Below are 60,948 nucleotides of genomic sequence, written 5' to 3'. Positions count from 1 at the left end.
TCCCCTGTGTATTTATACCTGTGTTCTCTGTTTGTCCGTTGCCAGTTCGTCTTGTTTGTCAAGTCAACCAATGTTTTTGCTTTTCCCCAGACTCTCTTTTCTCGTTCTCCTGGTTTTTGACCCTTGCCTGTCCTGACCCTGTACCCGCCCACCTGACCACTCTACCTGCCTCTGACCCTGAGCCTGCCTGCCATCCTGTACCTTTGCCCCTGTTGCTGTAATAAACATTGTTACTTTGACATAGTCTGCATCTGCGCCTTACCTTGATACCTGATAGGGAAGGCCCTTTCCTGTTTCAGCATGACAATTCCCCTGTGCACAAGGTGAGGTCCATAAAGAAAGGGTTAGTAAGGTCCGGCCCAACATCAGTGCCCGACCTCACTAATGCCCTTGTGGCTGAATGGAAGCAGGTCCCCACAGCAATGTTCCAACATCTAGTGGAAAGGCTTCCCAAAAGAGTGGAGGCTGATATAGCTGCCAAGGTGGGACCAACTCCATATTAATGCCCATGATTTTGGAATGAGATGTTCGCCGAGCAGGTGACCACATACTTTTGGTCATGTAGTGTAGATGTAATAGCATACAAATGTAAGCAAGGTTTTAAATTATTAGATTTTTGTCAAATATTATATCTGTTTGTGCCTCTTGCCGTGAATTTGCAGCCTACAAACTATTTGTTATAATTTTTGGCACCCCGACCATCCACTCAAGAACAAAAATGGCCAGTGGCTGAGTCTAGTTGATGATCCCTGCTTTAGAGATTGAAATTCTCTGTGGATGTGCGCAGTTTCGTTCGGGCATATTGACGGAAAAAATACAAGAGGAAAAAGTCTATTTAACATGCATGGTGTAATCAGAACTAAATATAGTAGCAACTATGGTCGCGACTGTAATTAACTTGATCTAGGCTTCTTGCCTGGAGAAATGTGTCCACTGTTATGTAATTAAAACTTTAATGAACTATAATTAAGTTAATTGTATGTAGTGCATAGTATTGACAACGCTCAGGTTGAAGTAGAACAACATATACAATTTGTCAAAATGAGAAATGTTTCAATTAGTTATGTTCTGAGTCAGTACAAAGAAATCACAGGGACACACAGGTACAACACCAACACGGCATAGATGTACTTGCATTATGTATAATAAAATGTTTATTCGCATGTATTAAAAAGGTCAGTAATCAAAAAAACTTTTTGAAAAGATGACAAAATGTTTTATTCAATGTTGGAACAAATTAATTTATCCCAAAATACAAGTCAGAATGATTAAGTAAGTATATCAATCACTTCAAACAGGATTATCTTTCATTCCCAGTGGAGCATGTAGTTTCACAATCTCCAGAAAAACGGTGCATTCCATAAATGTTTATACAATAGCAAAAGCAGTTGAATTTATTGCATACGGTCACACAATGATCAGAAGCCCTCTTTGTCAATACTACAGGGAATGACTCTCTGTAACACTTCGTTTGAAAGGTCCCTAATAAGCCATTAATGAGGCATTTATAAACGATTTATAATGCGATTACAAACAGTACTCACCATTTATTAATCATTACTCCCACATTCATAAATGGTAGCAAATATCCTGTTTTGTGCGCTTTTTATTTTACCAGGTACTGCTGGAATGTCTACCAATGGCATGCCCATCTTTTTGTGAGAAATTACACTGGTCACTCAAAACATTTATAAGGTATATGTAAAGCTTAAATAGCACTCACTTTAGATTATGGCCTGCAAAAAGACTTAATAACTAATGATTAGTAAAAGGTTTATAAATGTGGGAGTAATGATTAATAAATGGTTAACACACTTCATAAATTCCTTATAAATGGTTTATTACGGACACTTAAAATAAAGTGTTGCCTTAATCTCTACCCCGTTCTGTTTTGTCATCCATTTATGTCACAAACAATTAAATATGTGTCTCAAAGGCTTCCATCTTTACCTTGGTAAGGTTGAAAGAGGTCGCACCACCTTGCCAGGACCCATCTTTTGCAGGGTTAGCTTTCGGCTCCTCAGATTCAGTAATCAGCAGTGAGGAGATTATGATGTTGTCTTCCTCTTCTGTTGTTGAGTTATTCTCACTGTTCCTCTCTGTGTTCAAGGCCAGGTTGCCAGAGATTATGCTGCCATCTGCCCCCATCTTCCCCAAAAGTGTGTTATCAAGCTACAGACAAAAAATATGATGTTACTGTTGAAAAAGAGATGTCAGTGTCTGTGCCAATGAGAAAATAATTATGAGCTGTGAATTCAGTTACTCTGCACAACTACTGACAATGTTATAATTGATTAGTAACATTCTTGTTACAGTTTAAGTCTGCAGTTGAATGTGTTCTTTTTATCCTCACAACCAGCATCTTAGGACATTGCAATGTGTGGTGGTATTTACTGTCACAGACCTACGGTAATTAACCATTTTAGTCATTGATTGGACAAAGCACCAATTCACCTGTTCTCACACATTGCAAATTTTCATTTTTTATTTTTTTTATTTTACCTTTATTTTACTAGGCAAGTCAGTTAAGAACAAATTCTTATTTTCAATGATGGCCTAGGAACAGTGGGTTAACTGCCTGTTCAGGGGCAGAACGACAGATTTGTACCTTGTCAGCTCGGGGGTTTGCGCTCTAACCACTAGGCTACCCTGCCGCCCCAATGGAAAAGCATTCACAGAAAATAAGCAAGGACTTCCAGAATTGCAGTTTTGTTAGCAACATTTTATTTAGACGTTATATAACCATTTCCTCTATTAACTCCAATCTGGGGTGAGAGCTACTGAAACACTTGTTACTGAGGACTGAAAAATACTTCTGTATTTTTTAAACCTCATGTTTTGAACTTGACCTGTCAATGTATGGGCATTTCATTGAATTCTTATAAGATTCATATAATATACATATTTGATGTTGTAAAATATTTTTGGGACCCCTCTTGGCTTGAGTGCTATTTTCAAAACTACTGGCTAAAAAGTATGCCCCATCCCGCCCCCGTTCCCTCCCTGTCCCGCCCCCGTTCCCTCCCTGTCCCGCCCCGGTTCCCTCCCTGTCTCGCCCCCCTGGAAGGCTCTTTTCCCAGAGCGAAACAGCCGGATCACCTTCTGCGCATGTGTTACTTAAACTTAACTTTATTGCACAGCTTAACTTTATTGCATAGCTGCTGGAACTGCCGATCTGCGGCCAACAAGGCAGAGTTCATCTCAGCCTATGCCTCCCTCCAGTCCCTCGACTTCTTGGCACTGACGGAAACATGGATCACCACAGATAACACTGCTACTCCTACTGCTCTCTCTTCGTCCGCCCACGTGTTCTCGCACACCCCGAGAGCTTCTGGTCAGCGGGGTGGTGGCACCGGGATCCTCATCTCTCCCAAGTGGTCATTCTCTCTTTCTCCCCTTACCCATCTGTCTATCGCCTCCTTTGAATTCCATGCTGTCACAGTTACCAGCCCTTTCAAGCTTAACATCCTTATCATTTATCGCCCTCCAGGTTCTCTCGGAGAGTTCATCAATGAGCTTGATGCCTTGATAAGCTCCTTTCCTGAGGACGGCTCACCTCTCACAGTCCTGGGCGACTTTAACCTCCCCACGTCTACCTTTGACTCATTCCTCTCTGCCTCCTTCTTTCCACTCCTCTCCTCTTTTGACCTCACCCTCTCACCTTCCCCCTACTCACAAGGCAGGCAATACGCTCGACCTCATCTTTACTAGATGCTGTTCTTCCACTAACCTCATTGCAACTCCCCTCCAAGTCTCCGACCACTACCTTGTATCCTTTTCCCTCTCGCTCTCATCCAACACTTCCCACACTGCCCCTACTCGGATGGTATCGCGCCGTCCCAACCTTCGCTCTCTCTCCCCCGCTACTCTCTCCTCTTCCATCCTATCATCTCTTCCCTCTGCTCATACCTTTTCCAACCTATCTCCTGATTCTGCCTCCTCAACCCTCCTCTCTTCCCTTTCTGCATCCTTTGACTCTCTATGTCCCCTATCCTCCAGGCCGGCTCGGTCCTCCCCTCCCGCTCCGTGGCTCGACGACTCATTGCGAGCTCACAGAACAGAGCTCCGGGCAGCCGAGCGGAAATGGAGGAAAACTCGCCTCCCTGCGGACCTGGCATCCTTTCACTCCCTCCTCTCTACATTTTCCTCCTCTGTCTCTGCTGCTAAAGCCACTTTCTACCACTCTAAATTCCAAGCATCTGCCTCTAACCCTAGGAAGCTCTTTGCCACCTTCTCCTCCCTCCTGAATCCTCCTCCCCCTCCCCCTCCTCCCTCTCTGCAGATGACTTCGTCAACCATTTTGAAAAGAAGGTCGACGACATCCGATCCTCGTTTGCTAAGTCAAACGACACCGCTGGTTCTGCTCACACTGCCCTACCCTGTGCTCTGACCTCTTTCTCCCCTCTCTCTCCAGATGAAATCTCGCTTCTTGTGACGGCCGGCCGCCCAACAACCTGCCCGCTTGACCCTATCCCCTCCTCTCTTCTCCAGACCATTTCCGGAGACCTTCTCCCTTACCTCACCTCGCTCATCAACTCATCCCTGACCGCTGGCTACGTCCCTTCCGTCTTCAAGAGAGCGAGAGTTGCACCCCTTCTGAAAAAACCTACACTCGATCCCTCCGATGTCAACAACTACAGACCAGTATCCCTTCTTTCTTTTCTCTCCAAAACTCTTGAACGTGCCGTCCTTGGCCAGCTCTCCCGCTATCTCTCTCAGAATGACCTTCTTGATCCAAATCAGTCAGGTTTCAAGACTAGTCATTCAACTGAGACTGCTCTTCTCTGTATCACGGAGGCGCTCCGCTCCGCACTGCTAAAGCTAACTCTCTCTCCTCTGCTCTCATCCTTCTAGACCTATCGGCTGCCTTCGATACTGTGAACCATCAGATCCTCCTCTCCACCCTCTCCGAGTTGGGTATCTCCGGTGCGGCCCACGCTTGGATTGCGTCCTACCTGACAGGTCGCTCCTACCAGGTGGCGTGGCGAGAATCTGTCTCCTCGCCACGTGCTCTCACCACTGGTGTCCCCCAGGGCTCTGTTCTAGGCCCTCTCCTATTCTCGCTATACACCAAGTCACTTGGCTCTGTCATAACCTCACATGGTCTCTCCTATCATTGCTATGCAGACGACACACAATTAATCTTCTCCTTTCCCCTTCTGATGACCAGGTGGCGAATCGCATCTCTGCATGTCTGGCAGACATATCAGTGTGGATGACGGATCACCACCTCAAGCTGAACCTCGGCAAGACGGAGCTGCTCTTCCTCCCGGGGAAGGACTGCCCGTTCCATGATCTCGCCATCACGGTTGACAACTCCATTGTGTCCTCCTCCCAGAGCGCTAAGAACCTTGGCGTGATCCTGGACAACACCCTGTCGTTCTCAACCAACATCATGGCGGTGGCCCGTTCCTGTAGGTTCATGCTCTACAACATCCGCAGAGTACGACCCTGCCTCACACAGGAAGCGGCGCAGGTCCTAATCCAGGCACTTGTCATCTCCCGTCTGGATTACTGCAACTCGCTGTTGGCTGGGCTCCCTGCCTGTGCCATTAAACCCCTACAACTCATCCAGAACGCCGCAGCCCGTCTGGTGTTCAACCTTCCCAAGTTCTCTCACGTCACCCCGCTCCTCCGCTCTCTCCACTGGCTTCCAGTTGAAGCTCGCATCCGCTACAAGACCATGGTGCTTGCCTACGGAGCTGTGAGGGGAACGGCACCGCAGTACCTCCAGGCTCTGATCAGGCCCTACACCCAAACAAGGGCACTGCGTTCATCCACCTCTGGCCTGCTCGCCTCCCTACCACTGAGGAAGTACAGTTCCTGCTCAGCCCAGTCAAAACTGTTCGCTGCTCTGGCCCCCCAATGGTGGAACAAACTCCCTCACGACGCCAGGACAGCGGAGTCAATCACCACCTTCCGGAGACACCTGAAACCCCACCTCTTCAAGGAATACCTAGGATAGGATAAGTAATCCTTCTCACCCCCCCCCCTTAAATGATTTAGATGCACTAGTGTAAAGTGGCTGTTCCACTGGATGTCAGAAGGTGAATTCACCAATTTGTAAGTCGCTCTGGATAAGAGCGTCTGCTAAATGACTTAAATGTAAATGTAATGTTAAATGATTACCCTCCCCTCACTTTACGTTTCTCACTTTATCCAACGTGAATGATAATTCTTCACATTTTGCCGGTGATACATCCATTCAGCATCTGCATGCCAACCATTTCATCTCAATCAGCCCTGTCATTTTATCCACACATTTTATCCACACAAACCCACAGCACTGTGCGTGCCACCAACTCACTGTGACCAAATCATGATTTCGTGACCAAATGTTACGTTTTAAGTGAGGTGACAATGTAGAATGAGGTCTTTCTACATTCATAGGCAACCTTTCCGTTTTTTAAGATCCATGATCTTGACTGTCTACCTGATGACAGTCAGAGCAGGTCTCTTTACTGATGCCGCGTTTTACTTTGAATAAGAGCATGCATGACCTCAGCTCAGCCTATCAGAAAACCAGGCCGGCCCATCTCTGTACAGGGGCCGGCCGTTGCCTACTGATCAGCCAAAAGATTTCCTGAAAACCGCTGTCGTGGCAGATTCAGAATTCTTTAGGTAACATTTATAAATAAGATGTTTTATTAATTTTCATTAATTTTCAAGCATGCTTATGTGGGAAAGTTACTTGGGCCCAGAGAGGGGAGAGGTTGGGTTAGTCTTCTCTGTGAATGTGTCTGTAAACTATTCCTAAACCATGTGAGGGGATGGTGTGATTAATGGGGAACCAGTTAGGTTGGCTCCACAATGTCTGTGTGCCAGTCACGTCTCTCTGTAAGCTTGTCCAGGAGGGGGTGTATTTGATATATGCCATTGGATGAGGTAATGTTTTTGGTTCTAAGTGGTACCAAGAACAAGATAAGAACTTAGTTTAGGAGACCAAACTGAACGATAAATTATAGCCAATGCTGTCTGGCTATGTGTGTCTTTGCTATAAAGGATCTCAGTTGCCAATATGTAAGCACTCTCAGAGAATTCATTTATGACACTGAATTGATCTGAGAGTCAAACAGGGTTGTGATGAAGCTCATATAATTAAAGATGGACTTTATGATAACTCTGACTTGTGTGTGGTTTGCTCTCTCATGATTTGGTAATACAGGAAATTTCCACGACACCGCCCGAGGTGGTGAAGTTAGGCAACATCACCTCCTCGAAACTGATCCTCAACATGGGGACTCCATTAGGGTGCCTGCTCAGTCCGCTCCTCTACTCCCTGTATACCACGTCTGCATGGTATACACTGACGACACGACAGTAGTAGGCCTGATTACCAACAACGACGAGACAGACTCCAGGGAGGAGGTAGGCACTCTGACGGTGTGGTGCCAAGTAAACAACCTCTCCCTCATTGTCAGCAAAACAAAAAAGCTGATTATGGACTTCAGGAGGAACCAGACAGAGAACGCCCCATCTCAATCAATGGGATCGCCGTGGTGACGGTCAAAAAGTTCAAGTTCCTCGGCGTACACATCTCTGAGGAGCTGAAATCGTCAAACCAAATTGTCATCATGGTGAAGAATGTACGAGAGCAACTCTTTAACCTCAGGAGGCTATAGAAATTGGGCCTGTCCCCGAGGGACCTCACAGTGTTCTACAGGAGCACCATTGAGAGCATACTGTTGGGCTGCATCACAGCCTGGTACAGCAACTTCAGGCTGTACCAGGCACTACAGAGGGTGGTACTCTCAGCCGAACGCACCATTGGGTGCACACTGCCCGCCATACAGGACACCTAAAACACCAGGTGTCGCAGGAAGGCCAATAAGATCATCAAGGACCTCAGCTACCTGAGCCATGGCCTGTTCTCCCCACTTCAATCACATGGGAGCATCATGGCTAAAACTAACAGACTGGCCAATAGCTTCTACCCCCAGAAACATCAGGCTGCTGAATAGCTCCAAACCCCCCTGCGCACTGTTGGAGCGCAGAGCTTCAGAATTTCACTGTACACTGCAACTACATCTGCGACCCTATGCATATGACTATATAAAAATCTAATCCCAAACATTATTGATTTGTATAATAGAGAATAATAGAGAAATTGCGTAAAAATATTTGCCAGATGGCCAATCCGCCACTGAGGTGAAGTGAGAACAGGAAAGAGGGAGCAGCAACTACCTGCATTTTTCTGCATCAAATAGAGAATCCCTCACATGTGCAGAACGTTTGGTTGTTTAGCTATGGGGAAGAGATATCAAGAGAATTCGGCCAAGCAGCCACTCCGTAAAAGTAAACAAAAACATCTGTAATGCATCTTTAAGTGAGGGAAGAAGCACTTCAAACTTTCATGATGCTATATCCTAGAAACAGTAGGTGACAACTTCAGGAAGCAAACATCAGATGAAAAAAGGAAGTAATGGCAATGCAAAGTCAATGGGGACAAGGCTGAAGGCCATTTGTTAAAGTATTAAATAAGGTGTCTGCTAAGTGTCTGTTCAAGTCTGTCTCTGTGAAATAGTCTATTAATTGAGGTGCAATAAAAGTAACCCAAACATCCTTGGTCCTGAGCATACAGCTGGAGAAAGGAGCAATTGCTGGACAAAGCACTGACATTAGCAATGCCATTAGCATTGAATTAGTATAATGCTTTTAATATATTCAGTAGTGCATTCTAAATACAAGGCTATTATGTCATAATAATACAAACCATTCAAAAAATGTCAGACTCCTCACTATGATTGCAGAATGGGTTATTTAATGCAGCGTCTCAACATAGTCTCAATAGATATTATATGTTACCTTTTTGGACATCAGCGCTTCATTCTCATGGATTGTCACAAACGGGTGAGTAGACTTTCAGTTTTGGCATCCAGAGTAGAACCACGGACCAAGAACAGAACAAGATATAGAACAAATAATGAATAAGGGGTTCATTCAAATTGAATCTCTACATTTTCAAACACAGTACTCTCTTCATTGTTACCCAACAGAAATAACTATAACGGTCACAAAGGAAAAAGTAACAAGGTACTCTCAAATATGAAATACATGCTCCATGAGTATGTTGGAAACACCTGTCTGTGACCTATAAATTGGATCCATACCCTTGTTTGCAGCTTGAGTCATACTTGTATTGTCACTGCTGATGTTTCTGCCTTGGGGTGACTAGGACAGTGGACACTACGCAAACTAGAACACCACTACGAATTGGTGAATTCTTAAGAGCACAAATACCCTTCAAGAGACATTGGCTGAATCAAAACATTGGCCTCCAGTTGACTATTCTGTTTACCTGTGCCTGTACTTAGAGTGGATAATTACCTTAAGAATAGTTCATGTACCTGCAGATTGACTGTAACGGTTTACTTGCTCACTAGTGTAATGAATACGTCGCTATTTTGCCGCATGATGTATAAAACAAGATTTATTCAATAAATTAAAACAAAGGCGTGCCACAATTAACAATGAACACAACCCATGACAAAAAGGATCTCAGTGTGACTGGTCTATAATAAAGACCAAATATATTACCAGACCCAGTGGGCAAAATGTGGAAAACAATACTTGAATTGATATCAAACATGAAAAACCGACTCTTTGTATTTGCATCACTCTGCCTGCTGCTTGATCCAAAGAGACTCACAAATTGTATTTTGTGACAAATGGGAAAACTGTGTGTGTGTGCCATGGAATACTCAAACCCAACTAAACAAAGGGGAGAAAAAATTGTAATGAACGTCAAAACCACAAGTGACTACCTTGAAATGTCAAATCAGAGTGTCATGCCCTGACCTGAGAGAGCCTTTTTATGTCGCTATTTTGGTTGGATCAGGGTGTGATTTGGGTGGGCATTCTATGTTCTGTATTCTATGTTCTTTAGTTCTATGTTTTGGCCGGGTATGGTTCTCGATCAGGGACAACTGTCTACCATTGTCTCTGATTGGGAATCATACTTAGGCAGCCTTTTCCCCTTTGTTATTTGTGGGAAGTTGACTTTGTTAGAGGCACTATAGCCCGTGTAAGCTTCACGGTTGTTTCTTCATTTCTTGTTTTGTTGGCGTCATTTTATAAATAAAGAAAATGTACGCTCACCACGCTGCACTTTGGTCCACTTATTCCAGCCAGGAAGACGGTCGTGACACAGAGTAGAGACTTTTGTGACAGAACCCTCTCAATGTCCATATACAGTACATTCAGAAAGTATTCAGACCCCTTAACTTTTTCTAAATGTTGTTACATTACAACCAATCTACCCACAATACCCCATAATGACAAAGTGAAAACAGGTTTTATTAAAAATAAAAAACAGAAATACCTATTTACATAAGAATTCAGACCCTTTGCTATGAGACTCAACATTGAGCTCAGGTGCATCCTGTTTCCATTGATCATCCTTCAGATGTTTCTACAACTATATTGGAGTCCACCTGTGGTAAATTCAATTGATTGGACATGATTTGGAAAGGCATACACCTGTCTATATAAGGTCCCACAGTTGACAGTGCATGTCAGAGCAAAAACCAAGCCATGAGGTCGAAAGAATTGTCCGTAGACTTACAAGACAGGATTGTGTCAGGCACAGATCTGGGGAAGGGTAGCAAAACATTTCTGCAACATTGAAGGTCCCCAAGAACATGTTGGCCTCCATCATTCTTAAATGGGAAGTTTGGAATGACCAAGACTCGTTATAGAGCTGTCCTCCAGGCCAAACTGAGCAACTGGGGGAGAAGGGCCATGGTCAGGAAGGTGACCAAGAACCCGATGGTCACTCTGACAGAGCTCAAGACTTCATCTGTGGAGATGGGAGAACTTTCCAGAAAGACAACCATCTCTGCAGCACTCCACCAATTAGGCCTTTATGGTAGTGGCCAGACAGGGAACTGTTAGATTACTTGTTAGATGCTACTGTACTGTCGGGAACCAGAAGCACATGCAGTTCGCTAGACTTGCATTAACATCTGCTGACCATGTGTATGTGACATATACAATAAGATTTGATTTGAAGCATGGGAGAAACTCCCCAATTACAGGTGTACCAAGCTTGTAGTGTCATACCCAAGAAGACTGTGCTTCAACAAAGTACTGAGTAAAGGGTCTCAAAACTTATGTAAATGTTTCAGTGTTTTTATTTTTGCTTTGTCATTATTGGTTATTTTGTGTAGATTGATAACAATTTTAATCAATTTTAGAATAAGGCTGTAACCTAACAAAATGTGGAAAAGGTCAAGGGGTCTGAATACTTTCCGAAGGCACTGTATATAAACTCCATACTACGTTTCATGTTTTGTGTTAGACTGCATTCTCTGAAATTACCCAGTCTGTTTAGACTGTGTTTGCAGTTGGCATTTCTTGATGACTTCTACAGTGTTGCTTTGTGTCCGAGCCTCCCAGATTGAAAACAATGTTTATTGTGTCAGTCATTGACATTTCAAAACCATCCCTGATGTTTTCATAGAGACAAAATATACTTGTAAGTGCTCACTGTCATGACATCTCCCTCTGATATTGTGATTGTTTTCTCACTGTCTGGAGGCTGAAAAGATTTGGCATGTGTCCCCAGATCCTCAAAAGGTTTTACAGCTGCACCATCGAGAGCATCCTGACGGGTTACATCACAGCCTGGTATGGCAACTGCTCAGCTTCCAACCGCAAGGCACTACAGAGGGTAGTTCGTACAGCCCAGTACATCACTGGGGCCAAGCTTCCTGCCATCCAGGACCTCTATGTCACTGAAAGGCCCTAGAAATTGTCAAAGACTCCAGCCACCCTAGTCATAGACTGTTCTCTTTGCTACCGCACGGCAAGAGGTACCGGAGCGCCAAGTCTAGGTCCAAGAGGCTCCTAAACAGATTCTACCCCTAAGCCATAAGACTCCTGAACAGCTAATCAAACGGCTACACAGACTATTAGCATTGCCCCCAGACTATTTGCATTGCCCCCCCCCCCCACGCTGCCCTTACTCTCTGTTATTATCTATGCATAGCCACTTTAATAACTCTACCTACTTGTACATAATTACCTTAATTACCGACACCAGTGCCCCCGCACTTTGATCCATTGACACTGAACCAGTACACCCTGTATGTAGCCCCACTATTGTTATTTACTGCTGCTCTTTTATTATTTGTTATTCTTCTCTCTAAATTTTTTAGGGATTTTCGTAAAACTGCATTGTTGGTTAAGGGCTTGTAAGTAAGCATTTCACTGTAAGTTGTAATAACATTTGATTTGAATTGATTTGATTATGTGGGTTTTCATGCTGACTTTGATACCACATTACTCAGATCGAAACAAATATCTGCATCAGACATTTTAGTCAGCTTTATAAAATAGTTGGTTCTATTAGTTTTAACATGATCATTTTAGATATACATGGCAGGAAGACCTAGTTGTACTTGTCACTTCCTATATATATATTCACAGCTCATAAATAAGAAATTAAATAATTACACTTAATTGCTAATAACTATAAAGTATGGTCCTTCCTGCATTTATACACTCTAACCTTGTGTTCTGACTTCCATCTTGTTGCTACGCTACCATTTAATGTGCAAAAAAAGTGTAAAATAAGACCATGTTATATGTTAACCTTAACTACGTGTTGAGTGTTTGAAAGCTTTTAGTGCGTTGAATTAGATGGAGATGGGATGGGAGAAGAGATTGGACACACTGGGGATTAGAAATTGAATGTGAGAGAGTGGCTCTGACAGAAGGTCTCAAGGTAACAACAGTGGGTACTCTACATAGGGGGATCAAAATGAAGGAATGCAAAGTTATTAAGATGGACTGATGCAGACTCTGGTTACTTTATTAGGTCTGGTAAACAGCTGACAAGTGTTCCAAATCCTTCTTCATGTATGTGCCAAAATGTCTGAAGAAGAGATGATGTATACATTTGGTTATGTCATACCAGTAGTTGGTTTTCTTTGTATTGCTCAGTTGGCAATCATTCATAGTCAACCGGAAGTATACCGCCCAAACATATATGTGTGGTTGTCCCCATGCGTAAGCATGAAGGAAAGCCGTGAGGCGAGTGTAAAATTGCTTTTGCCTAGCTACTGCACCCACTTGAGGTCCGATTTCTGAAGCAATCATCTGTAATTATGGCACTGCCCCTGTTTCAAGTGGTTAGTTTTGTCTGCCAGCTGCCTACGATTGAGTACATTACAGATGTAAGATCTTAATTTGAGCCAGTTCGCTACAGCAGGAAAATAATCTTGCAGCAATAGGAAATGTGAATTGTTATGTGGATTATAGCTAATTGTAAAAAAGGGTAGGGGTTGATACCTTTTCCTTTAGGGCAAATCAAGTCTGCAATTTTAAAGTGGAAATTACAAACTTTAGAAGCCTTTTTAATGCTGGACTGCACTAAAAGTTTTGATTTCTTAGCAAAAAAAAAGAGTGATCAAATTAAGACCCTACATCTGTAGGTGCGGTTTTCCCAATGACAGAGATGGATAGCGTTCGGTCCCTATCTCCGTCCATTCACTTCTCCGGTGATAAATCTCTATCCTAATCATTTGGTTTTATCCCTCTTATAACTTTTATACAAGCTAGTTAATAGACCGACACCAACCAAGTTTTCCTGATGACTGAATGAAAAGCTCTCCATTACAAGAGGATGGTTTGACTGGATATGGTTTGATTTGAAGCTGGATAAAGCTCAAACATTGTACCATAATGATGCCTGTTGTGATGTGAATACCTGCTGTGTTGGGAGTTGAGCCAAGAAAGTTTGAGATTCTATAATTTCCCCAAGCAGATACCTATCGTCTCACAGCAGATCTACAAAGTGTCACCCAATGGGAGTGCTATACATAATTAGACATGAAACAGAACGTTTCCTGACTTTGTTGTCAGTAAGTCTTGACTGGATTAAAGGTTGTGAATAGAGGACATAAATCCATCCATCTTTGATTGGCATTAATATATATATATATATATATATATATATATATATATATATATCACACAACGTGTGGGTCTAATCCTGAATGCATCCTAGCCGGTGTCAATTACACAAGTTACCACCGGCTAAATCCATGACATTAAAATGCCTATTTACTCTGTTCCGTCTGACTGCGCAATCCAATATCTCATTAGCCCAGCCAGGCAATTTATGAACTTGATCTCCATTATAAAAAGCATCTAGACATTACGTCACAGTTCTTGTAGACTAACATTAAGTTTTCAACAGCGGAGATTTATATAAATATTACTGTCTGTCTCTCCGACATTTTCCACATTTTTTCAATATTCAAATTCGACCTCCAGCTGTCCCATAGTATGAACGTGTCGGAAGTCGGGATGAGACAGACAGGTAGGCAGCTTTTCTCCATCATTTTTATGTATATATACAAAGAACTGTCGATAGAAAACAAGTCAAATGAAACAAAGCGCAGCTAGTTTTCCAGCTTCAGCTTTGAAGTGATTGTGTTAGCTGTGTTGTTGGCTAGCTCTTGAACAACAGTGTCCTGATTAGAGTGGACATTTCCTATGCCAGGTGAAATCTACATCATTAGCTCATTGTTATGGATGTATACAAATAAATGTCACTAGAAAATAAATTAAACAAATGCAGCTACTTCATTTTTTATTCTGGCTGCACTGTTTGATGTGACTGTAAGTTAGCCATAGTTGGCTAGCTAGCAAGCAAGAGATAAGAATGATGCCGGCCAATATGGCAATGGAACATTTTGAACAAACGACTGGGTCGTGTCAATAGATACAGAACAAAAAGACTGAGCGACTGGGTCGTGTCTTTAACAATCGAACCGATAAAACAAACAACCAGCCGGCTTGGGTAGCAACCCTAGATTTGTGTTGGGGCGATATCTTGTGGAAGGATGAAATAGTATTAATAAATTCATCAAAATAACGTTTTTAATGAAAATATGTAAATCATTATTTGAATATTTTGGTAACCCATTGTATAAAAGTGATAATTCCCTCGAAGCCGGTGTTTGGACCTTGAAGCCTGTGTTTGGACATTGTCTCAGGCCTAACAACCTCCGTGCCAATATCCTCCAAACACCAGCTTCTCTGGCATTATCATTTACAGTAAATATACTCATATGAAGAGTTTATATCCAAAACGCTTACATCCCTACATTTTTCACATTTTTGTTTTTTCATCAGAAATGGTTGCTTATGGGTTATGGGTGTGTAAAATATGACTATCCTGCAAAACCAAGTATCCATTGTTTAGCTCGAATGGAATGTTGGTACTCCGTATATTTGACTGTGATATGTGGTTCTCACCTAGCTATCTTAAGATGCACTTACTGTAAGTCGCTCTGGATTGACCCATGTATTTATCTCTGTGTACACTCTCAAGACTCTACACACTCACGCACACTGATACTCCAACACACGCACACGCACACACACACACACACACACACACACACACACACACACACACTGAATTTGCATCCACACACATAACATGCACAAACATTTATACTGACAGGGGTGGGAAAACTTTTTGGCTTGAGGGCCACATTGGGATTTTGAAATTCAATAAATTCAATGGAGGGCCACATATTTTAGGGGACCAATTGTTTGTTAAAATCAATTTGCGAGGGCCTCCCGAGTGGCGCAGTGGTCTAAGGCCCTGCATTGCAGTGCCTGAGGTGTCACTACAGACCCGGGTTTTATCCCAGGCTGTGTCACAACTGGCCGTGAATGGGAGACCCATGAGGTGGCGCACAATTGGCCCAGCGTTGTCTGGGTTAGGTGAGGGTTTGGCAGGCTGGGATTTCCTTGTCCCATCGCGCTCCAGCGACTCCTGTGGCGGGCCAGGGGCATGCGCTTACACTGTCGCCAGGTGTTCAGTGGTTCCTCTGACACATTGGTGAAGCTGGCTTCTGGGTTAAGCGGGCATGGTGTCAAGAAGCAGTGCAGCTTGGCTGGGTTGTGTTTCGGAGGAAACCCCCTTAGACAAGCACACATACAATCATATACAGTTGAAGTCGGAAGTTTACATTTACTTAGGTTGGAGTCATTAAAACTCGTTTTTCAAACACTGCACAAATTTCTTGTTAACAAACTATAGTTTTGGCAAGTAGGTTAGGACATCTACTTTGTGCAAGAGTCATTTTTCCAACAATTATTTCACTTATTACAATTCCAGTGGGTCAGAAGTTTACATACACTAAGTTGACTGTGCCTTTAAAGAGCTTGGAAAATTCCAGGAAATGATGTCATGGCATTAGAAGCTTCTGATAGGCTAATTGACATAATTTGAGTCAATTGGAGGTGTACCTGTGGATGTATTTCAAGGCCTACCTTCAAACTCAGTGCCTCCTCAGAAAATAAATTGTAGACCTCCACAAGTCTGGTTCATCCTAGGGTGCAATTTCCAAACGCCTGAAGGTACGACATTCATCTGTAAAATCAATAGTACGCAGTATAAACACCATGGGACCACTCAGGCATTACACCGCTCAGGAAGGAGACGTGTTCTGTCTCCTAGAGATGAATGTACTTCGGTCCGAAAAGTGCAAATCAATCCCAGAACAACAGCAAAGGACCTTGTGAAGATGCTGGGGGAAACAGATACAAAAGTATCTACACCCTCAGTAAAACAAGTCCAATATCAACATAACCTGAAAGGCCGCTCAGCAAGGAAGAAGCCACTGCTCCAAAACCGCTATAAAAAAGCCCGACTGCAGTTTGCAACTGCACATGGGGATAACGATTGTACTTTTTGAAGAAATGTCCTCTGGTCTGATGAAACAAAAATAGAACTGTTTGGCCTTAATGACCATCGTTATGTTTGGAGGAGAAAGGGGGATGCTTGCAAGCTGAAGAACACCATCCCAACCGTGAAGAATGGGGGTGGCAGCATCATGTTGTGGGGGTGCTTTGCTGCAGGAGGGACTGGTGCACTTCACAAAATAGATGGCATCATGAGGACGGAAAATTATGTGGACATCAGTCAGGAAGTTAAAGCTTGGTCGCAAATGTGTCTTCCAAATGGACAATGACCCCAAGCATACTTCCAAAATTGTGGCAAAATGGCTTATGGACATCACAAAGCCTTGACCTCAATCCTATAGAAAATTTGTGGGCAAACTGAAAAGGTGTGTGCGAGCATCGAGGCCTACAAACCTGACTCAGTTACACCAGCTCTGTCTACAGGAATGGGCCAAAATTCACCCAACTTATTGTGGGAAGTGTGTGGCAGGCTACACAAAACGTTTGACCCAAGTTAAGCAATTTAAAGGCAATGCTACCAAATACTAATTGAGTGTATGTTAACTTCTGACCCACTGGGAATGTGATGAAAGAAATAAAAGCTGAAACATTCTCTCTACTATTATTCTGACATTTCACATTCTTAAAATAAAGTGGTGATCCTAACTGACCTAAGACATGGAATTTTTACTAGGATTAAGTGTCAGGAATTGTGAAAAACTGAGTTAAAATGTATTTAGCTAAGGTGTATGTAAACTTCAGACTTCAACTGTACATTGCTGCTACTCTGTTTACCACACGGTATATACCGTTCTGTTATTTTTAGTGCTACATTGATATTGATTACTGCATTGTTGGGTTTAGAGCTTGCAAGAAAGGCATTTCACTGTACTTGTGTACGTGACATTAAAACTTGAAAGGTAGACCATCTGCTAAATGACTAAAATGTCAAATGTAAATGTTTTACATACAGATCTCATATTGATGCATTACATATTTTGTGTGACTATTTTTTAAATGTTGATGTATCATTTGTACAGTTCTTTATTTATTTTGTTACATTTGACTGTGCAAAACCTAGCAGTGCTATTTATCCCGCTGAGAGTAAGGTGGATATATGGCGTTTTGAAACAACAAAAAAAAGATTATTTTTCTCTCTGAAATGAAACCATCAAGTGATATATAAAAACAAAAAATGTCTGTCATTGAACACCATGCCATAATTAGATAGTGAAAAAACTAACCAATCTCTTTCATAATTTCTTTAAAGAAAAGCTCAATTACCAACATCTCTGAAAATGTATATACAATGCTTTTGGAAAGTATTCAGACCCCTTGATTTTTCCCCACATTTTGTTACATTACAGCCTTACTCATTTTGTTAGGTTACAGCCTTGTTCTAAAATGGATTGAATCGTTTTTTACCCCCTCATCTATCTACACACAATAACGCATAATGACAAAGGAAAAACAGTTTTTTATAAATGTTTGCTATTTTATTAATAATTAACAACTGAAATATCACATTTGCTTAAGTATTCAGACCCTTTACTCAGTACTTTGTTGAAGTGCCTTTGGCAGTGATTACAGCCTCGAGTCTTCTTGGGTATGACGCTACAAGCTTGGCACACCTGTATTTGGGGAGTTTCTCCCATTCTTCTCTGCAGATCCTTTCAAGCGCTGTCAGGTTGGATGGGGAGCGTTGCTACACACCTATTTTCAGGTCCAGAGATATTCAATCGGGTTAAAACCCGGGCTCTGGCTGGGCCACTCAACGACATTCGGAGACTTGTCCGGAAGCCACTCGTGCATTATCTTGGCTGTGTGCTTAGGGTCATTGTCCTGTTGGCACTGTATAGTGTTTTGGAAATAAACTCTTCATATGTACTTGATAGGAACATAAAAAGTTTGTCAGTAGGAGCTTACATAATGTGACATTGTATTGGAGAATCACCCACAAACTCACTTTTCTTTTGAGTCAAATTAAAGTACCAGTCAAAATTTTGGACATACCTACTCATTCAAGGGTATTTCATTATTTTTCCTATTTTCTACAGGAATATCTCACTGGTCATCCCCAAGGCCAACACCTCCTTTGGCTGCCTTTCCTACCTGTTCTCTGCAGCCAATGACTGGAACAAATTGCAAAAATCTCTGAAGCTGGCGACTTATATTTCCCTCACTAACTTTAAACATCAGCTATCTGGGCAGCTAACCGATCGCTGCAACAGTACATAGCCCATCTGTAAATAGCCCACCCAATCTACCTACCTCATCCCCATATTGTTTTTATTTACTTTTCTGCTCTTTTGCACACCAGTATTTCTACTTGCACATCACAATCTGCTCATCTATCACTCCAGTGTTAATTTGCTAAATTGTAATTACTTCGCTACTATGGCCTATTTATTGCCTTACCTCCTCATGCCATTTGCATACAACGTACTGTATATAGACATTCTTTTTTTTCTATTGTGTGTATTGACTGTATGCTTGTTTATTCCATGTGTAACTCTGTGCTGTTGTTTGTGTTGCACTGCTTTTGAATGAACCTTTGAATGAGTAGGCGTGTCCAAACTTTTGTTTGCAGTAACTTTTTTGTTATTCCAAACGGACGTGGCAGTTTCAGTATTAAGGATTCCTACTTTAACATGTCGCCTAGAATTGTCGTAAATGATCTCTCCCATCTTTCAAAAAATCAGGTTTTAGAGCAAAGGGGAAATCATTTCAGGTCAACAAGGTCACGATTGAAGCGACTGCAGTGCCTTTCAGTCATGGCAAATGTAGACAATCCACCTTCATGTTCTTGGAAAACTGACAGACCTATATCTACAAACTCTGCTTTTACAAAACATCTCTAAACCTCATGAATATAATTCAAATGCTCTTGAATTTAACTAATCCTAGTTCCATTTGACTAAACAGCAAATCCAATAACGTCTGCATCTTTGTTATTGCCACGGCGAAAGCTCTCTCAATTCAACAAAACGACTTATTACCAAGCCCTTGATTGGAGTCAGTGTGCTGGAGGCTGGGGTGGGGTTGTGCGCCCCTCAGGGTCACCGGGACAAGGACTAAGAGGCAATGATATGGGCCAGATGTGTTGGAGCTGCTAATAAAGATCAGTAGTGCTGTTGTATGACCAATCATCACTATTATTGTTACAAAGTATTGCTATTTTTGTCTTTGTTTTTCTCAATGTTTGTTTTTATTTGTCTACTTTTATTTTTTTATTTTATGATGTCTTGGTATGATGCCTTGGTGGGGAGGGAGGGAGGGAAGGGGTGGGTGGGAGGGAGGGAGGGAGGGAGGGAGGGAGGGAGGGAGGGAGGGGAGGGAGGGAGGGAGGGAAGGGTGGGTGGGAGGGAGGGAGGGAGGGAGGGAGGGAGGGAGGGAGGGAGGGAGGGAGGGAGGGAGGGAGGGAGGGAGGGAGGGAGGGAGGGAGGGAGGGAGGGAGGGAGGGAGGGAGGGAGGGAGGGAGGGAGGGAGGGAGGGAGGGAGGGAGGGAGGGAGGGAGGGAGGGAGGGAGGGAGGGAGGGTGGGTGGGTGGGATGGAAGGGTGGGTGGGTGGGAGGAAGGGAGGGAGGGAGGGACGGAAGCGGTGGAGTGGGCGGGGTTTTAAAGGACTGGGTGTGTTGTACTGTTTCAATGTCTCTGTTCCCATGTCTGAAAATCTACAAATAAAAACAAGAAGAAAAAAAGGAAAGCCTCTAAAGTAACCTTCACAAGTAAACAGAGACTTATGCAGAAGTTCTACACTAAACCCACTTTCCCATTTTTGTATGTCAAATATGCTATTTGGAAACAGTTATGTCTAAGTGCTGGTTAATATGTATACTCTGAATGAATCAGGCAATCCCATAAGATAAACGTAGTTGTTTTCAACACATGTGTTCTGAGGTAACCTAATACCAAGGTATTGTGGGTTAAACTATGCCTACCTTGTTCTGGTCATTGACAGTCAACTCGTCCAGATATTGCTTGAAGGGGTTTGGATGAAACGCTTCATCATAATTTTCCTCTGGCAATCTTGGGATAATATTGGCAGGTCGGATTACGCCAGGCTTGGTCTGTAAGGTTTGAAAATATGTCTCGATTCATTTGATTTAGTAGATAACAAAAAAATAAGATAACAGTAAATATACACTTAATAAAGAAATAGCAAAGCTTATGTGATGGCCATTCATTAGCATAACGTAGTTTAAACAGATTTGACATATTTGCAATAGAATAACTACCTTATAGGTGTCTGCCAGTTTTCTCTCAACAGACCGTTGTAGGTTGAAGATTGACTGTAAAAAAACAAAATATCAGCACATACTGTATATAATGTTGATGTATTTTGGATTTTTCCTATAAATGTAGAATCTTAATTTGACCCAGTTTGCTAAGGCAGAGAAATGATCCTGTAAGAACAGGTGAATTATAATTTTGATTATAATTAAATTGACATTTTAGTATGGGTTAATACATTTTTCGTAAAGGGAAAATAAAAAAAATAAAGTCTACAATTTCAAAGTGGAAATAAACTTCAGAAGCCTTTTAAAACCTTAAATACACAACAAGCTTTACATTTCCTGTTATCCTGCAACAGGATGAACAAATTAAGATCCCACATACAGTATGTAATCATCCAAGTGTCAACTTGCTGCACAAAGAACTAGTCTTCCTTTGATTAGAAAGAGTCTTTATTTGGCTTCGATGACAATGGACTCTACTGAAGACAAAATCTTGAAAAGAAGGATGTGTCTCTTGATGTAAAATTCGTAAAGTTCAGTGAATATAAATACAACTTAATGAAACATTCATGACTGGTTTTGTTTTGAGTCCTGTCTTATCATGCAGTGTCATTCCCCAGACAAAGCTGTCATGTTGTTTGCATGCTGAGATACTTCAGTAAATTGTTGTATTAATCTAAATATTTCCAGATATAGTTTATTAACTATAACAGATTACATTTTCCAGCTTGATATCTGAAGACCCATTGAGGGGTAGAACATCTGCACCGTAATGATATCATGAAAGCCAACGTCCACCACAAGTTTTCACTCAGAAAATCCCCTTCTCAAACATACCCACTACTCTAAGAAACAAAATGTTGATGTTCCCTATGCAATGTAACCTGCTTTCATATACAGGGTATCTCTAAATCTCATGAGGACAATCTTTTTCAGGATATTCTATTCATTTCTTTTCTTACAAACACATATGAGAAATGAAAACAACACAACAAAGAACACCTCATGGATTGATCAAATAGCACATTGTGTAGTCATTTAATTACAGACACAGTAATTAGTCATGAAAGTTATTGTGCTTTCCAATGTAGACATCAGATTCATCTTTTTGTAGAGCCTGAAAAGTGTTTTGTTTTTTCCTTTAGAGAGCAAGTTTGCAGTTCCAGATGCACAATAACAAGCATTCTCATTTATTTTGGAATGTATAGTGGATCCTGCTTAGGGGACAAAACAAACATACATCTGTATACTCACATATTTTGTTTCACGTCCCAATGACCTTGGCAATGAGGTGTATCGCTACATGTGGGACAAAGCAAACAGAAAAACGCAAATAATGAGAACTTTATGAGAAGACTATTCCTGGTAAAGTCAGTTTATCTACTTGCTGGGCTGTTTGTGGTGGTAATTGTATAAGTAGACTGTTATGATCCTGAATGTCACCTTTATACATCTGGACTGTCTTTTCAATCCACTTTGTGTAACACATTGTGTAGCCCTATGGAAGGGGATATTACCAACATAATTATCAGCCAGTTAGAGGATCATCTCATTTCATATGATCAGTATCTGACCACACGCACACACACAAGCACACACACAAGCACACACACAAGCACACACACAAGCACACACACACACACACACGAATGCACACACACAAATGCACACACACACTCCAACATACAAAGACAGTTGGAATAATGGATGTAGAAAGGGATATTATGCTACTGTACCTGTATGCATTGTAATGAGATTATTGTACCTGTATGCATTGTAATGAGATTATTGTACCTGTATGCAATGTAATGAGATTATTGTACCTGTATGCATTGTAATGAGATTATTGTACCTGTATGCATTGTAATGAGATTATTGTACCTGTATGCATTGTAATGAGATTATTGTACCTGTATGCATTGTAATGAGATTATTGTACCTGTATGCAATGTAATGAGATTATTTGAGTTTTCACTGAGATTTATAGACATGCATAGTGATACAACGTTTTCCGTTGTGCATTAGATTGCCAATAAGAATAGATCACATTATTGCTTTCTAATAAGTTATGAGAAACTGAACAAAGTCTGACATAAGAGACAAGCCACCTACGAGACATTTAAACAGACCGCTCATGTAAGAGGGGTAAAGAAATAATTTTGGATAACACATCCACTGAATAGTAAATATGCAATAGCGCAATCAGGGCGTATATACTTTTAAAACCAAGAGAACCACTAACAGTTTTTTTTTTACCAGCGTCAGTACGGTGTTTAAATGAAAAGGTATTTGTGTGCAGTATGTTTATCTTGTATATATTATACCTTGTAAGCATTTGTATCGAACGTGTGAATGTTGTTGTTTGTATGTTTACTATATATATCTTTATCTTATCCGACTTGCCACAACTGAAGTTCCTTCTTGGGGGAATAAGTGTTCTATTCTATTCTACATATTGCTGTGAGGGCTTCTTACATTGGAAGTTTTTCTTGGTAAGCCCTTCTCCTGATTTTTGACATTGCTATTGAGCTGCCCTCCTTTCATTTGTTTGCTGAAGCACGAAGGCCCACCTGAACAGCATCTTACATACCTTTGGTGCACATTTGTCCATTGATTCCCTGGAGTATGCGAGAGCGGGAGATGCTTGGCGCTGAAAGATGCCAAAAGTAATCATAAAAGAGAACACTTCATTTGATCTCTTCTACTTTGGCTCAAGTGAGTGCAGGTCAATACAAAACTCACCATTGGAATGGGGTCCTCTAACACTTCGTCTATGACAGCGTACAGATCTTCTGACTGCTTTCGCAACTGTGCAGGGGAACACATCTGTAGAGAGAATCAGCAGTTAAATAGACATTCTTGCAGCATATATGCAAGGCTATAGTAGCTGTAATATTCTTAACAAGACCTTTATCATCAAGCTAACAGTCCTGCAATATATGGTTTTAAAATATAAATTTGCACTTTATTTTTGAACGGACTAAATTGGTTTCCGAACACTTCAGAGAAAGTATTGGACTTTTTTACAGTACAGATGCTCAGCTGCCTCAAAGTCAAGTACATCTACATGGAAACGTGTAAAGAAAAGTTGTGGCAAACAAGCATTTACAGAATATATTTACAAAATAATTGATGCTACAAGTACACAGTGTCTTAGGAATCAGAGGCCACACTGTTCTGCACTATACTCCACTGTACTGTACCTCTGCATGTGTGTCCTCTTTCTTACGTCTGTCCACTGGGTCCTGTGAATCTCCTTCTTTGTGCACTTGATCATCAATTGCCTGTGAAAGCAATATAAATTGAGAAACATCAATGGACACAACGTACAGTACAGTACGTACAGGTGTAGGATCTTAATTTGATCACCCTTTTGTGTGAGAATTTTCCTGATCCGCACATACTGTATGAAATTCTTTCTTTATAGTACAATGCATTGCGAAAGTATTCGGCCCCCTTGAACTTTGCGAACTTTTGCCACATTTCAGGCTTCAAACATAAAGATATAAAACTGTATTTTTTGTGAAGAATCAACAACAAGTGGGACACAATCATGAAGTGGAACGACATTTATTGGATATTTCAAACTTTTTTAACAAATCAAAAACGGAAAAATTGGGCGTGCAAAATTATTCAGCCCTCTTAAGTTAATACTTTGTAGCGCCACCTTTTGCTGCGATTACAGCTGTAAGTCGCTTGGGGTATGTCTCTATCAGTTTTGCACATCGAGAGACTGACATTTTTTCCCATTCCTCCTTGCAAAACAGCTCGAGCTCAGTGAGGTTGGATGGAGAGCATTTGTGAACAGCAGTTTTCAGTTCTTTCCACAGATTCTCGATTGGATTCAGGTCTGGACTTTGACTTGGCCATTCTAACACCTGGATATGTTTATTTTTGAACCATTCCATTGTAGATTTTGCTTTATGTTTTGGATCATTGTCTTGTTGGAAGATAAATCTCCGTCCCAGTCTCAGGTCTTTTGCAGACTCCATCAGGTTTTCTTCCAGAATGGTCCTGTATTTGGCTCCATCCATCTTCCCATCAATTTTAACCATCTTCCCTGTCCCTGCTGAAGAAAAGCAGGCCCAAACCATGATGCTGCCACCACCATGTTTGACAGTGGGGATGGTGTGTTCAGGGTGATGAGCTGTGTTGCTTTTACGCCAAACATAACGTTTTGCATTGTTGCCAAAAAGTTCAATTTTGGTTTCCTCTGACCAGAGCACCTTCTTCCACATGTTTGGTGTGTCTCCCAGGTGGCTTGTGGCAACCTTTAAACGACACTTTTTATGGATATCTTTAAGAAATGGCTTTCTTCTTGCCACACTTCCATATAGGCCAGATTTGTGCAATATACGACTGATTGTTGTCCTATGGAAAGAGTCTCCCACCTCAGCTTTAGATATCTGCAGTTCATCCAGAGTGATCATGGGCCTCTTGGCTGCATCTCTGATCAGTCTTCTCCTTGTATGAGCTGAAAGTTTAGAGGGACGGCCAGGTCTTGGTAGATTTGCAGTGGTCTGATACTCCTTCCATTTCAATATTATCGCTTGCACAGTGCTCCTTGGGATGTTTAAAGCTTGGGAAATCTTTTTGTATCCAAATCACGCTTTAAACTTCTTCACAACAGTATCTCGGACCTGCCTGGTGTGTTCCTTGTTCTTCATGATGCTCTCTGCACTTTTAACGGACCTATGAGACTATCACAGTGCAGGTGCATTTATACGGAGACTTGATTACACACAGGTGGATTGTATTTATCATCATTAGTCATTTAGGTCAACATTGGATCATCCAGAGATCCTCACTGAACTTCTGGAGAGAGTTTGCTGCACTGAAAGTAAAGGGGCTGAATAATTTTGCACGCCCAATTTATCAGTTTTTGATTTGTTAAAAAAGTTTGAAATATCCAATAAATGTCGTTCCACTTCATGATTGTGTCCCACTTGTTGTTGATTCTTCACAAAAAAATACAGTTTTATATCTTTATGTTTGAAGCCTGAAATGTGGCAAAAGTTCACAAAGTTCAAGGGGGCCGAATATTTTCGCAAGGCACTGTATATGTTCTCTTCCTTTGTCATGTGATCTACACAGAACGAATAGAACAACTTTCAAGGTTTTACAAACTTTTTTCTTTCTTTCAATGGAGAATGTTTTAATGTATTTTCTATTGAGTCAACATTTGTAAAGCGATTGAGACTGTCAGGCATTTTGTAAATGTTCCTGTCATCCACTTCTATCCTCAGTCTGAAGCATGTCAACCCTGCACAGGCACAATCAAAGGTAAATAATTTTCTGTAGTAACAAAATAAACTCATTCCAATTCTGTTGACTAAATGAGAATTGTAGTGACTCATTCCAATAAGCATGTTGTTATTATAGCATGTTATTCCTCCATTTGACTGAATAAACCACCCATTTTCAGTCACTAAAAATACTTACATTTTTCATTCCTCAAATTGTTGCCCCAAAATCAGACTGCACTGTTGAACTTAAAGGGGCAGTTACTACATACATATTTGGACTTATAAATGTATGATGTGCACCCATTGATTCTTCAAGAATATCACTTAAAAATGCCTCATGAGCTTAGTTCAACTGTTGTACCCCATCAGAACCCAACATATTAGCTTGTTTAACTCCATTGTTTGTAAACAAAGTAAATGTAAACAAACACTATATAGCCTCAAAACGTGATTGAAACTGTAATTTTTATATCATGGATGGTCAGTCCTTGCATCCCTAACTCTGTCTATAATTTTGAATGGTTACATTTTCTCCAGCCCCATCTGTCAGCTTTTTAACAAAACAGGGGTGGGAAAAACAGTTTATTGTTTCTACTGCCGATTGATCCAGGTCATGTATGTCTGTATCAACCATAATTTGGCAGCTGTTTACCTGTAAGGTTTCTGGCTGATTGTCAATTAGCAATGAGATAGGGATATTGGGTTTTCAACAGAAACGTCAGCAGACTGTGCTTACCTGCTGGTCCAACAGAACGATGTTTGTGGGAATTGCAGCGAGGGCTTTATAGCTTAACTTGATCTTGTGTGGCTAGAGTTGAGAGGGATGGGCGGAGGGATATGAAAAATACAAAACAAATCTTATTTATAGTGCTATTCCCAGGCTGGGCTTTGCTAGAAATGTTCAAAATTATTCAATTTCTCAATGTAACAACACAATTCTATTTCGACATAATGCACTTGAACCCTACAACATTTTAATGAAAAAAAACTTTCACTAACTGTCTCTGAAAAGCAAATATGACAGTTGGGAACCAAGGACAATATAGTTACTGTTAGAGGTTGTAAGTTAACAAGATCATTTTTAGCCGAGCGGCATCTTGCCAGATACGCAATCATTCTTACAGTACTCAATGTCGGTCACAGGACATTAATAGTTTCCTTTGTCCTTGTTTACTTGACTCATGCAGGTGGCGTGCGATTGGATGCCAGCATGCAGAGTAGCTACCTTTCTTTTTGTATCAATGGAGTCTGACATCTCCCTCCATAGGCATGGAGAGGGCGTGGAGCGCAGGGAGAGAGAGGGAGACGGAGTAAGGTCTCGGGTCGGGGGCGCCGGAGAAGGGGAGAGGGTGAAACGGTCGGGTGTAGAGGGGGGAGTGGGGGGCTTAGAGGATGGACATCCTGGGGGTGTGTAGAGGGTGGGAGTGAGGTGGAAAGCTCTGTGAGCTGGGGAGACACCGAGTTGCAACATCGAGTGTGGAGGTGTTTTCAGGCCGTTCTGTAATGGGGTTGGTGATATTGTATCTGTGTACCTCTGTGCAGAGGAAACTATGCCACTGGGTGAGTGGGATGAGGCAGAAAGATGGCCCTCTGGGGCACAGCAGGAGAGAGAGAGAGGTTTAGGAGACCTGGAAAGACATGAGTAGGGCAGTGGACTCCAAACTTGGGGCCTTGCGGTCCCCCATGTGTTAAGGGTCCCCATAGAAATCCCCCGATTGTTAGAGGTTCCCATGGAGGAAACTTCAGGTGTAGACGTATCAAGGGCCTTAAAGGTCTCCTGGTTATTAGCAGGTGCAGAAGACAGAAAGGTGAGCTTTGATTGTAGGTGAGAATTCAGAGCTTGTACAAAGTTCTTGCTAACTGGTTTAGGTTCAGCAGACAGTGTGTCAAGTGTTGAGTTTGAAGAGGTCTTTACTGGTCCGGGAGACAGTGAGTCGAGTGTTGAGTTTGATGAGGAGTTTACTATTCCGGGAGGCGATGAGCTGAGCTTTGAGAAGGATGAGTAAAGAGGTTGACATGCAGAGGTCCCCTGGTTGTGAGCTGGATTAGGAGACAGACATTTAAGTCTTGAGTGTGACGAATACAGGGGTTGATTTGAATCTTGGGGCACAGAAGCCCCCTGGATCTTAACTGGTTTCAGCTCAGGTGACAGTGAGTTAAGTCTTGAGTTAACTGAGTTGTCGAGTGGCTCGGGAAACAGACGTCTGAATCGTGAGTGTGATGAGTACAGAGGTGGACTTGGAACTTTGGTGTGGTCTACTGGTTTGGGGAGGTTCTGAGGGAACGGTTGAGACAACGGTGGGACTGGTGACGCCACAAGGCTTCGATAAGAGGGGGAGGTGACCCTCTCAGAGATAATTCCATTGTTTGATTTCAGTTTTTCTGAGTGTCTTACTGGTGGGCTATGAGGGCCAACCATTCTCCATGAGGTGGAAAGCTCCTTAGACTCTATGGACAGGGGTGCATTGACAGATCTAAGGGACTCTAACACACATCCATCCCTGTGATGGTAACTCTGAACTGGGCTGTGTATGGAGGCTGAGGACTGGGCCCTGGATGAGAACACCTCCAGAGGAATAGAGGCCACACTGGAGGCTGCAGAGCAGGCGTTACAGGAAGTCCCATGGTGAATGGGCCAGCAGGGGGAGTAGGGTCTCTGTAGAGTCAGAGTAGGGGACAGGACTGGCAGGCGGCCCTTTCGGAGGATAGCTGTTAGCAGGGAGAGTCGCGTGGGAGGAGGCCTGTGGCGGGAGCGGGGGGACAGGGGACAGGGGGACGAGGAGGGACTTGCACAACAAGTTGGTGAGAGGCAGGTTGGCGGCATGTGGACTAAACTGGAGCCAGGTTCTAGGAAGTGCCTCTTGACTCGCACAACAGAGGGGGTGAACATGCCAGATCTCACTGAGGAGCACGGGGACACAGCGCAAGACGTCTCAGGGGACATTTGAAGTGCTGACCAGCTCCTGTCTTTGTCCCAACTCTCAGAGAGGATGGACTCCTGACTCTGACTCTTGGAAGAAGCAGGAAACAGGTCTGTGGAGTTCGCGGGGCTTAGTCTCTCGTCTGAGTCAGACTCTCTATTTAAAAAGAGATCCAAGCTGACCTCAGCACCCACAGGGGTGTTGTGCCACTGCTGCTGAGAAATGCCCTGGGGTTTGTTAACAGCTGTTTCCATAGTAGCGGGCCCGGATACAAAATGGTGGACTGTATTTTCTGGCTGGGTATTTATAGGGGGAGGGGTCTGGGGTGGGGTTGTGTGATCAGGAGGAGATATCAACTGAGAAGGAAAAAAAAACATGGGATAGGGGTGAAAAGGTTCTATGAATATTAATTAACACATTGTTGACTAATGATAACTGAAGACGACTGTCAATGAGGTAGATTTATTTTATTTTATTTCATTTCAAATTCTGAATTATTGAACCATGATAGATAAACATTTTGCCATTCAATTGCAAAGTAATTAAAGCAAGTCTCAGGTAAATATAATTTAGAAAAGGGTAAACAAAACTGGATTTTTACATAATCACTAATACATTGCATATCTGAGACCCATCTTCAAATCAGGATTGTAACCATAACTTCATATAACCAATTTGTTTGTCTTTTGGTATACTATGTAAAAATGGAATCTCAGAAGGCATGTTCTCTCATTTAAAAGGTACAAGCAAAGGTCACAACAATTGGAACAGTATAGATTATGGCAAGTAGTGTTTAACCAAAAATTACAATCTGCCATTTGTGTGTCATGTTTATTACTATGTATAGATTTAATCTCAGAAGCTACAGTACGTAATTAAAATAGTCACATATGGAAGGGAGTCAAGCTGTTAGCCTTAGCAAAACATTGTTATTATCAAATCTTTTTGCTAAAGTTACTATGTCTTGGCCTCAAGCAGAGAAGGTGTGACATATAGGACATGAATGCAAAGCTTTAAGATTCACCTTGTGATTAATGTTGTTGTTGGTTCTGCTGTAAATGCGAGTATCACATTGAGGTAGTAAGAGTAGAACATAAGCACTTACCCGAGTATATGTCTCCTGTTGGACCATGTCCCCTGCTCCACGTTTTTCACAGTCACTGATATAGATCACCTCCGCCTTGAAAAGCCCTCCGTCCGACATGGTGTCTTCAGTCGCCTACTGCTTGGGAACTCCTCAATTCTGACAGAGGATCAGGAAACCTTGATGAGCCACTTAGATGAGTTACTGTAACCTGAGCAATCCTGAAGTGAACCTCGGCAAGTCCCTGTGTATAACTTCCAGCTCCTAAGCGAGAGCGGGATGTGTAATTATGTCTCTCTCCTGGGTTTCCTTTTACCAGAACACATGGCCCACATGAACTGTACACATGCACTACCACATGCCTCACTGGTTGAGTAAGAGCTTAACTGATACTATTTGTTCTTCATAATTATAGTAAGTAATTTCTCTAGGGGAGAAGGGACACCCGTCCTGGATGACTGTATGTTCTCCATACAGTCACAATTTATTTAGAAATCTTTTATCACTGTCTAAATAAAATGAAACGAAACATTCATAAATGTTAGTGTTTTCTTTCAGAGATTCACTAGATGTTAACTAGATGTGTGATACACTGCATTTAAAATGTAATTATTATGTGGAGAAAACATAATGTATTCTGTCTATCTTTCAATTGTACTCAAAATGGATGTTCGAAAAGGTAAAGCTGGACTTCTACAGTAAGAGAAGCTCTTTTAACAACAGTTGTTGCATAATCCAAACCATTTGGAATGTCTGTATGGGTTTGACTTTTTCATACATTTGCTACAATATCTCTTTCAAGAATGTACTCTCAAGTCCCCTTTAGATTCAGTGTGCTTATTCTGATTATTCTTTGTAGCATTCATTCGTCTTGGCTGAATTGAACATTGTTCATGTGAAAATGGCTTGTATAATATATCTCATTCATTCCATGCTAGCATATAACCTATACCAATGTAAGTTCATAATTGAACATCTGAATGGGAAATGAGGGAACGTGAGTAAAATACTGTCAAATTAATATATAATATCTCTAAAATCGTATATATTTTAAAATCAGCTGTCTATAAAGGGAACTACAGATATCAAAACTACAGGATATTGCTTAGTAAAGCTGCATTTGAATAGAACAATGTCACAGCAGTTTTCAATGGCAAGTTTAACTCTGAACAGCATTAAGTACCAACAACATTAAGGACTGGAAATGGTTATTGCTAGTAAGCAGTATACATGTTATTGTTGGTCCTAATCATGCTAGGTATAGAGAGAATATTAAGTACTGGAAATTGTTACTGCTAGTAAGCAGTATACATGTTATTGTTGGTCCTAATCATGCTAGGTATAGAGAGAATATTAAGTACTGGAAATGGTTACTGCTAGTAAGTAGTATACATGTTATTATTGGTCCTAATCATGCTAGGTATAGAGAGAATATTAAGGAGAACATAGCAAAGAACATTGAGATAAATATCAACTCACCTTTACATCTCTCAGCTTTATATCAAATTTAATTGTATTTGTCACATGCAATGAATACAACAGGTAGACCTTACCGTGAAATGCTTACTTACAAACCCTTAACAAACAATGCAGTTCAAGAAATAGTTAAGAAAATATTTACTAAATAAACTAAAGTAAAAAATGTAATAAAAAGTAACACAATAAAATAATAATGACGAGGCTATATACAGGGGGTACCGGTATCGAGTCAATGTGCGGGGGTACAGGTTAGTCAAGGTAATTTGTACATGTAGGTGTGAAGTAACTATGCGTAGAAAATAAACAGCCGAGTAGCAGCCGTGTAAAAATAAAAAGGGGGGGGGTCAATGTAAATAGTCCGGGTGTCCATTTGATTAATTGTTCAGCAGTCATATTGCTTGGGGGTAGAAGCTGATAAGGAGCCTTTGGGACCTAGACTTGTATCCTGATTTGTAGTATATACTGTATACTACTTAATGTTTGCTCACAGAGTGCACCTGCAGTTTATATTCACCTCCTTGTAACATCTGCTAGTTTTCTGAACAACAGGCTCTTAGATATCCATGTGCATAACTCAGACCTTCATATTCATCACAAAAGGCAACATAAGATTGACTTTAAATAAATAACTTGCAGATTTGGTTTCTCCTGTGTTCTGTATGTTACCATGGTAAAGAAAAAAGGCCTGGAGTTTTTGAACTCTTCACATTTGTATCTATGGTAACCTATTGAGCCAGTCCCTCTAGATATTATTCACAACCACACCTCATGTACTACAAGGCTGATGCAATTCTGTCCATGTGATAATGCAGTATTTTTCTACACGATATAGCCAACAGACTTGCTTCATGGTTGCCTTAACTAAATGGATTCGCTAACTGAGTGCTTGAATTGAAGCGCATTGAAAATGCCATGGGCGTGGTGTGAAAGATTCGCTCCCCATATCAACAGTGACTACTTGACAACTGATGTTATATAAACATTATCATTTCATAATCAGGTGCATTGAAAACCAACAAAGGCTACAGCCAAAGTTTGAGACTGTGGAAATGGACGCAAACATGGATTGGTCAAACATATTTTCAATTTCTTTCTCATTTGATGAGCGTATGACATTTGAAATAGCTGTATCAATGAGGAGACATCATCTCATCCTGTTCATTTGGTGCATTATTAATAATGTTTTGACAGGGATATTATCTGAGTGCATGTATTCATGCATACACTGTAAAAAAAAAATACAATAAAAAATATACGTTTATTCAACATACAATTGTAAGGCAACCAGTTGAAAATGCACAATCCTGATGCAGCTGGTTCCCTTACAATTTTATGTGGAATCAACATATTTTTCTTTTACAGTGTAAGAATTGAGACCACACAAAAGTGGCTGATTGAAGTTGGTGCCAAGTACCTTATTTGGTTTGCCTGTGAGTAGTCCTGTTTTCACAGCCTCTGTGAGCGTGATTTTAATTGGCAATGTCTTCAGCACCGGCACAAAGGTATAACAATTAAGCTTGGATGACACTTCTTCTTCTGAGACCTGTAAATAAGATGGTTACACATCATCAAGATCACGTCTGTGATCTTCACATTAGAAAACTATTCAAATCACATGATCTGAGTTTGTAATTAAACTACATTGCTGAAGCACTGTTGCACGCTAGTGATACACATATTGTGAATATTTCTACCTATAAAGTATGTATTTCTACTATTTAAAAGGATGTTGAAAGAAAGTAAAGAAGCCCTGAGATGTGGTTTACCTTCTGCTTGCTTTAGATATTCTGGTCAGAGTTGCATGAAATAAGCCCAAAGCTGCTCAAGACAATAATGCAGTGTTTTTCCAAATTCGTTTTGGGATGTAGTACTCAAAATGGAATGTGTAAGAACAGAAGATCAATTGAGACTACATGAATATGTACACGTAGGAGGGAGAAATGAGTCCGTCCCTGTTCACATTTTAAGAGCTCACAGTTAATGATTGTTGGCTGACTGAGCAAGAGACAAAGAATTTAGGCAGACAAGTGCATTTTTCTCCTCCTCCATTTGGAAAGAAAACATGTTTTGTATTATCAGTATTATCTAACTACTTGAAATAAATTAATATACGTTCTGTATATACTACTGAAAGAAATTAAGATACATTCTGTGGGTTTCCCTATTAATATTCCAATGTATATGTTAATTAACTTAAACCTTAACTCCACAAAAGTTTACACAATGACGAGGAAGTATGTGACAGGTTAGCATTTTACATCATTAATCTTGTTTCATGAATTTTTACAATAATAGCCCATTTTGACTTTTGAGCTGGCCCATCTAATGGAAATCGCTCAGTTATGCCTCATCAACCTGCTCGTATATGTAGACTACAGTATTCATTACAACAACCAAGACTATGAGTGTTCAATATTGAAGCGTCATGCTTGAATTGGATCATACTTTGTACATAGGATTTAAAAGTCCTGAGGAAATGAACATAAAGTAAATGTTTAGAATCCCTTACTACCAGTTTAGAGAGATGGATCATGCCGGTAAAAATAAATGGCACTGCAATCAACGGTCGTTTCTTTAGCTAGCAGAGTGATGCCATGCCACTAACTTGCTTATTGGGAGTGTCATAATGTTGGTTAAACCAGAACTAAAGGCTTGCGTAATTGATCAACTGCTTGATTAAGTTCTGGATCCATACGTGTTAAGAGAAGAGATGAATAGATGCTAGAACAAGGAGCGGAACCGGAATGAGTTGTGGAACCTCAATCTTTGCAAGATCCCGGGACGAATTTCCCCTCCCCTTCTGAAATCCGAAAGATGTTAACACCTGCGAAACCGTGATTTGTCCAAATAACAAAACAAAAAAAACACAGTGATGAAAAACCCAAACACCGGAACTACTGCTGCTTGTTGGTCCATGCGTCTCATTCCTTCCCGACATATTCTACTGTACCAGTTATGTTTAGGTAGATCTGTCCACCAGAGAGTAGGAGTACCGTATAGTGACACTTAAAGGAAAATGTCAACATTTTTCTACTTCATATTCAAAATCTCCTGCACAACACCCAACATCAACATATGTGAAAATGGCGCATTTCTGTTTTGTAGTAAAAAGATGGTTGCAATTAGCAATTTTTCAGAATCGACACAACTTTGTATTTTACCATGCTATATATAACTGCTGACAAAATAGGTTTTTGCAAACTTGCAGTTAACTGCATGAGGTATGTCTTGGGATCACTGGAGTGTTCTCTTGTTGAGCCAACAGCTGAACTGACAGTCACTGTAAATGTAGGCAGGCAGCTCAGGTTTTGTCCTCGATTTAATGTCGCTAGACAGAAATAGCCTTGTTTATTTCATGCTCTCGTAACTTCTCCATTGCGAAGTGACGCTGGGTTTATCATGAGACCAGAGCTAACTTGAGAGAAAAGACTTCAACAAAGATTGTCACTAGTTACCACAGCCACAAAGTCGTAAACGCATAAAGTATATCTTCTTAAAATGTGATTTTAAACCTAACCATAACGACACTACTAACGTTATTCATAACCCTAACATTAAATTAAGACTGAAAAACACGTTTTTTTCTTCATAATTTTTAAGATATTATAGCCAACATTTACTTTGTGGCTGTGGTAATAAACACTGAACTTATACTTCAGATCGTTCCATTGTTTTCCCTTCTCTGTTGCTCCAAGACTTTGAAGTATGAGTGTTTAGTTACAGCAACAACAACACAACTACTAAGGCTACAGGTATTAAATCAATGGTTGATAGTGGGTTTCCAGTTATTGCTTTCAGAATTGTGTTTGATCGGCACAGCAGCTACGAAAATCAACATAATTTGAAAAAGTGATACAGATATAAGATCTTAATTTGATCACCCTGTGTAGAACTTCCCTGAAATGCAGGAAGTTTTTTTTAAAATGCAGTGTATTTGAAGTTTAAACTCAGGGATTTTGATGGGGATGTTTTCATTATGTCACTTGACGCATCTGAAGTTTCCACTTTAAAATTTTAGACTTGATTTTCCCTTACGAAATATGTATCAACCCCTACAAAAAATAACCATTAATTATAATAATGAACACTTACTGCTGCTGCAGGACTATTGTCCTGCCTTAGCACACTGGCTCAAATGAAGATCCTTCATCTGTAGTGCTCTCAGAATTGTGTTTGATCTTCATTATTATTATTATTATTATTTTGTATTTAACCTTTAACTAGGCAGGTCAGTTAATAATAAATTATTATTTACAATGACGGCTTACCCCAGCTAAACCTGGATCAATTGTGCACCATCCTATGGGACTCCCAATCACAGCCGGATGTGATACAGCCTGGATTCAAACCAGGGTCTGTAGTGACACCTCTTGCTCTGAGATGCAGTGCCTTAGACCGCTGCGCCACAGGGTAGCTAATTGGTACAGCAGCTGTGGAAATTAAACATGCTTTCTGAAAATATACTGGAAATTATTGTATAACAACCTCAGTTAATATCTTGGCAGAGGGCTAAACTGCTTGCCCATTCCCAAGCTTTCATAAGTTCCACAAGAAATTCTCCCCAAAACAAAATGCTGTTATAAATCCATTTGAATGAGATTTACTCTGAAAAAATAAACAAGAGTGCAATCAGCAGCCTTTGAAATGTCCACTCTCACCAGCTGTCCTTATAAATAGTGGAAAACAGAGTAGGCTGAAAGCAATTAGTGACACAATATATCATGACTGACAGACCATAACTTTCATATCATGTTACATACAGTAAATGCTTTTAGGTCCTTTTAGATATGAATTTTGTTAATTACGCACAGCAAGACATTTTATACCTACACCAAAAGTGGATTAGCCAGACACCATGAACAAACAAAGAGATAATAGCAAAATACGAGAGTTGGAAAAATCATATTCCTACCCTGAATAATTCATGCAATGTTATAGCTGAGAAAAAGGAATCTGCTCCCTTGGAGATAAGAGGAGACATATTTTCACAGAAGTCAATTGGTATGGGAGACGGGTTGGTTGTCTCAGATGTTGGTTGTCTCAGGGGATGTTTTTCTCAAGGGTTGGTTGTCTCAAGGGTTGGTTGCCTCAAGGGTTGGTTGTCTCAAGGGTTGGTTGTCTCAAGGGTTGGTTGCCTCAAGGGTTGGTTGCCTCAAGGGTTGGTTGCCTCAAGAGTTGGTTGCCTCAAGAGTTGGTTGCCTCAAGAGTTGGTTGCCTCAAGAGTTGGTTGCCTCAAGAGTTGGTTGCCTCAAGAGTTGGTTGTCTCAAGGGTTGGTTGTCTCAAGAGTTGGTTGCCTCAAGAGTTGGTTGTCTCAAGGGTTGGTTGCCTCAAGGGTTGGTTGTCTCGAGAGTTGGTTGCCTCGAGGGTTGGTTGTCTCAAGAGTTGGTTGCCTCAAGAGTTGGTAGTCACCGTGCTAATTACTCCCAATCTAGAGGGTGCTGTGTAATAATTTGGTTAAAAGTTAACATTTGTGAATTCTTTGAAAGAACTCATTCACCTGGTCAATTCATGTCAGCATGTCAAAACATTGGGGTGAGGGGAATGTGTGTTTTTCATAGCTGTGGGGGGGGGTCTTGTTTGTTGAAATAATAATGATTAACATGTACTTTATAAATCATTAATTAACAACTATAACTGGTTCAAATTGAGTGCGGTACTGTATTTGACTATTGCTATTATTGATTATGGTACAGCAACGTAAGGTTTGTAGCCATTGAGAGGTCACTGTATACAATACAACAATGCAGGTGGGCATTATTGCTCATTGAAGTCATCTTAGCCATGGCCACAGGAAGATGTTTTGGGGTGGGGGTGTTGTCTACGGGGGTGTTTTTCTCCCCCGCTCTGCTGACAAGTATTTTTCTCCGCTCATACAGGAATAATAAAGGCCTCGTCCACTCATTTATTTGTATTAATTATTTGTTATTTGTGATTTATCAGGGGGTGCTGCAGCAACCTCAGTACCTATGATCTTAGCTGTGAACAGGGTGTGAGGAGCATGAGGTAACTGTTGTCTGTTTTCTTGTGATGTGATAGTATAGTATCAGGGCCGGCCCTGAACATAAAGCAACATAAGTGGTCGCTTAGGGCCCTCGGTTGCTAGGGGGCCACTGACCTCCTCAAAAAAACAGAGTTTTAGGAACTCAGTTGTGGTCTGAACTTACTGTTGAGAGTTAGAACAGTAGAATATACATGGTGAAAATTCAAAATTTGGTTGTGCATTAGTAGTGCCTGACAGTCACTCAATTAGCCCATGTCAGCTAAATCTTTTTAGATTGATAAGTTAGTTTAGCCAGCTATCTAAACTTGTAGTAATCATGGTTGAATTATCGACCAGGCATGAAGGGCATGTGCCCAGGGGCCCTGACCTCCAGGGGACCCCCATTGATTTTGTTAGTCACTCTCACTCAGATATCATATTAACATGGCATACAGTATATCATGGTTAAATGTGTAGAATTGGAGGAATTTCACTTTAAAACTGCAAAGAAAATCTCTCCACCCTATGACAAAATGTGTGGAATAGCAGTAGAATTTGCTGTAAAACTGCTACTTTTTCTGTCCACCCCATGGCAACATGAGTAGAATTGCATGAAATTAGTTATAAAATTGCTACATTTTCTCTCCGCCACTTTACAAAATGTGTAGAGTTGCAGCAAACTTGCTTTAAAACTGCAATATTTTCTCAGCACCCCATGGCAAAATGTTTAGAATTTCAGGAAATTCATATTTTTCTTCTCTCTGTGTCAAATAACATTTTGCTTATGGTCCACCCCCCCAGAAAAAGTTCTCCGCATTGTGTTTACGTTTTGCTGTACGATATATTATGTACTACATATTGAACCTCACTTCAATCATTAGCCTTTTTATATATTTTACCCCTCTTTTCAATCTTGTCTCATCGTTGTAACTCCCCAATGTGCTCGGGAGGCGAAGGTTCTTCCAAAACATGACCCGCCAAACCAAGCTTCTTAACACCCGCCCACACCAATGTGTCGGAGGAAACACTGCTCAAATGATGACTGAGGTCAGCCTGCAGGCGCCAGGCCCGCCTCAAGGAGTCACAAGAGCGCAATGAGCCAAGTAAAGCCCCCCTGCCAAACCCTCCCCAGGCTCGGATGACGCTGGGCCAATTGTGCCCTGCCCTATGGGACTCCTTATCACGGGCAGTTGTGATACAGCCCAGGACCAAACCCGGGTCTGTAGTGACGCCTCTAGCTCTGCGATGCAGTGCCTTAGACCGCTGCGCCACTCGGGAGGCCCAATCATTCCCCTTTAAAAACAAAGATAAGTTGTTGTGATTGTGAAAAGAAGCCATGGTCTTGATAGTAGCACTCACGATCATGGTTTTCTACCTCACTTTTATTACAGCAATCTAGATTCTAGAGGCCAGCTACTCCATCAAAAGCCTTCGCTCCACAAATGCACTTAAAACTGAGTGTGAGTGGCAAATACAATGTCAAAAGACATGTTGCTATCATCTCTTAAATGGGGCCATTACTTTGTAGCATTACTTGATGATTACACTTCAGTCACTGTCAGAAAGGGAGCGAAAATTAGGGGTTTAAAGCCACAATAAGCCATTTCAACCAGCCAGATCACACCAGATCCAATGCAGTACTTAACGTTCATCCAGGTTCCCAGGACGTCTAGAGATGCCTTCAATACCTGCCACTAGGGGTAACGGTGAGCGCTGTCACCATTAAGTAGGCTACCATCAAGAAGGCTCTGCAGGCTCCAAGGATCGTGGGGTTAATCCCCAGTGCTAGGAACCATTTTAACCTTACCCTAAAACCTTACCCTTTAACTGAACCAATCAGAATTAATGCCTAAATTTAACCGTTGAGTTGTTCCACAAGAGGTTGGCACCTTAATTGGTGAGGACGGGTTCGTGGTAATGGTTGGAGGGGAATAAGTGGAATGGTATCAAATACATCAAACATATGGTTTCCATGTGTTTGCTGCCATTCCATTTACTCTGTCCAGCCATTATTATGAGCCGTCCTCCCTTCAGCAGCCTCCACTGATTTTAACCCTATCCCAAATCTGTCATGACTTCTGTCGAAGTCGAAGCCTCTCCTTGTTCGGGCGGTGCTCGGCGGGCGACGTCACCGGTCTTCTAGCCATCATTGATCCATTTTTCATTTTCCATTGGTTTTGTCTTATCTTCCTACACACCTGGTTTCAATCCCATTCATTACCTGTTGTGTGTTTAACCCTCTGTTTCCCCTCATGTCTTTGTCAGAGATTGTTTTATGTTCAGTATTCATGTTTTGTATTTGGTGCGCGACGGGTCCTCGTACCCACTTTGTTTCATTGTATTTCATGGTTTTGGAGTTTTGTGTTTTAAGTTATTAAACTACTCCATTCCACCAAGTTTTGATTCTCCTGCGCCTGACTTCCCTGCCACCTATACACACGACTGTGACAACCTGAAAGGAGCAAACAGCAGTAGAAATAATAACAAAGCTTCTCAGAACTCCTGCCAACTATCATTTCAGCCAAATGCCTGGCAAGTCATACTAATGAAGACCTTTTATTGAAAAAAGACAAGTTGAATGCAAACTTTAATTACACATTTGTATGGCTAGTAACTGCTCCAATCTAATGTCTAGCCCCCTAATCTAATGTATAGGCCCCCTAATCTAATGTCTAGCCCCCCTAATATAATGTGTAGCCCCCTAATCTAATGTCTAACTCTGTGGTAACGGTTTCTTCCTACGTTGTTGGCTAACTTTTCTGAGGGGTGAAAATGATTATTGAATCAAATAGATAATGGGGGATTAATTGACAACTGAATTTATAAATTCAGCACCAAATTAATTAAAACAGTGTAAATCATATAAAAGAAGAACCATTCAATGATTCCTTTTGTCTCATGACCTTGGAATATTTAAAGTACATTTTAACTGTTCAGTTACAATTCCCACCATTTTTATCAATTTGAATCACTACAATAACATTTGCCACCACATTCATCAAATCCACTCAACTCTTATCATTGAGGTCCATATGGAGAATGGCTAAATATGTTTTCCTGTCTGGATTCAACCCAACCATTCAGGTCACATATGGAATGTTACCAGAAGAAGAAAGGTGTATTTGTATTTATTGTGGATCCCCACTAGCAAGGCAGCAGCTACTCTTCCTGTGGTCCAGCAAAATTAAGGCAGTTGTACCATTTTAAAAACATTCACAACACATGTCACAAGACACTAAGTGTGTGCCCTCAGGCCACTAGTATACTACCAAATATCGACAACACAAAATCAATGTCTATAGTGTGTATGTTATCGTGTGTATGCATGTGTCTGTTCCGGGGTTTGTGTCTCTTCACATCAAATCAAATAACATGTAAACAGTCGTCTCAGCCAAAAAGGATATATGCTTGATCCTAGGAACCTTTCATTTTATTTTAACTGTGTGTTCTCACATGTTTGCCCCTTGCTCTGTATTTCCTCTGTAGTCACAACAGCGGGTAAATAAATGATTTAAAGGTTAAGGCAGGCATTTCCTACTTGCCAGTTAGGGCTCCTCTTGAAGGTTTAATTACTGGGACTATTGCCAAGGTCATACTGTCCTCGCAGATCATATTTCCCCCACTATGGGGCAATACTGCCAGTCATTTCACTGGGCCTGAGCTCACACAGGTATTTCTCTAGAGAATTCGTGGCACATACCCTGACCAATACCAAACACCAACAAGAAACAGTAATAGATCTTTCCCAGAAACAGACCACCCCTGTTGGTGTTCGTTATAGGTACAGTCACACATACATCCACTATCGACTGAATGTTCACTTTACTCTAAACATTTCAAGATCAAGACCACAGAGAAAAGTATACTTACATGGAATTGCTTGGAGATTATTTAACCCAGAATTGTAGATCTACATTATGGACAGCTAAGCAATTTCTAGTTTCAGGGGATTTGGCATCTCCATTGAGGCTAGAACATAAACAAGTGGGTGTGTCACTTCGTCAAGAGTTTAATTACATCCAAACACTGCCCCTCCTTCAAAAGTAAATATACAAATATAACCATCTGCCAGCTGCTCGGTAAATACGCTGCTGAGACCAGTCTGTCTGTCATAACATGGTGGATATAGGGTTTGTACGCGCTCAAGACAATCACTTTCTTCGGCAAGAATAAGCTTTCCTATTTTAGAGAAAACACACTAGACATTTAGATTAACTCTCAATGCCATGGAGACCGTTGGTTGACTTTCCATTTAGGGTCCCATGAAGTTATAATGTGACATAGTAAGACATTACATGGACCAAACACATTAGAATGCTGAGCTCCTGGCCTCCCGGGTGGCGCAGTGGTTAAGGGCACTGTACTGCAGTGCCAGCTGTGCCACCAGAGACCCTGGTTTCACACCCAGGCTCTGTCATGACCGGGAGGTCCTTGGAGCGACGCACAATTGGCCTAGCGTTGTCTGGGTTAGGGAGGGTTTGGCCGGTAGGGATATCCTTGTCTCATCGCGCACCAGCGACACCTGTGGCGGGCCGGGCGCAGTGCACACCAACCAAGGTTGCCAGGTGTTTCCTCCGACACATTGGCTGTGGCTGGCTTATGGGTTGGATGCGCACTGTGTTAAGAAGCAGTGTGGCTTGGTTGGGTTGTGTATCGGAGGACGCATGACTTTCAACCTTCGTCTCTCCCGATACCACGAAATTAGGGAGAAAAGGGGTAAAAAAAATATATATATATATGTATTTAAAGAATGCTGAGCTCCCAACACGTGATGCTGACCACAACATAATAGATAAATGACTTTCTATACAGCATCTGTGGCAAGTAGAAAATGGCTGTCCCCAGCATGCAGACTGTGGTATGGGAGGCAAAACTCAATAAAGATCTATTCAATATTCAAGTGAGGCAGAAGTAAAGGAAATCATATTTTTTGGACTTTTGAGACATGTTTCTCTCAAAGCTCAATTCAGCATCTACTAGTGAACAGGCCTTCACTAAGTATAGTTCTTTACAGCACAAATTGTTCCATCTGGTTTGAATCAATATCTCTTACTGTTGACACATGCTGAAAGGAGTACGAATATTGTTCTACCAATTCTTCCTGACCTGTAGCCTCAAATGTACACAGCTGAGAGAGGAATTCCAACCGTACTACTTTAATTTAAAGCAAAGTAATGAACAACAGTTAAGCTAATGAAATTCACAAGCAATTGAATTCCATTCAATTAAAGGAAAGTAATTCATGTATTTAATTTCTGACACCCAATGAAATCTCCAGCATCAACCCAACATCAACATATGTGAAAATGGCACGTCGAGGGAACTGTCACTACGCACACCTGGTCCCATTTGATTAGTAATTGTATAAGTCTGCCCTTTGTTCACCATTGCCTGTTGGTTGTTGTTCCAATGTCCGTTGGTCGTGTGAGTACCTGTGCTGTGTTGTTTTGGATTTCGTGCTGTGTGTATTGCGCAGATGATTATGGGTCTCGTCTCGTGTGGTATCATTGTGCTCTTGTGTTATTTACTTGAGGTAGTCCTTGCTCTTTTGTTTGGGTTTCAACCCTGTGTTTTGTATACGTGTTTGTTTGGTCTTCGTCCCTGTGCCTTTACACGGCACGCTGTAATTTAGATAAAGATATTTTTTTACTTACGCATTCCTACACCTGTTTCCCGACCCCTTCTACCAACGTGACAGTTTCTGTGTTTTGTAGTTAAAAAAGTTAGCGGTACCAGTAGTAAACCACTGAAGAAGTTGCTAATGTGTAGCATGATTATTTTTGTTGTGATATGGCGACTAGTTGGTGAAGACTAGATAACATGTATCATAATGTACTGTACAGCAGTAACCTGTGTGCATGCAGCGTTAGAGCTGTCAAATGCCCTGAAAATTTTCAACCTCTCCTCTGTAATTCCCACATGTTTCAAGCTGACTACCATCGTTCCTGTCCCAAAAGACTATGGCATCCTGCCACAATGACTACCGCCCTGTAGCACTCACATCTGTATTAATGAAGTGCTTTGAAAGGCTGGTCATGGCACATATCATCTTCATTCCAGACCTGGCAGTGTGGTGCCAGGACAACAACCCCTCCCTCCATGTCAGAGTGGAGAGGGTCAAACGCTTCAAGTTCCTCGTTGTCCACATCACCTAAAACGTATCATGGTTCTCTCACACCAGTACAGCCTTCCTTAGGAGGCTAATATGACTGGGCATGTCCCCTGAAATCTTTAAGAACTTTTACAGATGCTCCATCGAGAGCATTCTGACCTGTTGTATAACCGTCCGGTATGACAACTGCAGAGGGTGGTGCGGACGGCCAGCGCGTCACTGGGGGTGAGCTCCCAGCCATCCAGGACGTAGATGCTAGGCTGTGTCTGAGAAAGGCCTGAAAAATTGCCAAAGACTCCAGCCACCCGAGACGGGGACAGTTCCTCATGCTCCCGTCCTGCAGACGGTCCTGGTGCATCAAGACTCAGACCAACAGACTCCTAAACAACATTTAACCCCTGGCCATAAGACTGCTAACTGGCTAACAACTACGGCTTCCCCTTACACCTACGCTACTGCCTAGGCTTCCCCTGACACCTACGCTACTTTCTCCTAATCCCTACCTGCATGTACAGTACATATCTATCATTTGGTATTGGCACTGTAACCGTATATAGCATCCACTATTTATTGTGTTTCTTTATTTTTATATACACACACACACACAGTTGAAGTCGGAAGTTTACATACACTTCGGTTGGAGTCATTAAAACTAGTTTTTCAACCACTCCACAAATGTGTTAACCAACTATAGTTTTGGCAAGTGAGTTGTGTCATGCACAAAGTAGATGTGCTAAGTTATTTTTCCAACAATTGTTTAGACAGATTATTTCACTTATAATTCACTATCACAATTTCAGTGGGTCAGAAGTTTACATACACGAAGTTGACTTCCTTTAAACAGCTTGGAAAACTCCAGAAAATGATGGCATGGCTTTAGAAGCTTCTTACAGTCTAATTGACATCATTGGAGTCAATTGGAGGTATACCTGTGGATGTATTTCAAGGCCTACCTTCAAACTCAGTGCCTCTTTGCTTGACATCATGGGGAAATCAAAAGAAATCAGAATAAATATTGTAGGACTCCATGTCTGGTTCATCCTTGGGAGCAATTTCTAAACGCCTGAAGGTCCCACGTTCATCTGTACAAACAATAATACGCAAGTATAAACACCATAGGACCACGCAACTGTCATTACGCTCAGGAAGGAGACGCGTTCTGTCTCCTAGAGATGAACGTACTTTGGTGCGGAAAGTGTGAATCAATCCAGAACAACAAAGGCCCTTGTGAAGATGCTGGAGGAAACCGGTACAAAAGTATCTATATCCACAGTAAAAGGAGTCCTACATCGACACAACCTGAAAGGCCGCTCGGCAAGGAAGAAGCCACCGCTCTAAAAAAGCCAGACTATGGTTTGCAACTGCACATGGGGACAAATATCATACTTTTTGGAGAAATGTCCTCTGGTCTGATGAAACAAAAATAGAACTGTTCGACCATAATGACCGTTATGTTTGGAGGAAAAAGGGGGATGCTTGCAAGGCGAAGAACACCATCCCAACTTTGAAGCACGGGGGTGGCAGCGTCATGTTGTGGGGGTCCTTTGCTGCAAGAGACTGGTGCACTTCACAAAATAGATGGCATCATGATGAAAGCAAATTATGTGGATCTATTGAAGCAACATCTCAAGACATCAGTCAGGAAGTTGAAGCTTGCAAATGTGTCTTCCAAATGGACAATGACCCCCAAGCATACTTCCAAATTCCAAACAAAGCCGAGGTATTGGAGTGGCCATCACAACACCCTGACCTCAATCCCATAAAATATTTGTGGGCAAAACTGAAAAAGTGTGTGCGAGCAAGGATACCTACAAACCTGACTCAGTTCCACCAGCTCTGACAGGAGGAATGGCCCAAAATTCACCCAACTTAACACAAGAAGTGTTAAACCAATCAAAATATTTTTTAGATCTTCAAAGGAGCCACCCGTTGCCTTGACAGCTCTTGGCTTTCTCTCAACCAGCTTCACCTGGAATGCTTTTCCAACAGTCTTGAAAGAGTTCCCACATATGTTGAGCACTTGTTGGCAGCTTTTCCTTCACTCTGCGGTCCAACTCATCCCAAACCATCTCAATTGGGTTGAAGTCAGGTGATTGTGGAAGCCAGGTCATCTGATGCAGCACTCCATCACTCTACTTGATCAAAAAGCCCTTACACAGCCTGGAGATATGTTGGGTCATTGTCCTGTTGAAAAACAAATGATAGTCCCACTAAGTGCAAACCAGATGGGATGGTGTGTCGCTGCAGATTGATGTGGTGACTGTGCCTTGAATTCTAAATAAATCAGTGTCACCAGCAAAGCACCTCCACACCATCACACGTCTTCCTCCTTGCATCACAGTGGGAGCCAAACATGCAGAGATCATCCGTTCACCTACTCTCTCACAAAGACACCTCGGTTGGAACCAAAAATCTCAAACTTGGACCTATCAGACCAAAGGACAGATTTCCACAAGTCTAATGTCCATTGCTCGTGTTTCTTGACTCAAGCAAGTCTCCTTCTTTTTGGTGTTATTTAGTGGTAGTTTCTTTTCAGCAATTCAACCATGAAAGCTCCTCTGAACAATTAATGTTGACATGTCTGTTACTCTATGATGCATTTATTTGGGCTGCAATTTCTAAGACTGGTAACTCTAACAAACTTATCCTCTGCAGCAGAGGTAACTCTGGGCCTTTCTTTCCTGTCGCAGTCCTCATGAGAGCCAGTTTCATCATAGCGCTTGAAGGTTTTTGCGACAACACTTGAAGAAACTTTCAAAGTTCTTTATTTTCCAGATTGACTGACCTTCATTTCTTAAAGTATTGATGGACTGTATCTCTTTGCATATTTCAGCTGTTCTTTCCATAATATGGACTTGGTATTTTACCAAATAGGGCTATCTTCTGTATACCCCCTACCTTTTCACAACACAACTGATTGGCTCAAACAAGTTAAGAAATTCCACAAATTAACTTTAACTATGAACACCTGTTAATTTAAATGCATTCCAGGTGGCTACCTCACAAAGCTGGTTGAGAGAATGCCAAGAGTGTCCTCAAGACAAAGGGTGTCTACTTTGAAGAATCTAAAATATTAAATATATTTTGATTTAAGGCTTTTGTGGTTACTACATGATTGTGTGTTATTTCATAGTTTTGAGGTCTTCAATATTATTCAATGTAGAAAATAGTTTTAAATGTAAAAACTGGAATGATTAAGTGTGTCCAAAATTGACTGGTACTGTATGTATTTATTAGTTGTAGTATATTGATATTGACTAATGCACTGTTGGTTAGAACTTTCAAGTTAAGCCTTTCACTGTAATTCGCATGTAACAATATATCTTGAATTTAAGTCATCCCCAAACAAAGCAGTATGCTGTGTGTCACACATGAGAGTGCATGGGGGGGGGGGGGGCTTTTTCAAATAAGGTCATTGGCAGCACAACCCTTAAGAAAAAAGATTGCAGTCACAGTGCAGTGAGAGTGCAATATAACTACAATATGCTGCAATTACTGCGCCCAAAATACCACAGTCGATTGCAGTTACTGCATTTTTACTGCGGTTTCAAAACTGCAGTCTTTTTTGTAAGGGAAACACCTTACACACTACTAGGTGTTGCATTCCTGCCATAATATGTAAAAACTCTGCAATATGACTAAGCTGCTACTTCCTTTGTTCTTTACCAAATTAAAATATTGATTCCCTTCTTACCTTTCCCTGGCTCTCATTTGAGCTGTCACTCTTCTCCACATCTAGGCATTGTTTATGTCCAGATAAAGGTGAACTGCTCTCAGGGTTACAGAGGTCCATTCGGCTACACACTATAATTCAGATTAAGCAACTTTTCCATATGGAGTCCTAACATGTATTACCCTGTGATAAGTGCCGAGCAGCGCTGGCTTCCATTTATAGACACACAAAGCCACAAATAGCTTGCAAACGGCATCCAGCCTGCAGGGCACCGATAAATATAATGATCATGCCATCGCTAGCAACTGTGCTCTGTGCCCCCGGGAATGCATGGCCACAATTGTATTTGCTCTTCTCTCAGTTCAAATTTGTCCGAGGGGGGTCCCTGGAGCGGCGGTCTCCGAAGGTGTAATGATGACCAAGGACGAGTGTTTTCACCCACTTCCCCACAGTTATTTATATACAGTAAGTCTGTTCCCATTAAACAATTATAGACAATTGCATTAAGAATAATGTAGAGCAGGGGTACTCAACTCTTACCCTACGAGGTTTTCTGTTCTACCTGATCATTCATAACACACACCAGGTGACCCTGGTCTAAATCAGTCCCTGATTAGAGGGGAACAATGAAAACAATGCGTTGGAACTGACTGAGGTCCAGAGTTGAGTTTGATGGGTGTAGAGGAATGGTCCTAATGTGATTAGTCTAATTTGGAGCACTTACTTGTTAATTCTTAGTCGACAAAAAACTATAAGAGTTACAATTGTCATTTCAATGGCAATTGAGTTATTGAAATGACAGGGCGATGCAGTCTCTGAGAAGAGTAATTATTTTATTAAACAAATGATTTATTAAGAAATAACCAGGACAAAGCAATGAATCTTATAGGATGAATAAATAGTGAAGATTTTGTTGGCAAAATGGTAGTGTAAACAATTCAGAATAGAAAGGGAATAGGAAGAAGGGTAAAAGGTTTTGTCTATTCTACAGCATTTTGATTCAAAGGATAAAAGCAGGACGATTATTTGAAAGTCCTAAAACTAACAAAGACAGGTATTTCTAAGAGAAATAAAAATAGCCTAACAATAGAGTAACGGGTACAGATTTAAACGCTCAGTCAAATCACTATTTATTTTATGTTTGTATTCTTATCTTGTATTATTTCTTATTGTAGAGAAGGAACCTGCAAGTAAGTATTTCGTTGGACGGCGTATACCATGTGTATCCTCTACACATGACGAATAGAACTTGAGCTCAAGCTGGATACTCTTCCGTTTAGTCTGCCTGCACTCAACGGTCTTCAGAGAACTCTCCATGCATGCAGAGTCCAAAACAAAGCTGTTCAGAAGTTCAGTTTTCCCCGGTAGGTAGCCAAGAATCGTTCTTGATTCTTAATGACCACATCTGGTCACTGATCCTGAACACAGAGACTGGTGTTCACACGTTCAGTTTATAGTCCTGGGACAGGAAGAGGGGGGGTCTCCGGTCAGGAGAGCTGCGATTGGTTCAAGTGACGGAAAAGTTCCAGGGGCTGAGTCCTCTACCATTCATCGCCTGCATTGTTCTGTGTCATTCTATAGGGTATCAGTTCATCAATGTTCACGTGAATGCGAGAGTACTTTATACACTTTCATAAAATCTTTAAGGGCAGAAAAACATCACAGCACACATTCCAAAACTGTCTTATTACACACATCTCAACACTTTTAACCCTGTCATTTTCAGTCTGTTTACACTGTTTGCTTGAGGAAAAAAAAGAGTGAGGTACTTTGTGTGCAGTCCATTGATTCCAATACAGAATCTCCTTGGCTGAGCCGTAGTCATCTTCGAGGACCCTGCTGTGTTTGTCTCCTGTCTGACTACCGTTTGGTTCAATAAGGCTGATTGTCCTGAACATTATCTTATGCTGGTAGGTGTGAAATAGGCATAAGGGGGAGGAGAACTCCTGCTAGGAATTTGCTGTCCCCCTCTTCCTGTGTTGTCTGGCCAGTGAAGAGGGGTCCTTGCACATTCTCCTTGTGGTTGACATCTGTCTGGCGAAGATGTGTGAAGCATAGAAATAGAAGGAATAGAATTGGAATCTCTAACCCTGGCAATTTGACTGGTAAACAATTGATTTTGTAATGTCAGTTGAGTTGACTCAACAAATCACAGCACAGATCAAACGGTACACTTCCTGATTTTCATTCCTGACATTGGTACACTCAATGGCTGCCAGTCTACCGTTTATGCCATCATTGACTTGAACGGGGGAGTCCGTTCTATTCATTCGATCTCTATGGTGTGAAGTTGACGCTCCCCTACATCTCCCCCTGTTGGCTATCCTTCGAGGGCTGGACCATTGAAGCTGATGGACAAATATGGCGGTGTTGCTACAACAGTAAGCTTTCTGGAGCCACTTTTGCAGTGCAATTTGTACACACTGAAATCTTATGATCCACTTGGTCCTGTATGTTGAAGGGTGCATTAATTTCTTTCCACTGTGTTATAGTCTGAGCATGCAGAGAACCAAGTTAAATGGAATGGAATGCTAGTAATTCAGATATGATTGACGCTTAAGGTGAGCACCTTAGAAAGCTGAGGTAATATCTTTGTCAGGCTGGCTGGCTTCCAGTTGCATCCTGCCTGTACTTTGTTGAAGCACGTTTGGTAGCAATTACAGCCTTGAGTCTTCTTGGGTATGAAACTACAAGCTTGGCACACCTGTATTTGGGGAGTTTCTCCCATTCTTCTCTGCAGATCCTCTCAAACTCTGTCAGGTTGGATGGGGAACACAGCTATTTTCAGGTCTCTCCAGAGATGTTCGATCAGTTTCAAGTCTGGGCTCTGCCTGGGCCACTCAAGGACATTCAAAGACTTGCCCCAAAGCCAGTGTCTTGTCTGTGTGCTTAGGGTCATTGTCCTGTTGGTAGGAGAACCTTTGCTTCATTCTGAGGTCCTGAGCGCATATAATTTCATCCATTTTAGAAGAAGGCTGTAACGTAACAAAATGTGGAAAAAGTCAAGGTGTCTGAATTATTTTCCAAACGCACTGTACAATTTTTGGATAACTAATGAACAAGGAGGTTTTCATTCAACACATTAATTACTACATAATGAATGCAGACTGTACGTATGAGCAGAATCCTTACCATACGCCCCCCCCCATTTTAAAATACCTGTCTGACTCTGCCCATCCTGATTTCGGCAGATAGCAGGGCTATTTATCTACCCATGAAGCAAGCCAAATCGCCCTGAAGCTTGACAGTAAATAGAAGCAGCAGACTGGTGCTCCTGACTGAGTATTCTGAATGTGTTAGGCCTCTTAAAACACGTTTATTCTCGGTTTGGGAGTAGGTTAGGTCTGTCTGGGTTACTGTCTGCCTGCTAGTATGTCTGTCTCCCCTGCCCAACCGGCCTGTCTGTCTGACTTCTGACAAGCCAATGAAAACAGACCTTGGGAGGTCAGTCTAATCCCCTAAGTGTGCCACATTTCTCCTTTATCACAGCTGTCCCTGTCCATCTCTGCTCATTCATCTCCCTGCCTCCTCCTGTATGGGACTGGGACTGCAATACAACTAGCAAGGGAGCTGGTGGCCTGCCACTTATGTCATAATAATTGTGTTTATACAGTATGTGCAATGCCAGATATCTGCAGACATAGTGTTTTACTTCAAAATCAGTGTTTTTCTTTCAGTTTGATTTTGATCTTTCATCAAATATACATGGTGTAGAGGGGGGAAATCACCAGACAATCACCTAAAGATCAAAGTGAGTAATGTGCAAGCCAGGAGGCTGAACATGACCTCTTAATGATTCGTAGCCAAGCTTAATGAATCACAACATAACTTGCCTTGTGATTTTGTAAACAAGACTAACGAGAGAGCTAGTGAACAGTCTTTGCATAAGCCTCCCTCTGAGTCAAATGTGAAGGAAGTCTTTTTGTAGCACTTAAGGGGAAATCTGCCATTGCTACATCCATTTTCTGACATATAGAATTAATGATAGGTACCCATTGATTCTTGAAGAATATATAACTTATAAATGCCTCGTGAAATTAGTTTAACTGTCGTACCCCATCCGAACCCAAAATATAATATTGTTTACTCCCATGTTTGTCAACAAAGTAAAAGTAAACAAACACTTTATAGCCTCAAAACATGATTAAAACTATCATTGTGATATCATGGATGGCCAGTCCTCTGTCTATGAATTTGAGTGGTTTCTCCAGGCCCATCTCTCAGCTTTTTAGAGAAAGTGGCGGGGAAAATGCTTTGCTTTTGTTTCAACTGCTGATTGCCACTTTACAATAATATTTTAATGGTCCCAGCTACTCAGAATCCTTGGAACGTCCCTACCCCCCGTTGAAGTTGAAATGTAAAATGTTTAGGGTTAGGTAAGGGTTAAGGTTAGGGTTTAGGGTATGGCTGTCCCAAGGATCCCGGGTAGCTCTGGATTAACCAAATGTATTGCCTAAATCAAACAGAGTGGTCATTTTTGGGAACATGCTGACAGAATAACAGGCCGACTAAATTATTTTCATCCAAGAAAGTTGGTTAAAAGTAATTTAAGTAACTTGTATCTGCTCATGCGTATTGCCAAAAGGGTCTGATTAAATATCTTGCTTTAAGCAAAAGTAGACATTATTTATTCATTGAATCTTAACCGTATCTTTCTTCTATAGCACGTGCCCACATTCCTCAATTGGTGACATATGCTGCAGCCCTATAATCCTCATGACTGTCATGTCTGGCTGAAGGTCCTGTGGGCTCAGGGAAATGTTTTTTTTAAAAGTTAATCTCTTTTTAAGCGCTGCTGTAATTAAAGTAATCAACATGTTATAAAAAGAAAGGGTTTCCTAGTTTGTGAATTAATTAGTGAGTAGGTAGGTACCATAAATCAATGGCTTCTTGGCACTAATTGTGTATATTACAGATTATGGGTATATGATTGATGTATTTCACTGGGCTGAGGTCATTTCTAATCCTACCTGAATGTATTCCCATGTGTATCACGGCCAAACCCTGCCTGTATTCCCTCAAAAACATGTATGGTTATGCTGCAAGAAAACAATGTCATGGTTATGCTGCAAGAAAACAATGTCATGGTTATGCTGCAAGAAAACAATGTCATGGTTATGCTGCAAGAAAACAATGTCATGGTTATGCTGCAAGAAAACAATGTCATGGTTCTGCTGCAAGAAAACAATGTCATGGTTATGCTGCAAGAAAACAATGTCATGGTTATGCTGCAAGAAAACAACGTCATGGTTATGCTGCAAGAAAACAACGTCATGGTTATGCTGCAAGAAAAGAGAGAATTGCGTGTACTCAACAAAACCAGTGTGAACAAACAAACAACTATACTGAATTATTAACATGCTCTCTCGCTCTCCAGGAATGCTGTTTCCAGGAAACCTGTTGTTGGTTGCCGCCTTCTCTTGAGCCACATGCAGACATTTTCTTGTTCATTAGTTGCACACAAGAAAAGACAAAACAATGCCAGTTTAAAAGACAAGTGCAGGAGAGGTAAAAAAATAAACCGAGCATCTTGTAAAGGAACCTTTTAAAAATATTGAAAAACGAAAATGTATATCCTGATTATTAAAACACAGGATTTACACCAATACAAATACAAGATTTAGGTCAAATGCTTAATCAACAGTGACAGATACTGTAGGCAGACAATTATTGGGATGAGTCATTGTATGAATGTCCAGTTGATATTTGTTTTATTTTGTATTTGAAGGACTTGATGTTTCAGTTCGAGGTGGTCTGGGAGAAAGTTCCAAAAAAAGACCTCTTTAAGTGATGCAAAATTTACCCAATCTTGTACGGAGAAAAAGTGGTGTCTGGAGCAATGTTCCCTCCAAATTGTCACGGCACTGAACAAATTTCAGGTCTGCTGAGCGTAAACTTCAACGTTGTGAAAATTCTCTGCAACTTCCAGAACGCGTTTACTGTGAACACCAAGGCTGTAAACACAAGCACCTTTGGACGTGATGACAGCATTGTCTTCTTGGGAATGACGCTGCAAGTTTGGCACACCTGTATTTGGGGAGTTTCTCCCTTTCTTTTCTACAGATCTTCTCAAAGTCTATCAGGTTGGATGGGGAGCGTTGCTGCACAGCTATTTTTAGGTCTCTCCAGAGATGTTAGATCAGGTTCAAGTCAGGGCTCTGACTGGGCCACTCAAGTACATTCATAGACTTGTCCCGAAGCCACTCCTGCGTTGTCTTGGCTGTGTGCTTAGGGTCATTGTCCTGTGGGAAGGTTAACCTTTGCCCCATTCTGAGGTCCTGAGTGCACTGGAGCAGGTTTTCATCAAGGATCTCTCTGTAATTTGCTCTGTTCATCTTTGCCTCAATCCTAAATATTCTCCCAGGCCCTGTGTTAGGAACTTGAGTGAAGACCCAAACGCGGTTTTAACAGAAAACAGAGTTCTTTAATAAAAAACAGGAATGGCATAAATCCTCTTCCAACGTAGTCAATGGAACCAAAGAACTAGTATAATGCAAAACAGACTCCGACAGGACAGGACAAGGTGGAAGCAAACGAGACGACAGCTTGCTTCTGGCATCAAAAAACACAAACAAGAATCAGACACTGAAAGTAGCAGGAACAGAAAAGAAATAGAGACCTAATCAACAGTGGTGGGGAAAGAGATACAGATGTAGAACAGCTGAGGAATGAGAGACAGAAGGTAATTAAAAGACCAGCAGAGAGAGAGAATGAAGAGAAAGGACAGGAACATTGTATGAATGTCGGAGGAAATCATCGATCAGCGAACGATCCAGCACGTTGTTTTATACTGATGACCACGGCCCCGAGGGCGCATGTCCAAAATTGTAGATGGGTGCGCCCTCGACAAGGATGGGGGGAGGGACTTGATGTTGGAAGACCGGGTGAACGCGACAGTTCGAACGGACCAATGAACCGCGGGCCAACTTGCGAGTGGTCTGGGAGAAAGTTCCAAGACGAGGAGGATAGACCGGTAAAAAGACCTCTTTAAGTGATGGTTACGAAAATTGACCCAATCTTGTGCGGAGAACAAAAGTGGTGTCTGGGGATGAAAGCAATGTTGACCCCCAATCAAACGGCAAAACTCCCTCCAAAATTGAGACGTGAACTGCGGGCCTCTGTCGGAAACGACGGACACCATGAATGATAATGATCTGAGCCGTCTCCTTAGCAGAAGGGAGCTTATCAGGTGAAATGAGCCGCCTTAGAGAATCTATCGACAACCTAACTGTCTTCCCGCTGATGAAGGCAGTCCGGTGATAAAATCTAAAGCGATGTGAGACCACGGTCGAGAGGGAATGGGAAGCGGTCTGAGACGGCCGGCAGGAGGAGAGTTCCCAGATTTAGTCTGCGCGCAGACCGGACAAGCGGCGACAAATCGACGCGCGCGTCACGTTGTGAACCAGAAACGCTGGCGAATGGAAGCGATTCTCTGGCAACTTCCAAGGTTCCTAGGACAAGCTCGCGGCGACGGAGTGTGAGCGAGTGCTTTACTACCTGAATTCCCCAGACAGTCCAAGAATCCCTGTAAACTGAAGAGACAGATAAAGCATCAGGCTTGGTGTTTTTGAGCCCGGACGATAAGAAATAACAAACTCGAAACGTGAGCCCAACGAGCCTGACAGGCTGAACGGATGTACTCAAGGTTCCTATGGTCAGTCCAAACGACAAAAGGAACGGTCGCCCCCTCCAACCACTGTCGCCATTCGCCTAGGGCTAATGGCGAGCAGTTCGCAAACATCATAGTTTTCTGGAGAGAAAACACAACAAACTGTCTGTACGTCAACCTCAACAGTCTAGAGATTCGGATGTAAAACGATTCTTAAGAAGATCAAAGCTGGGCGGAAACACCACTTAAAGACGTCTTAACAGAAGAGGAGCTGCCACCTGGATGAAACACGTTTAGCAAGCCCAGAAAGGGGAGTTAGCGGGAACCATCTTAATGCCCTCAGCGGAAATAACGGAACCGAGAAAAGGGACAGAGGCGGCATGAAAAGTGCACTTCTCAGCCTTCACATAAAGACAGTTCTCCAAAAGGCGCTGGAGGACTCGGTGAAAAATCAGGATATCATCCATGTAAACGAAAACAAAAATGTTCAGCATGTCTTCAGGACGTCGTTAACTAGTGCCTGAAAGACAGCTGGAGCGTTCGAGGCCGAAAGGAAGAACCCGGTATTCAAAGTGCAACTCGTCTGCGCACGAGATGGTAGTCAAAAACTTGGCTCCCTTGAAGACATAAGAGGAAGCGGATAACGATTCTTAACTGTTATGTCATTCAGCTGATAATCACAGCATAGGGACCCGTCCTTCTTCTGAACAAAAAGAACCCCGCGCCTCTATGGTACAGAGAGAGCCTTACGATATAATCTACCCCGGTTCATACGAAGTGTGGAGGGAGAGAAGTGGTTCCTCCGGCACCCCTGTCAAATCGCCAGGCTCCTCCTGTGAAGAAGAGACAGAGGAAACAGGAGGGATAGCAGACATTAAACAGGTTACATGACAAGAAACATTCCAGGATAGGATAGTATTACTAGACCAATTAATAGAAGGGTTCGCACTAGACCCAAAACAACAGGTGTAAAAGGTGAACGAAAAATTAAAAAAGAAATGGTTTCGCTATGATTACCAGAGACAGTGAGGGTTAAAGGCAGCGTCTCACGCTGAATCTTGGGGAGAGAACTACCATCTAAAGCGAACAAGGCCCTGGGCTCCCCTAACTGTCTGAGAGGAATGTCATGTTCCCGAGCCCAGGTCTGTCCATAAAACAGCCCTCCGCCCCAGAGTCTATCAAGGCACTGCAGGAAGCAGATGAACCGGGCCAGCGGAGATGGACCGGAAAGGTAGTGCGTGATCCAGAAGGAGAGGCCTGTGTAGCTTAGGGTCATTGTCCAGCTGAGCCTCACTCAAGGAACATTAGCTCTGGCCTTTTAGACAGAGGCGACGATTGTTAACCTTTCCGCCGGCGGGGAGGGTGGCAGTGATGCGGCAGGTGGCAGTGATGTGGAGAGGGGAGCCCATTCTGAGGTCCTGAGTGCACTGGAGCAGGTTTTCATCAAAGACAGGGCCCTGGATCTCTCAAAAACCCGTATCATCTCCTCCTTAAAGTCCTGATACTGGTTAATTTGCTCTCCTGGAGTAAGTGTTGGGCTTCACACTGATGAGCGGCACTCAGTGGGCTCCCCAGAGTTTGGGCTCCGGAGACTCGGAAACCCTGGAAGTGGGCAATCGGAGACTTGGACGGCCAGGGTCTCAAATAGCAGCAGACAATCTCCCTGGATCTCGACCGGAGGCCCTTCTGTTAGGAACTTGCCCAAACGCGGTTTTAACAGAAAACAGAGTTCTTTAATAAAAAACAGGAATGGCAAAAACCAAAGAACGTAGTATAATGCAGGTTGCATCATGCCCATCAAAAAACACAAACAAGAATCAGACACTGAAAGTAGCAGGAACAGAGAAAGAAATAGAGACCTAATCAGAGGGGGAAGAGAGAACAGGTGGGGAAAGAGAGAATGAGCTAGTTAGGGCAGATGTAGAACAGCTGATAACCTAAAAAGCTGGAACAGACATAACAAGACATGACACCCTGCCCCTGAAAAACATCCCCACAGCACGATGCTGCCACAACAATGCTTCACCGTAGGGATGGTGCCAGGTTTCCTCTAGGCGTGATGCTTGGCATTCAGGCCAAAGAGTTTAATCTTGTTTCATCAGAATCGTGTTTCTCATGGTCTGACAGTGTGTTGGTCCCTTGAGGTAAACCTCAAGCAAGCTGTCATGTGCCTTTTACTGAGGAGCGGCTTCTGTCTGTTCACTCTACCATAAAGACCTGATTGGTGGAGTGCTACAGAGATGGTTGTCCTTCTGGAAGGTTCTCCCATCTCCACAGAGAAACTCGAGCTCTGTCAGAGTGACCATCAGGTTTTTGGTCACCTGACACAATCCTGTCTTGGAGCTCTATGGACAATTCCTTCAACAGTCAACTGTAGGACTTTATATAGACAGCTGTGTGCCTTTTTCAAATCATGTCGAATCAATTGAATTTACCACAGGTGGACTCCAAGTTGTAGAAAGATCTCAAGGATGATCAATGGAAACAGGAAACATAGCAAAGAGTCTGAACTTACAGTACCAGTCAAACGTTTGGACACATCTACTCATTCAAGGGTTTTTCTTAATTGTAGAATAATAGTGAAGTAATAAAACTATGAAATAACAGATCATGTTGTAACCAAAAAAGTTTAACACGTCAAAATATATTTTATCTTTTAGATTCTTCAATGTAGCCACCCTTTGCCTTGATGTTAGCTTTGTACACTCTTGGCATTCTCTCAACCAGTTTCATCTGTAATGCTTTTCCAATAGTCTTGAAGGAGTTCCCACATTATGCTGATCACTTTTTGGCTGCTTTTCCTTCACTCTGCATTCCAACCCAAACTATCTCGAATTTGGTTGAGATCTGGTGATTTGTTGAGGCCAGCTCATCTGATGCAGCACTCCATCACTCTGCTTATTGGTCAAATAGCCCTAACACAGCCTGGAGGAGTGTTGGGTCATTGTCCTGTTAAAAAACAAATGATAGTGGGACTAAGCGCAAACCAGATGGGATGGTCATCAAGCGCTATGATGAAACTGCCTCTCATGAGGACCACCACAGGAAAGGAAGACCCAGAGTTACCTCTGCTGCAGAGGGTAAGTTTATTAGAGTTACCAGACTCAGAAATTGCAGCCCAAATACAGTGCCTTGCGAAAGTATTCGGCCCCCTTGAACTTTGCGACCTTTTGCCACATTTCAGGCTTCAAACATAAAGATATAAAACTGTATATTTTGCACGCCCAATTTTTCAGTTTTTGATTTGTTAAAAAAAGTTAATATCCAATAAATGTCGTTCCACTTCATGATTGTGTCCCACTTGTTGTTGATTCTTTACAAAAAAAATACAGTTTTATATCTTTATGTTTGAAGCCTGAAATGTGTCAAAAGGTCGCAAAGTTCAAGGGGGCCGAATACTTTCGCAAGGCACTGTAAATGCTTCCGAGTTGGAGTAACAGACCTATCTCAAAATCGACTGTTCACAGGAGACTGTATGAATCAGGCCTTCATAGTCGAGTTGTGCAAAAAAAACACTACTAAAGGACACTAATGAGAAGAAGAGACTTGCCTGGGCCAAGAAACACGAGCAATGGACATTAGACTGGTGGACGTTTGTTGTTTGGTCTGGAGTCCTAACTGGAGAAAGCGCAAACCCATCTGTTTGAGCTTAGTGGGACTATCATTTGTTTTTCAACAGGACAATGACCCAACACACCTCCAGGTTGTATAAGGGCTATTTTACCATGAAGAAGAGTGGAGTACTGCGTCAAATGACCTGGCCTCCACAATCCACCAACCTCAACCAAATTGAGATGGTTTGGGATGAGTCGGGCCGCAGAGTGAAGGAAAAGCAGCCAACAAGTGCTCAGCATACGTGGGAACTCATTCAAGACTGTTGGAAAAGGATTCCATGTGAAGCTGGTTGAGAGAATGCCAAGAGCGTGCCTAGCAGTCATCAAGGTAAAGGGCTATTTGAAGAATCTCAAATATTAAATATATTTTGATTTGTTTAATAGTTTTTTGGTTACTACATGATTCCATGTGTAATTTCATAGTTTTGATGTCTTCACTATCATTCTACAATGTAGAAAATAGTAAAAATAAAGAAACCCTTGAATGAATAGGTGTTCTAAAACTTTTGACGGGTATATTATATTGTATTGGCGTCAGACTATTAGAAGACTTGGAGGCATGGCTGGTTAGGGGTGTGACAGATTGTCATGCCAGTTACTGTGTTATGTTCTGTCATTAAATGTTAAGCTTGTACACTTACAGTTCTTCAGTCTTAATGAGACTGACATTCGTGCATGTGATACCAAAGAATCTACTAAATGGTCATTAAGACAGTCACCATTTCGTTGCAATATTATTTTGCTTTTTGTTACATACATTTCAATTAAAAAAATATATCTTACAAAGACGTACAGTTAAATGCATGTTGGAATACGTTATACAACACATTTCCAAATAAATGTTATAATATATTTACCATATTTCGAGAAAAACATGTGAAAATATATTCTAAAATACATTCGTTAATGTATTTCAGAATGAATTTGAAAGGCATTAAATACTTTTTCCAATGCATTTGACATATATTTTGATTTAGTATAATTTCCAGATTTAGGATCATTTCACTTCAACAAATGTAATTGCATAACATCTAAATCCTATACAAAAGCACACAATCTATAGCAATAGACATGTTGGGGAAAAAACATGCCTATGACGGCTTTCTTTGAAGAAATGTAAATCTTACAAGTCAGGTGCACCACTTTTACAAGTTTGTTTTATGTACAGCTTTGTAGAAATCCAGCTCAACCCTCACGCATTTCTTGAAAACAATTGTGTAAAGCATAGGTGGAAGACAAGATGAAAATACATTTTTAAAAACGGGAGTAAGCCAGAGAAGGCGACCTTGCTCCTCAAACACTCCAGCTACAGAGCAGAATTGAGCATCCTGCATACTAGCTGTGAATAACAAGTTGTTGTGGCAGGTGGGATATGAGAAGTGCACCGCAGGAACTCACTTTGTTAGTCAGGCGAAGAATAGTTCAACTAAAGGGTCCCTTTCAAACTTGGAACATACATTTGTGGTTGTACAGCTTATACTTGGGCCTGTACACCTTGAGTTGCAATTATCTCTAATTTTGCCAAATACAGGAGGTTTCACAGAGCCTTGACTTTTCAACAAGATTCACAAAACAAAGCTTTCCGAAAAATGTTTGAGAAATGTAATAATTGGCAAGATAAGAATAGTGAAAGAATGAATCTCAAAATGAAATATCATACTGGGCAAGTAAAGTCTAAAGTGTTGCACATTCTAATACAGAAGCAGGATTTTCTTAACGGATTAAAGGTCAAATGCAGATGTTTTTATCTTAACATAAAATCATTTCTGGATAACAATTAAGCACCTTACTGTTTTTGTGTTTTTTTACTAACAAAAATAGTTTCTCAGCAAAAAGTAATTTCTCAAGTGAGAATTTTGCTAGGACTGTCGAAGTGGTCTGCGAGGGGGGCCTTATTGGACAAGCCTAATGGGAGGGATAATGTATGTAACATGAAAAATGGCAGTTATTAGAAGGACTGTTTGAAAACACCACCTGAAATGTCAGCCTGATTTGGTGGGATGGATTTTGGGCCTTCCATGGTGACATCACCATGCGGTTAATTAGTTAATAGACCAAAATAAAGAATGTCAAACCTCTCTGCCGATAACAGCTCATTTTTAGTGTTCCCCTCCCCACTCAGCTCTAACCTAACGTAGCAGGCGTAAAAGAAAAGCCTGAGATCCCCTACATCCTGAACTTGACGAGAAGAAAAAAAAACTGTAGGGGGAAGTTCTCTTCTGCACTGTTCAACCAATCCAGTAAATGTGGAGGAGGAGTTAAGATGGAGTGTCACCTTGTTAAC

The 60,948-nt window shown here is 41.6% G+C and overlaps 1 protein-coding gene across 4 annotated transcripts; it reads right to left on the bottom strand.

Moving 5' to 3' along the window:
- Window positions 1–1,165: 1,165 nt before the first annotated feature.
- On the bottom strand, window positions 1,166–47,630 carry mlip (muscular LMNA-interacting protein). 4 transcript variants are annotated; one of them, XM_064950152.1, is made up of 13 exons: window positions 47,463–47,630; window positions 33,090–33,218; window positions 30,218–30,355; window positions 27,417–29,468; window positions 26,928–26,999; window positions 24,149–24,229; window positions 23,688–23,771; window positions 23,536–23,595; window positions 22,200–22,244; window positions 20,946–20,999; window positions 20,649–20,777; window positions 8,806–8,859; window positions 1,166–2,172 (listed from the first exon to the last, which is right to left on the bottom strand). In XM_064950152.1, exons 3-13 carry the CDS (start codon window positions 30,314–30,316, stop codon window positions 1,918–1,920), a joined length of 2,985 nt encoding a protein of 994 aa, XP_064806224.1. In that variant the 5' UTR covers window positions 30,317–30,355; window positions 33,090–33,218; window positions 47,463–47,630; the 3' UTR covers window positions 1,166–1,917. The 4 variants fall into 4 exon arrangements, with proteins under 4 accessions (XP_064806224.1, XP_064806223.1, XP_064806222.1 ...); XM_064950151.1 differs by lacking the exon at window positions 47,463–47,630 and adding an exon at window positions 41,527–41,595; XM_064950150.1 differs by lacking the exon at window positions 47,463–47,630 and adding an exon at window positions 33,442–33,530.
- Window positions 47,631–60,948: the final 13,318 nt, after the last annotated feature.

This window comes from Oncorhynchus masou, chromosome 31 (assembly GCF_036934945.1).
Source record: "Oncorhynchus masou masou isolate Uvic2021 chromosome 31, UVic_Omas_1.1, whole genome shotgun sequence".
Lineage (NCBI taxonomy): Eukaryota > Metazoa > Chordata > Actinopteri > Salmoniformes > Salmonidae > Oncorhynchus > Oncorhynchus masou.
This window is presented reverse-complemented; position numbering and strand designations above follow the sequence as displayed.

Excerpts from the sequence above, each read along its gene's own strand:
- mlip (XM_064950152.1), bottom strand. The coding sequence starts at position 30,316 with ATGTCGGACGGAGGGCTTTTCAAGGCGGAGGTGATCTATATCAGTGAC. Across the intron at positions 24,230-26,927 it reads TCGTTCTGTTGGACCAGCAG|GCAATTGATGATCAAGTGCA; the intron begins GTAAGCACAGTC and ends TTGCTTTCACAG. Across the intron at positions 23,772-24,148 it reads AAGAGGACACACATGCAGAG|ATGTGTTCCCCTGCACAGTT; the intron begins GTACAGTACAGT and ends TTCTCTCTACAG.